The 65,076-nt window shown below is 33.0% G+C and overlaps 3 protein-coding genes and 2 pseudogenes across 5 annotated transcripts; 4 read left to right on the forward strand and 1 right to left on the reverse strand.

The window, feature by feature from the left end:
* Positions 1-9,167: 9,167 nt before the first annotated feature.
* Positions 9,168-9,794, forward strand: LOC146917374 (secreted RxLR effector protein 161 pseudogene; annotated as a pseudogene).
* A 6,198-nt stretch (positions 9,795-15,992) lies between these two features.
* LOC146917375 (protein BASIC PENTACYSTEINE1 pseudogene) lies at positions 15,993-17,799 on the forward strand (annotated as a pseudogene). The gene is made up of 3 exons (XR_015015591.1): positions 15,993-16,197; positions 16,412-16,512; positions 16,683-17,799. The product of XR_015015591.1 is annotated as a protein BASIC PENTACYSTEINE1 pseudogene (transcript).
* A 16,346-nt stretch (positions 17,800-34,145) lies between these two features.
* Positions 34,146-35,024, forward strand: LOC146917376 (zinc-finger homeodomain protein 11-like). The gene has a single exon (XM_085719195.1). The coding sequence runs from the start codon at positions 34,217-34,219 to the stop codon at positions 34,754-34,756; it is 540 nt and encodes a 179-aa protein (XP_085575321.1). The 5' UTR covers positions 34,146-34,216; the 3' UTR covers positions 34,757-35,024.
* A 6,622-nt stretch (positions 35,025-41,646) lies between these two features.
* LOC146917377 (putative 3,4-dihydroxy-2-butanone kinase) lies at positions 41,647-51,751 on the reverse strand. 2 transcript variants are annotated; one of them, XM_085719196.1, is made up of 20 exons: positions 51,559-51,751; positions 48,931-49,004; positions 48,773-48,839; positions 48,450-48,562; positions 48,288-48,335; positions 47,742-47,813; positions 47,571-47,660; positions 47,214-47,387; positions 46,319-46,402; positions 45,460-45,515; positions 44,976-45,106; positions 44,796-44,888; positions 44,531-44,595; positions 43,570-43,713; positions 43,428-43,468; positions 43,067-43,150; positions 42,909-42,982; positions 42,681-42,793; positions 42,511-42,606; positions 41,647-42,070 (listed from the first exon to the last, which is right to left on the reverse strand). In XM_085719196.1, the coding sequence occupies exons 1-20, from the start codon at positions 51,593-51,595 to the stop codon at positions 41,945-41,947; spliced, it is 1,782 nt and encodes a 593-aa protein (XP_085575322.1). In that variant the 5' UTR covers positions 51,596-51,751; the 3' UTR covers positions 41,647-41,944. The 2 variants fall into 2 exon arrangements, 1 of the variants encoding a protein (XP_085575322.1); XR_015015589.1 differs by lacking the exon at positions 42,681-42,793.
* A 1,534-nt stretch (positions 51,752-53,285) lies between these two features.
* On the forward strand, positions 53,286-53,912 carry LOC146917378 (uncharacterized). The gene has a single exon (XM_085721873.1). It carries the CDS (start codon positions 53,286-53,288, stop codon positions 53,910-53,912), a length of 627 nt encoding a protein of 208 aa, XP_085577999.1.
* Positions 53,913-65,076: the final 11,164 nt, after the last annotated feature.

The following is a 65,076-nucleotide window of genomic DNA, read 5'->3' on the forward strand; positions in this document are numbered from 1 at the left end:
CGAAGTTGAAGTTTTAAGTGGAAGTTTATGTTAAGTGCAAGGATAACAAGATATCAGTTTCTAATGTGCCGTGAATTGAATCGATTGATGTTAATGCTTGTCATGCAAAGGTTATAGAATTGTTTTTAAGACGATCGAAAGGAATTATATGCATTGGGATACTTGAGGAAATAAGATTTTATGAAAAATATGATTTTCTGGAAAACTAATTTCTAGAAAATACGCCAATTGCGAAAGTTGCGCTAATAGCGAAATTACTCCAGAGGATTTCGCTAATAGCAAACCTGGGGCAAAATTTTCAGTTTTTTTTTGAAACCTGTCATTTCGTCTCTAGAGTCAGTAGTAGCTATTGGGGGTTGTTTTCACAATCTTTTATGTAACAAACACTCGCTATAATATCAAGTATCGAATGCACATCACACCCTATGATTTCTAAGGAAGAATATGCATGGACAAGTATTAACGGAATTAATCCGGTTTAAGGCAACATTAGAAGTTAATGTAGCAGGAGCTGACGAAGAGCTTGGGTCAAAAGTTTTAAGGTTCCGGCATATGAATGGATAAAGCAGATGCGAAGGCATGAGATGAAAGGTAGTGGTAAAGAATTATGCAAAGTCACAAGATTTTCGGATTCATTAAAATTATGAGTACTCCCGGATCTAGGTTTTGCTTAATTGAATTGCTAAAGCCCGTTAAGATATCGAATTTAAAAGTTTACAAGATTTTAGAAAGGTAGACACATATGGGTGATTGGAGTTGATGTTTATAGATTTTAAAATGGAATTTTTGTAGGTACCGGTTGTTACGACTCACGTAGAGTGGGCTAAACTCACCGGAACTAAGGTTGGATGACACATTTGTGTTGTCAACTTATTCCGTGATTTTAGAGTAACGACTGGGGCCAAACTTATTACGTTTTTATATAAAGAGAAACCGTCAATGCCAATGACCCGTGTGTTAAATTATGATGTTTTTTTTAAGAAAGAAATTAACAGGCAAGCATTAGTTTGATTACGCAGACCATAGTACGCGAGAATACAATGAAGTATGATCAAGAAAAGTATGTATGAATTTTTTTTTTATGAATCTACTATGGGAATTTGAGATTGCTCGGAGACAAGTTTAAGTACGATAAGTATATGTCATAAGGTAAACTCAACCAGTGAGAATATAAGGTCTATTCCCAAGTAAGATAATATGGTAATGCGACAAGTCTACCGTGAGATTCAATCTTTCAACATATTATGAGGTGCAAGTTTATGGCATTGGTTGGCACACGAAAGGTTTAGGAGGAAGATGCTCATATGGGAAAAAGAATGTGAAGTTTCAGTCGTCTCAAGGGATTAGAATATTGGTTAAAGTCAACTGGTGGGAATCAGAGTGGCGCAACGAAAGTTAATAAATAAAGTTCAGACAGTAATCATGGAATATGGAATGTGATAGTAAGAGCCTTCGTTAGAAGCATTAAGGGACAAGCGAGAAGTTCTCAAAATATTAAGTAAGAAAGGAGACTTATGTAATCAGTCATGAAAAGAGATAAGGTATGTGGATGTGACTTTATCTAAGTATGATAAGGAAGGCTAGAGACACAACAAATGAAGAATATGTACTATGATAAGGAAGATGCATGTAAGAGTATGTGCTATGACAAGAGAAATACATGTAAGAGCGGAAGGATTCCTTTTTGTGACTCGAAGTAGAGATTGAATTATTAAAGTGTGGAACCGGTATTAAAGAAGAAATGTTATGCAGAATAAAGTAGTAATATGTGATCGTAACCGGATCTGATGTTTTGAAACTTCAAGTTTATTGTTCTTAGAATGAGATAATGATATGAGGATCAAGGATCCTATAAGATATATGTTATGCATTTATGTGAGTCTCCAAGATATGTATGTAAGACAAGAAAGAATAAGAAAGAAGTTACTTTTGAAGTTCAAGAATTTTATTATGGATGGAGATATAAACCATGAGTTATGCATGAGGAAGTGCATACTCTCCTATGTAAAACTTGTTAAATGATCACGATACTTACTAAGAAGATTTCAAACTATGATTTAAAAACTCCTAAATTTGAAATGGATATTGAGGGACTTGGAAACGAAAGTATTTTTAACATGATACTTTTCACAAAATTCTTTTAACAGATCATGTCTCCATTCGTTCCAAGGATCCAAATATTCATGTTTAGAAAACTTTTTAAAAAGCAATATGTTAGAATGAATATCGTCATTATTTAACAAGAAACGACGCTTGGAGGTATGTAAATGCTATGGAAAGTAAGATGTGTTGAAGTAAACAACAACAGTTTTTCGAAAAGTCTTATGAGACGCACAAGTTTATGTGTAGCAAGGTAAGTTTTGAGTCATGATATATTAAGATAACTCTATGTTTGAGCGATATTAAGATCAAGAAGGCTATGTTCAGTTACGTGTGGATGAAGAAACAAGACGAGGACATGATGCGATGAACCCTTTAAATATGTATGAATAGAAGAAGTATGACTCAGACCATAGATGGGAAGTTTTTTTTTTCATGATGATTGGTAGTTGGTTTCTAAATTTCGAGGACGAAATTTTTTAAGGGGGGTAGAATGTAATATCCCGCCTGACAGTATTGGTATATTACCCGTTGGCCGTGTCAGATGAATTTAATTCATCGAAAGTAAGTTAATGGAAATATATTTTATGACATGTCAGCTCTTTACGGGAAAAGTATCAGAGTCGTTTTTATCATGCTTGAGGCAAGAGTATTATGGTAATTTCACGTGGAAAGGATATTTAAATGATTTTGGACCAAAAATATCTCATAATTCACATTTCTTTCTCTCTCTAAGTTGGGGGAAAAACATTTCTCTCCCTTCTCTCTTTCCTTCTCCCACGCCCCTTTCTCTCTTTCTTTCTCTAATCTTCCTCAAGTTTCTTTCCACCAAATAATCGTGTTTTATGATGTTCTTCCAAGGCCTTTTGTCACTGGAAGCTTGGAATTTGTTTGTTGTCTCTACTCTCTCTCTCTCTCTAATGGATTTAATCTAAGGTTTGGTTTTGATCAAGAAGTTAGGGCTTTGGGTTTTGTTGGGAGCTCATGATGATTATGCTTTGTGGGATTGATGAAGCAAGCAAGAATCAACTAAGGGTTTGCTTTGAAAACAAGAATTAGGGTTTATTTGTTGTAAGTTCAAACATGGTTCAAGAGGTGAATTCTTCATGGATATGGAACAAGGTATCTTAGTTGCAAGAAAAGAAAACAAGATGATATATATTGATCAAAGGATTGCAAGTGGGACAAAAGCTAGGGTTTTTGCTTAGGAGCTTATTGATGCTTCAAGAACTTATGAGGTGAGTTCCATAGATAGTTTTCCTACCCTTTGGGATTATGTTTAGGCCATGCTAGAATGTTATGAAAACTATGAAATTCTAGGGTTTTTATCTAGTGTTATGTTGCCCTTTCTTTTGTTATGCTTGCTATGCTTGTGAATGCTTGCTTCCAGACTGTTTTTCAGGTTTCCTATGACCACTAGAGATGTCATATGCCTTGGGACACTTAGTGATGATGATTTTTGGCTTAAAACTACTTTTGTACAGGTTCTGAACTGCACTAACTCGCCACTGCGAGTGAAGAGCTCGCGAGGCGAGCAGAAAGAGCCGAATGGGGGTGGTTGCTCGCCACAAGCTCGCCACTACGAGTAGCTACTCGCCACCGCGAGTAAGCTTGCTCGCAAGGCGAATGAATGGTGGCTGCTGCCCTGTTCGCTCGTCTCGCCTGTTTGTCTTGCTCCGGTTCGGCTTTCTCTCACGTAAACTTTTATAAATGTAAAACCTTCATAACTAAACCCCAAGGCATAGGTTTTTCGAGTAAATCTCTTGTAAGGGCAAGTATTTAACAAGGTAGTAAAGCATAACATATGAGTGAATCATGTCAGGAATGGGGTAGCAAGTTATTCATTAAGCAAAGGGAAACTAGAGCCTCGACATAGTTGTCGAGAACTAGCTAGTTAGCATGAATTCTTAGAATGATAAGACACGAAGTATGTTATCTTCGCACATGATTAAGAATGAGATTTCAAGCATGTTAAGTTGTGGATAGGATAGTTAATCTCTCCATCGTGAATAAGTATGCACAAGCGTGAATAAGTATGTATTTACCGTTAATCGGATCGATCAAGGTTCCGAGGTAAACATGTATGCATGATTAGGTTTTACCTAAATTAACAACAAGTCCATGAACAAGTATAAGTAGGTGGCATGTCTCTTGTTATCCACATCAGGGGGATACAAGGGGTTCTCATTAGAGAACGATTCAAGCCGTAAGGGACCCGCATGTCACCGAAAACGCAAGACTAAGATTATAACCACATGGTGGTGCTCGTGTCTCTTGTTATCCAAGTCAGGGGGATACAGGAGGTTCTCGACCTAAGGGGAACGGTTCAAGCCGCAAGGGACCCGCACGACACCGAGGGAGTCCGATGTACGTACATCGGTCATGTATGGGATTGTTCTCGGGGTTACTCCACCCGGGGCTCTCCGTAAAATGAACCAAGATAATGATTGTTTGTTCAACGCTAACATAATTAATGAACTTATGTACGCCCATGCATGTTATGTTTATGATTAGGTTCATGATTATGCAAGAATGAGTCCATGCCCGTTTATGTTTAGAGAACAAGAGCACTAGATGCTATATGACAAGTACAAAGCATGGAATAGAGCAAGTAATGAGCATAATACCGATGACGATCTTAGGATTTTCCCCCTTATCGTCCGGTTTAGATTCGTGCCATGATTATGTTATGTTTAGGCCTTGATACGTAGAGCGTATTCTTGGCAAAGCGGTTCTAGGTTCCCCTCGACCGCCATGACACGTATAGGAAGATAAGCCTATAACAAGTGATATAAGCCTATGACGGGTCTAGCATGCACTACCGTCTAGAAATCATGACCACACACGTATAATCAACCGTCAGGTCGTAATGTAGACACGTGGTAACCGTAGGTTTCCCCTGAGGTTACCTATAGCCTAGGATTCAGGGGAACTCACTGAGACATTATGTCTCATCCCAATCCTTATTTGTTTCAGATAAGCACGATGTTTATGCATGTTCGGAGCCAGATGGATATTACTTCAAGGGTTCGTTCGTAAAGCTGCAGGACGATATAGACATTAAGGATGTATATTTATGTATGGATGATTGTATTGTATTATGATTTATACGAATGTGACTTGATGTAAATATTATTCATTCAGGAAACGTGGACTCTCCCTCGGCTGAGCTTTCTCATTCATGACACGGCTGATTCCATTGATGACAGCTTTCAAACGACTACTGTCAGCCACCAAAATCGCATGGTTCGTTGGAATAACGAAAATTTCAGTTGTCATGTGCTCAATGTGGATGGAAGCTGTTTAGGTGTGCCTATTAGAGCTGGATTTGGTGGGCTTGTTCGAAATTCTGCAGGTTTTTTTCTCTCGGGGTTCTCCGGATTTGTCCCAAATTCAACTGATATTTTGTTTGCCGAGCTCACCGCAATTCACCATGGTCTTGTTTTAGCTGTGGAAATGGGAATAGAAGAATTGGTGTGCTACTCCGACTCCCTGCTCTCTATAAGCCTAATTACTTGTCATGCCTCTAATCTTCATGTATATGCAGTTTTAATACAAGACATAAAAGACCTCTTGTGTTCAAGAAGCTACACCATTCATCATTGCCTCCGTGAAGGAAACCAATGTGCCGACTACATGGCAAAGCTTGGGGCCAATTCCAATGAAGAACTCACTTCTCATGCTACTCCTCCGATCGATCTCCTCCCGTTTATTAGAAGCGACGCTATGGGAACTTTCTTCCCTAGAGCTTAGGCTTTTCTTTTCCCTGTTTTGTTTCTGTCTCTGTTGTTTTCTTTCAGTTAGCTTTGTAAACAAAACAAAAAGATTAGTGGTAGATTAATGGACAATATTCAATATGTTATTTACCATGTTAAAACACAATATATAATGAAATCCTAAGGCTACAAATTCAGTTAAACTTACAAAGATAAGTAATTTGTACATCTCTTCAACTTTGGAACGCCTATATACATGGAATCGTTAGAACGGAGGCTTTAAATCAGCTCTATAGTAGCACTATAATAATGCAATTATTAAAAACAAAAGGAGGTACTATACTATAATACAATGAAATAAGAAGGGGTGGTAGATTTTTGTAACTTAAGTTTAACTACATCATTATCATCATCATTCTCTATTACTTTCTTTTTTGGAAGAAACAACATTCTCTATTATTAATTATTAGATTAGATAGAATTTGAGAGGGATGATTTTTTATGAAGAAGATAGAAAGATATAGATAGATAAATAGATAGAAGATAGATAGATAGAAAGCTATGGAAGATTTCAAAGCAATTCTTGTGAGGTAACAAATATTAGTAGACAAATAAAAACAATAAAACAAACATTTTAATAAGGTTATACATTAAAATGCATGTAAATTAAATAGCTGATAAAATGCAAACCTTGTTGGAAAGGAACCCTCTCATATCTAATTAAAAAAAAACATTCCCATTCTAGAATACACAATCCATAATTATAAAGCCACAAATCAAAGAAAGTGAGTGAAAAATTCAGAACCTAAGGACAATAGGAGTTTTACCATGCAATGTATAGAGTCAAATATACAGATATATCATAGACCGAGTGGAAAGAAATAAAAGGAATGAGAAAATGACTAAAAAATTAGATATAATTTCATTGGAGTAATTCCACATATATTACAAAATATTAGGTGATAAATATAACCATCCACCATATTACAAAATCAGCAAAAATAGTTGACGTAAAAGTCAGTAGATCACTGATACAACGTTAAACAAAAATAATAATGAAAAAACTTAAAATTTTAATATAATAATGATAGCCACCTTTTCACATAAGAAGTGCCATTTAAAAAAAACTCTCCTTTCTCCAAAACCCTAAAAAGAAAGGATATCCATTAGATAACAAAATATTAGAAGGAAATGAACATGAAGTTGGAAGAGAAAAATGAAAACTACCAAGAAATAAAATTGAAGGAATGGAAGAGACAAAATAAGTTACAAATATATACACAAAGGAGCTTCGTAGAAAATTTGTCTAACGAACTATGAATGCAATTTTTTTTATAAGCAAAAAGTGGATAGAGTAGGAATAATTTTGGAATGTAACCATAAGCATATATCTTGGCTGTATGATCTACCTTTCTATAAAATAAAAAGAAGAAATCCACTTTTTTTCATTGTTAACATGCATATTAATATATTGTCAATTACCAAACACCCTAAAAAAAATCTAGAACAAAGACCAAACATGTGATTTAACTTGTTCAAGGCATATATATAATGAAATCCAAACACAACAATATTATTTTGGTAATATAAAGGCTAAAATATACCTTATGCATATGTATTTGTGAATGAAATATGGTTATTTCATCGGATAGACAAAATCTACCTCGTTCAATCTCCTCCAAATATTCTTCACCCTTTGAAAAAAATGAGGAATCAAGTTTTTGCATGTTCTTGCAATGATTTTTATAGAAGATAAAAGCATGCACTAAATTTGTTTAATTTGTAGGTTATCAATATAAAACAATGAGTAGTGGAAAGAGCTACACAAATTAATTGGAAGTTGCATAATAATTTTTTTCAATTTGTAGGTTATAGATTAAAACTATGAGTAGTGGAAGGAGTCACATTTGTCTAAAAAAATGTACCATATGTATCATATAATCAAATAACCACACCTTTTCAACTATACTTTTAAATATTATTATTATTATTATTATTATTATTATTATTATTATTATCATCATCATCATCATCATCATCATCATCATCATCATCATCATCATCATCATATTCCCTTAATTAATGGATAGTGGAAGGAGTTACAAAGCTCACTCAATTATTAGTTACATGTTTAAGAATTATAAGAATGAACATATATATTTAGTAATAAATAGATATATGGAAAGTAGGGAAAAAGAAAAGAGAGAGCCACATGGTGAATGCTTATAGAAAATTAGTTAGAAAGGGGGAATTGGTGAGGTGACATGTAAGCAAAGTGTAGCTTAGAATACATGTATATAGAGATAGAGATAGAGCTTTGTAGGTTTACATCTAAGTCCAAGTTGTTTTGTTAGCCTATTTTCTCAAATATACCTCACCTTAACCTAAGTCGTGTTATAACCACAAAAGACCTCTAATGTTTGTAAATGGTATGCTCTTGAATGTCTGTTTTAGAACAATTGTCTGCGGTTTAAGGAACATTCTGTAATGTTTTCATGTTGAATCATGTAATTCTAGGCTACCATAAACTAAACAATTCTTATGTGTTTTTATTGTATTTCATTGCAAAATCATGTTATTCGGTTGAGCAAATCACCTCATGAAGTATTGGAAACTGAATAAAGATTCAAGAGACCATAAAACACATTATAATGAGAAAATTTTATCTCAAGTCTCAATACAAGTTTGGAGGAAGAAATCACTCATATATTTAACCTTATTTTATTTCATTTTAAATTTTTATTATATATTATCATATTGTTATTAATTTACCATTTGATTTTTATATAATAAATTATGAAACATATTGTTATTAATTTACCATTTGATTTTTATAAAATAAATTATGATGTCTGTTTTAGAATTAAGGAACAGGCATTCAGACAGGATGGTATATCATTTGATTTTTCTTAGATTATTGGTTAATTTACTCCTTTAGAGATAAATCTACTCGAATCACTCTCGGATAAAACCTCTTCCAACTAAGATTTAAACTTGTGATTCACGTTATTATTTAATATAAGTAGCTTCTACTGTTAGACACAACTCATTTAGTTTTATCATTCAAGTTGTACCTCGCGGGTTAAATATATCACTTGTATTTTATTCCCATACAAGAGTTGAGTACTATTTAATATTTATACTCTATTCCATTTTAGATATTAGTACTACATAAGAGTCTAGCTTACACAAGAAGACTTGAACTGAACTCATTGGTTAAAGAAAGAGTTCGAGATGAAAGACTTGGGAAAGATAAAATTTTGTTTTGGATTGCAAATCGAGCATTTTAATAATGGAATTTTTTTTTTATATCAAGAAGCTTATATAGAAAAAATATTAAAACGTTTCTATATGGACAAATCTCATCCGTCATCTGGTCCAATGGTTGTTAGATCATTGGATGTAAACGAAGATCCTTTCAGACCTCAAGAAGAAGGTGAAGAACTACTTGGTCCTGAAGTACCATACTTCAGTGCAATAGGAGCATTGATGTATCTTGCTAATTATACATGTCCAAATATATCATTTTCTGTCAATTTATTATCAAGATATAGTTCTTCACCTACACGAAGACATTGGAACGGAGTCAAACATGTACTTCGTTACCTTCGAGGTACAATGGATATGAGATTGTTTTGTCCCAAAGTACCCAAACAAGAATTAATTGGTTATGCAGATGCAGGTTATTTGTCAAATCCTCATCATGGTAGATCACAAACAAATTATTTGTTTACAAGTGGAGATACAACTATTTCTTGGAGATCTGTAAAGCAGACCATAACAACAACATCATCAAATCATGCAGAAATTTTAACACTACACGAGGCAAGCAGAGAATGTGTCTGGTTAAGGTCCTTGATTCAACATATACAAAATAATTGTGGTTTATCTTCCAGAAGAATGGAGACAACAATCATTTATGAAGATAATACAGTATGCATTGCTCAGTTGAAAGAGGGATACATTAAAACGGACTGAACAAAACATATTTCACCAAAATTCTTTTTCATTCATGATTTTCAGAAGAATGGTGATATTAAAATCCAACAAATTCGTTCATGTTATAATCTTGCAAATCTATTCACATAGTCACTTCCAAGTAAAACTTTTGAGAAACTAATACAAAAGATTGGCCTTCGCCGTATCAGAGATATTTGTCTTTATGAGGGGGAGAAATAAATGCTCTGCACTCTTTTTTTCTTTCACCATGGTTTTATCCCATTGGTTTTTTTTAGTAAGGTTTTTAACGAGGCAGATTATCACACAAAAGGATTGTTGTACTCTTTTTGCCTCGTTATAGTTGAATCATTTAACGACGCAAAACTATAAGTTACTCAAAGGTTTTTAGAATTTTTTTTCTCATCGGGTTTTTCTCTAGTAAGGTTTTAATGAGGCATATCCTCTATGTACATCCAAGGGAGAGTGTTATGAATATTATATGTGGATGTCCATATAACAATTGGGTTATTAGCTCATACTATTAGCTTATTGGGCCATATCGTGCTTGCTCCCCAAGTCATTTGTGCTTGTTCCCTAATTCATTGTATTTCTCTATAAATAAAACTCATATGTAACCTAATTGTACGCAACAAGAGAATAATATAATCCTCTTTCTTCTCTCTCTATTCTCTCCTCCTCTCTTTAATCTTGTTCGTCTTATTCTAATAATGTATCTTTTTTTTTCTTTTATTATTTCTAAGATATATGAAATACAGGTAGTGTGATCAATTTGGAGTACAATTTGCTATACATAACATTATTATTTTTTATTCAATAAAATAAATTTAAAATCAGAAATTATAAATTGAGTAACTTTTGATTTACTTCCATTTTAGTCTACAAGTATACCTCATAAAGTCTAATGACCTTTTCACTTGTCACATCAAGGAAAATTTAAATGATTAATGTCCAAATCTAATGCGAGAGACTAATTTGACTAACATAAGATTATTTTGTGTTTTTTAGTTGAGTCAAGAACTAAAATATGACTAGAACTGACAATTAATCAAACGAGCTTGTACATAGTTTGAAATTCAACTCGAAAAATAATTCATTGAACTTTTGCCAAAACTTAAGTTCTTTAAATGAGCTGATCATAATGAGCTAAACCAAATAATAATATTAGAGGAATGCTATGTGCAATTGCTCTATCAGTCGCTAATACACACACGCCCACTAATTGGGCCACGTTGTTGTTTGATTAAACTTAGTTACCGGTTGACTGGTTCACTAAGTTGTATTTTTTGCAATTTTTTTTTTTTTTTGCATTTATAAAAATTTTCAAGACGTCAAACTTTTCCTTCCGGTCTTTCTCATTTCTTAACCTTTCTCCTTTCTCAATACCCCATATGAATCTGGAAGCATTCTTCTAAAATAAGACCATCAGCCAACAACATCCTCTTCAATGGTGGTAAAATAATGACTAGACTAGCTGTGAACATCCTCTCCACCTTCGTGCCCATACTCTCTAATACCATCAGCCTTCACCATAACCATTGAAATCAACACCTCTTCCACATCCTTAGAACTGTCAACACCGTCTATGGTCACCCATGGAGATCCAGACATAGTGTCTCCTATTAAACCTTAAGGAATACAAATGGTCAAAATTGCTAACTTGAACAGAGTACAATAGTTGATATGAATGTGTACTTTTTATTAATTGAAATATGAATAAAATTTAAATCTAGCAAAATAGGTGGATCTTATGAAGTTTTATGGAGTTTTGATTGATTCACAGAAACACCACCATTCGGTTTGTCCAACATCCTTTTCCATATTTAACTCCAGTATGAAATAGATGTAAAGACATTTAGAAAATCATTATAAAACCCAGGCATGTGTATATTACTCTAACTTCACTTTGGGCCTTTAACTATTCGATTGTGTATTAGAAAATCATTATACCACCAACATCCTGATCTATCTTTCAAGAAGAATCTGGACACACTGTCCTTCAAACCATCAAAAATAAATTAAAAAATAGTGGTAAAAGAAACAACCGGTAACCAAGAATATAACAATGACGTGGCCCACTATTTGAGCAAGTGTTGGTGAGCGAGTGTTATAGCGTCTGTCGCTAGCACCGCTCATAATATTATACATGTAATTTGAGCAACATCGTGTTAATACGCTAGTAATAAATTATAGAAGAGATAATCTGAAAGGATGGATTAGCATTAATTTCCTCCTCTAATCTCGGATAAAACCTCTTCCAACTAAGATTCAAACTTGTGATTCACGTTATTGCAATATAAGTAGCTTCTACTGTTAGACCTAACTCCTTTAGTTTTATCATTCAAGTTGTACACAAGAGTCTATTCTACTCTTAGATATTAGTACTACACAAGAGTCTAGCTTACACAAGAACACTTGAACTGAACTCATTGTGGAATAAGCAAACGTGTTGTATGCTACGTAAAAAAAAAAAATTTAACAAGTTGTCCAAAGCATTAAGTAAGAACAACACAATTACACAAGTTGTCCAGTAAATTTCATCACAAAACATCACTGCTAATTAAAGAAAACAACAAAGAATTTGAATGTCAATGTCAATGTCTTCTCATTATAAATACCAAAAAAAAAAAAATCTTTGTGAAATGTATGTTACATTTCACCCCAAAAAAATTATGTATCATAGATTTTACTTTTAGAAAAAGCCAAAATCAATTTTAGAGATATAGAATTGAGTTTGAAATGTTTAGATATTCATGGCTTAAATTAAATCTATCTTTATGATTGATTACAACTTGAAATTGGAATTAAAAGTTTGAAAAATGTTAAAATCTGCTCTGATGACATTTGTTAGTGTATTAAAAATAGAAATTCTATATTGAAAATTGTGTATTTCATCTAAGTTTTTTTTTTGACAAATGTATTTCATCTAAGTTAAAAATTATTGTTTTTAAAATATAATTATTATTTGTAGATTATTTAACATTTGGATCCTCTTTAGGAGAGTTGAGATCCTCTCCATTTATAAAATTAAATGGAGATTGTCATTATGAAAGATATAGACACATCAAATAAGTTGGGGTAAAGATCCTCTTCATTTTTAAAAATAAATGGAAGATGCAATTTGGAGAGAGTTAGCGACATAAAATAGGTAGTGAGTCATACTATTAAGTGAGTCTCACTATCATTAATTACTATTTACCTTTTTGTGTGTCTTTATTGGATTTTAACTCAATAAGTTGTGGATCCTATCATTAAATGAGTCTCTTCATCATTAATTATTTTGAAGATTTTTTGTATCTTTATCTTGTAAATATAAGAAATGGAGAAGAGTTTAAATAAAGAGGATCTTAACTCCCTTTAGGACATACTATGCTAACATACTCCCTCCGGTCCTATATATAAGAAAAGATTTTTTTTCTAGGTACATTGAATAATTAATGTATCTCATTTACAAAGAAGACTAGATACATTAATTATTAAATGTATCTAAAAAAATAATCTTTTCTTATATATATGACCAGAGGGAGTAACCCTTAGGGGTGTATTGAATTAAGATTTTGAAGGATTTTAAAAGACTTTTTAGTTATAAGAAAATTCAGAGGTATTCAATCAAGATTTTAAAGGATTGGAAATAAATCCGGTGGTATGCAATTAGGATTTTCAAGATTTTTTAAAGAGTCCAACAAAATCCGGTGGTATTCAATCAAGATTTTTCTCAACTTAAAAATTGTCTCTTGGTATTCAAAAATGTATTGATTTCAATGAATTATTTGATATAATAGATTATGTGAGACTTTTTAGTTGAAAATTTTAAAACTAACAATCTCATGCAAAGACCTAAAATTTCTTGAGACTCTTTTTGCTCCAAGTATATATTCTTTCGTCTGTTCTCCCACTACACTCATCAACATTTGTCACTGTTGACTTCCTCTTTCATTTTTTTTTCTACGAAGTGTCATTATGTCCTTTTTTTTCTTCTTTTTTCCAGATTTCTTTTGTGGTTCATTCCATTTTTATCTCTAGTAGTTGTTGTCGTTGAACACATTATTTTATTTTTTTTAACTAAAGATCACGTTACTGCATGTTTGTTCTTTTTTTTTTTTTTTTTTCTGTTTTTACATGTTTCTATTAGTATCAATACGTTTTTTTTAAGCAATAAGTTTTGATTTTATTATTATATTAGTAGTCAATCTCATGAAAATTGTAATTGTAAATTTAAAAATTGTATCGATTTAATTTTTTTTTATCATGCAAACCTTTGATTTTTTAATATCTTAATTCATCCACTCTTGTAATTTTGAATTTTTGCTAAAATTTAATAGAATCATTTCAAATCTTACGAATTCTCACAAAATACTTTCAAATCTTAAAAGTCTATGAGTTAAAATCCGTCCAAATCTTGAAAGTTAATAAATTCCTACACAATCTTTTAAAATCTTCAAGAATTTTTTTTTGTAAAAATAGTCTTTTAAAATCTCAATCCAATACATCTCCCTTAAAGATTTTGCGGAACGGACTTTGTCTCTACAATCTATTTTCCAACTCATTGATTACATTTAAATATAATTCAATATATATTTAACTCATTTTCAAACAAAATCAATCTACTCAAAATTAGGGATGACAATTGGACTCATGCCCTATGGGTACCCGCAAAAAATACTCACAATGGGTAGGGTAAAACCCCGCATTTATGGGTTTGGGCACGGGTCCGGGTAATACCCACAAATTTAAATGGGTATGGACAAGGGTAAGGGTACTATACTGCCCAGACCGCAACCCCGCATATACATATCTATATAATATCATAAATAATTTATTTATTTTTGGTGCATAATTAATTAATTAATTTAGCTCTTTAAGCCTAAACCTAAACTTAAACCAAAAAACTTCTTAATACAATAACAACTCCATCATGCCGGTGTACAATTTTTTAGGGATATTTTGGATGTTTTTTATTTGACTAAATACTAAGATTCGTACTATTTTATGAGTTAATTTTAAAAAATTTGAAATGTAGTTTTATTTCAATTGTGATGTTTTTATTGTCTTTTCATAGTTAAAGTGCGGGTAATAGGTGCGGGTATGGGCACTTAGGTACCCATAGGGTATGGGGAAGGGGACTAAAGTTGTTGCCCACGAGGGTACGGGCACGGGTATGTGTATTTTTTACAAATGCGGGTATGGGGAAGAGCACTGTAGTACCCTACCCATAGGGTACCCATTTGCCATCCCTACTCAAAATTAATGTTGCCATCAAAAGAAAAAAAACATACTTAAAGGCCCGTTTGATGGTCAGGATAGAATAGAGGCAGAATATGATATAAAGCTGGATAGAGATAGGATATGATAAGGACATGATAAACATTAATCCTATCATGTGTTTGATGTGCACATGATAACAAACAGGATATCACTATAATTAAATGAAAAAATTGCTCTCATCATTAATTAAATATTGTAAAAATATATCATGTTATTAATTATAATAGAAAATACATGCTATCTTTATTTTAAAAATGACAATATTTTAAAAATGGCAGAATATCAAGATAATAAATAATGAATGATCTTCTAATCCCATCAGGATAATTTTTAACTCAGCCTATACTCAGGATAGAAATTACAAAGGAAAGTCAGGATATTATAGGAAAATGGTTTATTTTATCATATCCCTTTGGTGCATCAAACATGATATTTAATCAAGATATAATTAATGTATCATATCTTGTCTCCCTATCCTGACCATTAAACGGACCCTAAGTATCAATCCTAGTTTCTTTGTCCATAGACTCATCGAATCAATAACGAGTCAATAGATTATAACTTTTGGTTAGAGAGGAACAAATACATGTCAATTCTCGATTAAAAGTATGTATAATGTACAATACCGGAAAATGAACCATGATTTGTTATAGTTGTCAAAATCACACAACCACACTCCAATGATCGTTCAATCAAGATCAGATGATCTTAAATTGAACCGTCTGATCTTGACTACGCGAATGCAGGGAAAAGCAACAATAGAGAATCCGATTTCCGAAAAAATATCTTCAATTTTTATGTTCATTTTTAGTAAGAAAAATGTCAATATAAGCCCAATCAAATACAACCCGGCCCAAACCTAAAGGCCAATAAAATACAACCCGGTCCAAACAAAAAAAACCAACCCAAACCCAAAAAAAACCCTAAAACATGTCTAATGTCAAAGTTGCAGCCACAACACAAACTTTCTCTTTCCTCCATTTTTGTTTTCTTCTCTTCTTCGTTGCTCCAAAAATGGCGATTCTTCCCTGATCTATGCATGCATACAACCCTTCTTTCAACCATTACCGGTTCACCAATTTTTCAAACAAACCGGTTGAATCAAACTTGTTTCACCGGTTTATGAAACAATTTTTCGATCTCATAACACTTGTACCAGGTACTGTCCTTTTTTTTTCCTTCTCTTTTTTTTTTTCTCAAAAACTCAATGACCCTTTTTTTGTTTCTGAAAATCTCAAAATGGGTTTTTATCAAAATCATTTTTTTTGTTTCTAAATTTTGTTCTTAGATCTTGAATTCTGTTAAAATAATCTATTTTTAGCTCAAAGATCTGATTTTTATTTTTATTTTTTGTTTGGTCAAATGGATCTTAGGTTAAAACCCAGAAGCAGAAACATTTGTTGTACGAGGATTCTGTAATTTATCTTGTTGAACCATTTTTGTCTGGTTTGACTCTGTTTGAACTCAAACAAAGGTAGGTTTTTTTTTTCTTTCTTAATGTCACACATTTGCATTCTTTGTTTTTTTTATTATAATTATTACAATGTTAAATTATTGTGTCCGTTTCTTAGAAATAATGCAAAAATTGGTGGATAATTTGTGAGGATATATATTTAACATAGTGTTGTACATTGTTTTTTGCAGTTTTTATTCATAATTTAGTGTTGTAATGGATGGAGATAATGGACTTAACATAAGCAATTGGGGATACTATGAACCTGTTTCATCATTTAAGAATCATCTTGGTTTACAACTGATGCCATCGATGCCGGAAAAGCCGCCTCTGATTGGAAGTCGAAATGCCGCGGTTATGTCAGGAACTAACGGTGCATATCACCATCGGGAAATTGGGATGCCTCAAACTACTTACCCTATGGATTATATGAGGGATGCATGGATTAGTAGTCAGAGGGATAATAAATATATGAATATGAATATGATACCTACTAACCCTCCCGGTTATAGTACTAGTATTCCCGAGACATCTTCGGCTCATCATATTCAAATGATTCGACCATGTGAATTGGTTAAGGAAGAAATTCCAATTGAGGAAGCACCTGTGGTCGAGAAGGTGAATGGAACTGGTAAGAAGAGGCAAGGACCGAAGGTGCCGAAGTCTCCTAAGGCAAAGAAGCCGAAGAGAGGACCTCGTGTGCCGAAGGACGAGAATTCTCCTTCGGTTCAACGAACACCAAGGGCACAAAAGAAAACTACGGAAATTGCAATTAACGGGATTGATTTGGATATTTCAAGTATTCCGATTCCTGTTTGTTCTTGCACTGGGACACCTCAACAATGTTATAGATGGGGCTCGGGTGGATGGCAGTCTGCATGCTGCACAACGGCTATATCGATATATCCTTTGCCTATGAGTACTAAACGACGCGGTGCTAGAATAGCCGGAAGGAAAATGAGTATAGGAGCTTTTAAGAAAGTATTAGAGAAACTTGCAGCCGAGGGTTATAACTTTTCTAATCCGATAGATTTGAGGACTTATTGGGCAAAACATGGCACCAACAAGTTTGTTACTATCAGGTAGGTCTACTTCAATTGTCAACTGGCCTCTGATTCCGTTCAACCTGTTTGTCATGTAAATATAATGTGTATTTGGCCAGAAACTGAGTCCTCTTAGCTGGTTTGTAGTAGGAGAATTTTCAAAGTCATGAGACTTTTCCTTTTTCTCGTCTAACTCTTTGCAATGTTGTTTCGCTTCTTTGGATTTAGTAAATGGGAATTCAATCTTTCGGTTGGTTCGTCTTGATAGGTAAGTAACAAACTTCTTGTTTTATCAATGGTCTGCTGGAAATTTTTTATCTGTTCATAATCCTATTGGTGAATGAATGTTGCTTCCAATCCATTTTTGCTTCCAACTAAATATGTGAGTATAGTTGTTGAGCATAACAGTCTCTTCTTTGTTGTGTAAATCCATGCTTAGTTAGATTATGACTACTGTCTATGACCTCTGTAAGATGGATTGAAAAACTCTATACAATGTATTAAATTGAAATGTGCTTCTAGAAGATTTGTTATTAAAAACAGTTTAAGATAGCCGATAGAAATAGGCTCTAAGGACTAAGCAGCCACCCCAGTCACTGTTTTAGGTAAATAGGTTGTAAGCTTTAAGTCAGCCTCAAAACTTCTCAGGCTAAAGAAATCAATTTATATAGGTACATATAAATTACATAATATTATTATTACTACTTTTGTTATTGATGTACTTGATTTTTATTGTAACTCTCAAGTGTCCAACATTGGATTAGTGGTGGGATCACCTTATAAGCTGGTTTTAACATGTTGAGTTGGGCCTAATCTAAATTTTAAGATGACATTAGAGCCTATCTAAGATCTACTGGACCACCCACTATCTAACCACTCGGGTCAAGTTTTAGATGCCGTCTTGGGTGTGATAGGCGTGTGTTGAGTGTCCTACATTACATTAGATAAGAGTTGAAAATGTGTTTATATGCATGTTCATTTATAGACAAATCACGATTTTTGTAAGTCGTTGGAATTTTTACCAAGTACATGCTTTGTGCTCTTTGCATAGTTTGTTTGACCATGTAGAATAGTTTAGACAGTTCCAACTTCCAACTAAAAACTAGTTTCATTTACTTGAACTAGTGCTGATATGTAAATGTAAAAGTCAATTGGAGAGGTACATATTCTTAGTTTTGGTTAGTACTAATAGTACAAGTGAGAAAGAAAATATGGCAATAAAAAAGTTTGGTTGCATGGGAATGAAAAAGATGCAGTACATTGTACTTGTAGAGTGATGAGGAATGAGACTTTCTCTTTGTAGGCTGATATAGAGGATATATTTTCTATGCATGCTAACAAACATTATCAATGTTTTCATATTCCACATTTCTTGTTGAAGATTCATATGTATGTTGATGTCACATGTTTCCTTTTGTAATTTATTGGTATGCTAGTTGAGACTTGAGATGATGTGCAATTCTGGCAAACAACCTGAACATCTTGCTTGTAGTCTAACACTCTTTTATTCAACATAACCTCACCTATTAGATGGGATTTAAATGGTTCTTGCTATTTTAGGAAGCAATCACTTTTACTATTTGCACCTCTTTTATTTCATGTAAGGTATTTGCACCCCCTTTTGTGAATATTTTTGTACATACTTATCTTGTGAACTTTTTAACTTACTTTTGTAAATGAAAATGAGAAGTAATATCAAAATGTTCTAAATGAACATTTGCACCTCCTTTTGTGAATGTTTTTGTGCATACTTATCTTTTGAATTTTTTAGTTTACTTTTGTAAATGAAAATGAAAAGTAGTATCAGAATGTTCTAAATGAACTTAAGATTGAAGCTTGGACTTGGATTTTAATTTTACTCAGGACTTGAAGCTGAACTTGATATAAGCAAATTATGAGTGAATTCCTTCCTAATGAGTGATCTAAGTTTCAAAATCAAGAGATAAACAATAAATTTTAAAGAAATTCATGGTCAAGGAATTGAAGTTTGAAAATAATGAAGAACATCTAGAACAATGATGAACTTAAATGACGGCAAAGTGTTGACTACGGTTCTTTTCTTCTTCTATAAAACATAATTATGAAAATGGCTCCAAAAGCAAAGATGAGGGAAATTTGAAATCTATGATCATAGTTGTTCATCAAATTACCATAGAATAATGCTTAGACTTCAAATGCCTAAATCCACCTAGTACTCACATTGCAACACTCTATCTGCTCCAAAATAAAAATTGACAAGATGAAAAAGATGGACAAACTTCCGACGACAACAATACTATTATGTATTTGATCCATGTTATAGAGATTTGATAATTTTTTATGTTGATCGTCGACTGCCTAACACAACTCTCCTTTCATTTAAGTTTGGGGCTGACTATGCATGGCAAGGCTAACATTGGCAGAATTGTGGCCAAAATTTAGAAAATTCCAAAAATTCAAATTCACAAAGCTGAGCAGAATCTAGACACTACTTGATAAGAGTTGTGATTCAAATTAATTCCTACATCCATTTACAAATCACAACTCTTATATTCAGACACTAAATTTCATATACCCTTTCGACACCTTAGTCTCTCTCTCTCTCTCTCTCTCTCTCTCTCTCTCTCTCTCTCTCTCTCTCTCTCTCTCTCTCTCTCTCTCTCTCCCTCTCTCTCTCCCTCCCTCCCTCCCTCTCTCTCTCTCTCTCTCTCTCTCTCTCTCTCTCTCTCTCTCTCTCTATTTTTAATAGATTGTCAATATATAACATCTATTATATAACTCTATTTATTTCTCTCGTGGTGTTATTGGAGTGTTTGAATGTCCACCAAACATTTTCCTATAGTTTAGGATGTCGAATAGTTGAGCAAGAACATATGATCGACAACAAATCTCGAGTTTCTTATTAGAGATTTTCTCCTCCCACGCCTCTATCACGCCTCTTAATTTTTTTAAAAATGCCCCTCTATCTTTGGATTTCTGGCATAGTTTTATATTGTCTACTCTTCTCTCAGTTGGTTGAGGTTAATGTCTAATGGAATGTAGGTGTTGGGTGCTCACAACCTTCAATTTTTTTCTCTATTTCATTCATTTTATTGTTTATTTGTTCATTTGGACTTGAGTACTCCTTGTAAAATAAAAATAAAAATAAAAATTCCCATGGCCCAACTTTTTTTTTCCTTAACAAAAATTTGCCCCAAATAAAGTCAAGATATTTTTTCTTCAAAAATAAATATTTTTCTCCAAAAATCATAATTTTTCAGGGAATTTTTTTTTTTTATGAAATTTTGGAAATTGGATTTGAGCCTCAGTAGAATCCAACAACAAAACAACATAAAATGGGGGTTGAGTTAAATACGAATTCGACGGTTGCTCAACATGTCCCTTGGAATTGCTCATCTCATCATATCGTGACTCGCGATTGAAATTTTAGCTTAAAAAGTGAATCGGATCGTAACTCCCGATGCTTGTTTTCATGAATTTTTAGCAATTCAAGGGACATATTGAAAAATCTTCTACAAATTAAAAGAAGATCCAATAAAAGAGATTTTTCAATTTGTGACTTTTTGGACAGCTCTAATAACATGTCTTTCTTCTCTCTAAATACAAACCACCTCCAAGATATACATCTTTAATCTCATCAACTAAAAAATTACTATCAACAAATGCCCATTGAAATATAATGTGATTCCTCAACAAGAGCAAGTGATGGCAAGCCAAATAATATATCAAATCCTTCTGAAATAACTTCCTCCTACTAGCTAGCAATAGACCCCGAGGTATAAGAAATGTACATGTTACTTCAAAACGGTTTGTTTTGATAGTTAATTACTCTCTCTTCAAAATTATAAGTCGTTTTGAAAAAAGAATTTGTATTAAATTATAAGTCGATTTATAATAACAATAAAAAAATTAATATTATTTTTCTTATAATACTCTTAAATATTTATCTTTCTCATGTCATTAATGAAAGATAATTTTGAAAAATAACTCACTGACACACATGTATATTGAATGGTAAATATTTTGTTGAATAAAGATAATGGAACATAATATAAGTAGTACTATACACACAACTTGGGAATGGAAATTAGTACAAGTGGTACTACACATACAACAAGAAAAATAGACAACTATAACAAGAAGTCTATATAATCATACAATCCACCGAGTTGACAACCCACTCATGTAAAAGAGACGGAGCGCCTGGGTGTTTACCTAAATGTCAATGCCAAGAAATAATTTTAATTGAGTTAATAACATCCGACATTGACGAAAGTGTCTTTGTTTGCTTGGAGGTTTATTAGGAATAAATTGTCTATGAAGAATAATTTACATCGGTGCGGTATTATTACTAATCATTATCAATTTTGTGTGGCCGGATGTGGTTCGTTGGAATCAGCGGAACAATTGTTTTTGGATTGTCAGTTTTTTTGGCTCTCTTTGGCAGCTTATCCACGGGTGGCTTGGTTTAGCTTCGATTGCTCAAGAGGGTCTTATGGGGCATTTTGTTCAGTTTGATAATTTGGCAGGATCATCTAAACAACGACTCTATTATGCATCTCATTTGGTTTTCTTGAGCTTGAATTATCCGGAAAGAATGAAATAATTGGATTTATAAGAGCGTAGAATGCAATGCTCTTCAGCTGATAGACAAAATTAAGCTCTTTTTTTTTGTGGCTTAAGGTAAAAAATGTTTATTTTGTCTATGGCTATCATAACTGATGGGTTAGTCCTCTTGTTTATTTGGGCATTTGTTAATTTTATGTACTCTTATTATTTCGTTGTTTGGACTACAACTTTGTAACTTTGTGTTATGTTCTTGCACATCTTATACTAGACGGGATACTTTTTGGTGGTAATATATTTCATTTTGGTTTGTTAAAAAAAAAAAAAAATCACCCGACATGGACAATGTTTTACATGTATTTTGTTTAACTTAAACATGATATGGGTACCCAGTTATTTAAGTTGACATTTGGGGAATTGAATCAAATGCCTTAAAAGTGATTAGGGAAATTCAAACTAAATAAAGCTTGAATAGTTTGCTAATGGTACATATATCTATTTTACACTTGTTTAGCCTGTGCAAAATGACATGGTAGAGATTCTTGTAGGTGTATCTTAACACATTCTCAACATTAAAACAATATATGGGAGTGGTATTGTTTGATTCTGTAGCCAGATGCAGATACTTTCCAACCAATATGTGTCGATGTCCCTCAAGAACATGGACAGTTTGATTCTCCTTAATTTTTTGACAATAGTATATATAAGAGCGGTCCTCATCGTTCTTACGATCGAGACATTGATCTAATCGATATTGATTCAACAAAAACAAATATTGGCAAGTTTTAAAATACATCAAGTGTTTTCTTTTATTTTTGCCAAACCAACATCAATCATTTGACATCTAGTATTCAAACATATTCATACATTCAACCCGAAAACCTGAGCAATGTGGGACAAACAACAAACTACAAACAACTTGAAAACCAACTTCAACACGTAGAAGTTTCAAATGATTTTCAATTATTGGTTTACAGTTACTTTTTTTTCTCGAAATATTATATAATTTCAAGACCTTGATGTTGTTCAAAGTTTCCCAAGAGTATTAAACATCTTGATATTCTTAACTAAAACAAGTAGTATTTTAGTTCCACACTAGACATCTACTTAATTATGTAGCACTTCACTCATGTTTAAGTTGTAATAGCACGAAGGTTTTAATAATTTGTTTTAACTCTTCGTGTGTGTGGTTGTTCTTGAAGTTGTGTCCACTTAAAATATACTTCAATAAAGTCAAATTTAGGGTTAGATGCATGAAAGGAATCCATGAAGTTCTTTTTAAGCACATGCACACATGCATAAACCTTGATACTGTATGGTTTAATTTGTTTAATGCAAATTAGTAAACGAGAAACAAATTAAAATTAAAAATGATTAAATTATTTTAATTGTTTTAATTGAAAGACAGTATATATGTCCAAGTGAAAGGATTCTAGGTTATCTATAATTTTTATTGTACCTTATAAGTTAGAAAGCTTTGAGTCTTTGACTACATTTGGCTTACTTGGTATATCTGGGGAGACACACTCTTATTTTTTTTTTTTATCAAGTAGCTTAGTGGCTAGAGCTCACACAATTTAATTGTGGAGAAGTGGAGTGTCTGGGGTTCGAACCCCGGCCCCTGCATATAAAATGCAACATCCCTACCAACTGAGTTAAGCTCACGGGGATGGGAGAGACACTCTTATACAAGCTCATAGAAAATCATTTACATCATTGAAGATTTATAATAGAATTTATGTATAACATACGTTCTCTGTTTGTAAATACATATCAATGTCAACCTCTGTATACATGTTAATATATAATTTTGACTATTAATATATTTAATTATTTAAAATAAAAATTTGATATTTTAAAATATTTATTAAGACAAATCGAACAACATCTTACATGCTAAAATTTGTATTTATATATTAGTTATAAAACATGGTCAAAATAAATTATATAAATAATGCACATTGTAATATTGCAATATGTATTTAAGAACAAAGGAGGTATCAACTACAAATCACAACTACTGCGAGTGGAAGATCCAACTCTATGTAGCAACCATAAACATGCAATTGGTTATAATAATGCTCTTTGAATAATAACGTGAGAGATATATCAAAGAAAGCCTATACTAACTACAAGCATTTGTAGCATTTAATTTAATTGAACTTAGGGTATCTGAAGAAAATAGTCTTATGTACGAGTAGGTAGGAGAAAAACATGCATGCGTTGACTTGACTCGGATCATTCTGATGTATTCAAATTTTAATATTAAAATATTACCAGTATGTTTATATCTTAAAAATTACACATTCGATTTGTGATTGATTACTGCCTCAAAAGTTGTACACCAATTGTTCATCATTGTAAGGGAGCTAAGCAATTAAACTTATGTGGTAAATGAGCTTCACCGATGACGAATCGTTCGAGAGAACTCGAGTTTGATTCTTGAGTGAAATAAATCTTCGCCAAACTATCCTTACCTCATGGTCGAACTTCAGATTAATTACTAAAGTTCCTTTCTTCTGGGAACCAAAGGGTTAACACAAAAAAAAAAATAGTAAGGGAGCTGCTACAGTTCGGTTGTTTAGGGTTCATTTTTTTAAACAACACTTAAAGCATCATTTTTTAATATATTTTTATAAGAAACGCTAGTTTAAATATTAAAATATATATAGCATAGCGGCATTTGAATGTTCTATAAAAATAACTAAAAAGTGTCATTGTGAAATAACTCAGTTGGTAGGGACAATACATAATATATGTAAGTTCTGGGGTTCAAACCTCGGCCACCAAAAAAAATAACTAAAAAGTAAACCTCGATGATGAACGAAATATGAAAACAAGATTTCAAGAGACACAAAAAGACAGTTAGATAGAGGGGCCTTTTCTCTTAATTTTCACTAATTAAAAAAAACGATTTTTTAAGTGTGTTTTTAAAGAAAAGTGGAAGCTTAAGCGGACCGATCCATAGACTTTCTCCTATTTTAATAAGGAATGTTATTTGAACAACCATTTTTTTAAGATAATTTATTGAACAACCAACATATACAAAAAATTTAAGGATTGACACTAAAAAAACCAAAGCAATTGAGAGAAAAAAGTAAGAATATAATGCGAGTATGAGAAAGAAAGTTGTCACAAAATGATCGTTCAAATATCATTTCTCTATTTTAATACATAAAGAATATTTTTAAGTTTAAGTGACACTTAGATGATATTCTAATTCACTTAATCAGATTGCAAAACAAAAACCTTGGCTGGTTCATGAACTTGGATTTAGAGCTGTCCACTTTGTTTGACCACATTATATTTGAAACATGGATGGAGTTAATGGTGGACAAGGAAATATTCGTATCTAACAAATATAAGTTGCCACCATGATTGTAAAAATAAAGCTTCTCTCTCTCAATGGATATCTTAATTTTCTCACTGGCTCCCTTTGATAAAAAAACATATTAATATGTTAGGAGATATATATAGCCAGTTCATAAGAAAAAATTATCTAAATTAAAGATGCATCCTTCAAAAAAACAATTTGTCCCATCTTGTATGTGCTTCTCAATTATGCAATATTTTTCAACTAAAAAATAAGAGCGTAGGGTTTCATAGATAATGAAATTGTTTCTTATTTTTTTCTACTCATAGGAAGATCTTGATGTGGTAAAATGAGTTCCATAAATTTTATTGGAGTAGCTTCACTAAGATACAGTGGCATTGAAATAAAAAATTGAAAATTGTTTCATGCATGCAATTATGCAAATAAAAATAAAAATAGATGTTTATTATTATTATTATTATTATTATTATTATTATTATTATTATTATTATTATTATTATTATTATTATTATTATTATTATTATTATTATTATTAGAAATAATGTGGATTGTTTAGAATTACATATTTTCATCATTTAAAACGAAATGGTGTATGAGTTGCATAAACATAATGCGGCGTTGTTTTTAGACAATGTTTTAAGATTTTATATGAAGATATGTGGTGTTCAAATCATTTATATATGCCCGTGCTTTTACCTCAATGTGTTGTTCAAATCATTTATATATGCCCGTGCTTTTACCTCAATGTGTTGATAATCTACGACCGAACATGTATTATTGTATAATTTTTTATAATATTATTCAAATAGTTGTTGATTATATTAGCATGTGAAGTCTTGGTGCATGGATTGGACTTGTTACTATGTACTATGGAATAAATTTTGAATTAAACCTATTATGCGTAGAAGGATGCTTATAATGTGAGTGAATTATTGGTTCTTTTGAATACTCCATGATAAAACATTGCCCGTACCCAGGGCCGTCTCAACAAATTCATAGGTCCGGTTTTAATTTTATAAGGGATGCAAAAAAAATTAAATTCTGGGCCCCAAAAAAAATAAATAAGTCATTTTTTACAAAAAAAAATATATTAGAAAACACACTTTGGTTATTTTACAAAAAAAAATATATTAGAAAACACACTTTGGGCTTTGGTGGGTCTTGAACACATGACCTCACAATCAACAAAAAGTTGCGACGCCACTAAAGCAAGCTGTACAAATTAAAATAGTTTTCTTTTAACGAATATATAACCATTATTTTCGTGCCTTACATAAAAAAAAAAAATTTATTTTGGGCCCCAAAAAATTGGAGGCCCGGTGTCGTCGCCCAGCCTCGACGGGCTATGGGCCGGCCCTGCCCGTACCGTAAAAAAAGTGCTGCCATGACAAAAGGAGGAAAGTTCTTGAACTTTAGAAAGAATAACATGTATTTTTCGACTTACTCCGACAAATGAGATTGATCGGATACCAAATTATCAGAAATAATTTTTTAAAAGGAAATTATCAAAAAGTTAACCCTCGTTTTATTCTCAAGCGTGTGCTGGTCTAGCTTACCAAATGGCCACTAACAAAAATAATATTATTGAGCCTTCTTTAAAAAAACATAATATATTATTGAGCCAATTGTGATCAATTGAGAGATTATATATACCAAAACAGCGGTTTTTAGATTGAATATCGAGTTTTTTTAAATAAAAAAATATTAAAACGGTTTATTGAATTTTTACAATTCAGTATTTAAATGGGTCATGGACTCATTTAGCGACCGATTTACAAACTGGTTTGGTGATTGATATGGAAAATCAGTTGCTATACAGACTTAGATTTTTTTGTCTCTAAATTAGTCAGTGAATAGGATTGTAGATAGAGAGAGAGCATGACTTATATGAGGCATTACCGTGGTGGATTGAGAACCAAAGGGTTAAAGGACCTACTACAAATAAAAAGTTTGACAAATATGCAAAATGTAACTGTTCCTAACTAGGAACTTTTGTGTCGTGAAAGATTTGGAGACATATTCCATGCATATTTTGTATCGATTATTATAATGAGGATTTTGAATATGAACTTATTTTTGTTATAACCAAATATATTGTTGGTAGACTAAGCTTTATTTTGTTAATATACATGTCAGTGTTGGATAAAATTATGGAGATTAAAACCTAAGAAATGCTCCTGTGAGTTTAAATTTAATAAAAAAAATTGTTGAAAGAAATCAATTTTTTAAAATGAACTAATGTGTTATTTAAAATAAAATTTTAAACCTTGTATATGATATCCTATATTTTTATCTTTATCTCTCGCACTTTTTTATCTTAAGATATTTACTCATATTGCAAAAATACATGCAAACACATAGATACACCTTATTTTTGTCTTTTTTTTTTTTTACCAGTAAAATCAATTTTTTTATACAAATATTTTTATTTTGACAAGAAAAACATATTAATTAAAGCATAAAGTAATAGTAATAATTAGGAATCGAGCACCCACATTCCGTTTGCAGCCTTAACCAGAAAGTGCCAAACAGAAGAAGCCGTTTTTGCACCTAAAATGTTATCTAGCTTTGCTGTTCATATGGCACTATAGGAAAGGTCACTTACTATAGTGACAGGACACTGAGTGGAGGAAAGGAAACAAAGCCAATTGTTGCCTAAAAGACACTAAAACATTATTATTTTCCGACATGCCAAATGAATCGTCTTTTGCTTTTTTTCAATAGATAAAAGTATTTTTAAGTAACAGATAAAAAACTAGGTTAGAAAAAAAGAAAGATAAAAACTAGGGTAAACAATTTTATGATATCCGTATATTACATGCTAGTCTCAGTATTACTTTCATCATTCCGATTGTATTCACTCTAATATTTTGGATGAAATGAAATGAGTTACTTTCAATTTTTTTATGGTATCCGATTGTGTCAACCGTTGTTATAATTAGTCTCAAGATCTATCGAGAATACAAACAAATATTTAAATAGGTTTCTTGTTTGTAAATTTGATCATCAAATATGTATTTAATCAGTGAATTTATTCTTGAAATAAACTTTTCTTTATCAAGTTTATTCACATGATTACTAACAAATAACATATTTGAAAACATATTTACAATTTTGATATATTTTAAGAGATTATGATGACAATACCTCTCACAACAAGGATGAAAATTATCGTGAAATATGAATGTTCTAATTTAAGAGAAAGTAAAAGAAAAAAAATTAAATCTCTAAATTTAAAGAGATTTTTTCGGTTCTCATATTCTCATCTCATCTCATATAATTAATTATGTAGTCTCTTCACATAGACCAAACCCTAAAATTATATTTATTTTACCTCGTAGAAACTAGTAGCGATTCAAAAATCAAGCTCATCTTTCAGAAAGAAAAAAAAAAGTGCTATCATGCTCAATTAGAACAACTCCTAGATTCATCTTTATTTTTTTGGATTAAATAAGTTTTTAGTCTTGGTAAGTTTTGGTTCCGCAAATATTTTACATCAAGACTTTTGATCCTTATTTTGTAAGTAAACTTATATGTTTTCTTTAGATTTTTCAATGAATTTTTACAAAGATGTTTAAAATATAATAACAAAATATAATTTAAACTTTCGCTAGATAATTTCTATAATATACTAAACATGATTGAAAAATAATTCAAAATTTAGAAAGAAATATACGATTTTACTCAAAATTAGGGACAATAAATGGTAACGGAAAATATTTAGGAACTAAAAGTTGAAGAAAAATTTTAGAGACTAAAAAACAAATTTTAATTTTTTTTTATAGAAACCAAAAAATCATTTAACCCTTTTTTTTAGAAGCACTCCTAGCTTCAATTTTTGTTGTCTCATGATCAATTCTATCCCACTTATTGTTCACTCGACAATTCACATATTGTTCATGTTCACACCATTCTTATACAGCTCATTTTCTCTATCGTCACAATCAAGCCCATCAAACTATTTATAAGTCAACACATGTATGTGTGATTGATGTGCATCGTCTTTCTTTTAATTTCAAGTTCCCTAAATTGTACACAAGAATATGTATACAGTTTTTTTTAGTTTATTTAATGGATCTATTATTTTAGATTTTGAAACTTATCCATAGATTAACAACCAATTAAAATTCTAATGATCATTGGTAGTAAGTCTGTTGTGTGGTTTAGAGATAGTGCAAGTGTACACTAGCTAGCAAAACAAGTAGTAAAGTGAGAAATCAATATCATTTCCACGGGGATTGATTATGTTCTTAATCGCAAACACTTTCTAAAATAAATAGGTTGTTTATAAGACCACTCTCCATACCAAATCAGACATTTTACATAAAAGACTAGCACTAAAACCTAAATGATCGAGTTAAATTTCACAGATTAGAGTCAAAACAACTTGTTTAAGAAGAACAAAACATGCAATGCAATAACATGCAAAGATATTGTTGTCCAACTATAGATTTAGTTGAGGTGTTGGCTGATAGTCCTCAATTGTGATTCCTTTTTTTGAAGTGACTACATAGAGGAAGCAGCTTTATCCCTCCGTTGTGGGTTCAAACTATGGATAAATTTCTTTTATTACAATGTTCAATATGGTGTTTTAGGGTTTTTAACTATTCAACTAAGAAATGCATGTAAATAAACATAAAGTAAGAAAGGTAAGGGATAAAAATGTCTAATTAGTTTGTGTTTGATTGATTGTACAAGATTAGTATTTACAAGACAAAATTATTTTTGTTGTCCAAACAACATGGCCTAATGTTAAGCCATGCTCGATTATTTATGTCGGTAGTGCGTTAGTTTACCCTTGTCGAGGGGGTACGTGGTGCCCCACGTTTGGTTGACAACTTTACTTTTCTGAACATAATCCGTTGACAAAGTCCAATGTGTGCAACCTCCCTTAAAATGTGCTTTCTTACTCATCACTTCTTGCGATTAGTGACGTTGTAAATAGGGGTGGGAATAAGCCGGTTCGAGTTAGGATTAGTTTAAAAAGTCTAAACCTAGTTGAAATAACTAACGCCTAAGTCTGGCATATTAGTCTCTCAAAGACTTTATTTTAAGTATGGTCTGGTCTTTTTAAAAGTCCTACCTGACCTATGTGCCTATCTGAAAACCTAATTTATACTAAAATTTGAAACAGAACATTGAACCTATTTATAAAATGGCTAATAAGAATATATTTCTTAAAAAGTTAAATAGGTCAATAAAATTTGTAAAGCATGTACATTCATTTTTTCCCCACTTTATAAGCATATATTGCATGTATATCCAATAAAATTCGGTAGAGCTTGTACATCTATTTTGTAGAGGCTAACAAGCGTGTATTTCATAGATTTAAACTATTGCCTTTTATTTTTGTTGCTAATAGGATTCCTTACTTTGTAATTTGGAATAATATGAGAATGACAATAGTAAGAGATTAAGAAGGTAATACCCCAAAAGGATGTGTGCTCGTTGAAATTGAAATAATAGACTAATACCAACGGTTTTATAACTCATTGGAAATCTCAAATTAAAAAAATGCAAAAAAATAAATCTGTGACTCAACCTAATTTCGATGGGTTGATATTCTTTTTCAAACAATTTATCGATGTTTCATGTTAATACATAGTAAGTTTGAGGGGAGACGTTGGATAATATGTTAGAGGATTTTTTTACAAGTAGGCTAAAGGTAGTTATCTTTTTATGTTTTACTACATATTTACTATATATTCACAACCTTTTGTTATTCACATTATTAAAACTCTGATCTATTTCTGTTCCTCTCTATTATCTTTCTATATGAATCTTCATTTGCTAACGGATATTTCACTTAGTTCAATTATTAATTTTATCAAACACAATAAATACAATCATCTAATATATATGTTATCCGTTATAAACTCATCCGATATTAGTTAATAGCTTATCAGACTTCCATTATTTCTACCAAAGATAACCTTAATCGGACACATATGCCTGTGTGTTGAGAGGCAACCACACTCGATGTTATTGTAAACCAATGACAGATTGTTGTATGGGCAGTTCTTGACACTTTAGAACCCTTAACATAGGGCATATTTTTATTTATATATCATTACAATTGTAATCTGACAGCCAATATTTCTATATTATTTTATAGATAAATACATATCTGCATCATAAGATTTATAATAACTCTTGTAAAAAGAAATTCAAAACTCATTACGCTATATGTGTTTTACTACGTGGCTTTGGACTTCTCTGTGTAATATTAATTTTTTTCCTTAACAAATGCCTCAAAAAATAACAATTTACCGATGCTCATTTGGTAGCCTCAAAAAGTACCAACAATGGATAGGTAAATGAACGGATGGATATAGATGTGAGGACCTGTACCTTTTGTATATCCTCCTTGTCTCGTATCTGCCTCGTAGTTTTGTATATAATTTTTTGGCTTAACAGCAGTTTTAACCCCCTAACTTTTCCAAAGTTGCGACTTTGGCCCCTAAGAAAAAAAAACTACAAAACTGCCCCCTAAGTTTTGCATCTGTGGCAGTTTTGGCCTCCCAAGACCAAAAAAAATAAAAAAAATTACACGTGACACCTCACTTAGGGTGTCAAGTCAGCGTAGACCAAGTCAAAATTGGCCTTGGGGGCCAAAGCTGCCACAGGTGTAAAACTTAGGGGACGGTTTTGTAGTCTTTTTTTTTAGGGGACCAAAATCGCAACTTTGAAAAAGTTAGGGGGCTAAAATTGCTATTAAGCCTATTTTTTTTAGGGGAGTTTTGAATGTTTTATCATTGTAAAAAATATATGTATAAAAATCATAATACAAATTAAAGTCAAGGACACATAATAATCTGATCAAACTACTCTTACATTTTTAGGAGTTTGATAAAAATATTACATAACTAAGATACATCTAAGTTTACAATTAATTTTATAAAAAAATCTTAATTGGTTTCTAAATTTTATTTTGTTGTTTTTTAAAACAAAATTGTGTTTTGTACGTCTAGCAACTACTTTTTTTAAGTTTCTATAATTATCACTGGATTAGAAACAATTTTTACACTTGCAATATAAACATTTGCAATCTTTTTAAGTCTTTGCTAAAGATGGTGAGATATGAAGGTGAAGAAAAAAACATATGAAAGAAATATTTTTGAACTGTGTGTTGTAAAACTAACTTTTGAAGGCTTTTAAAAACATTCTTTCTAAATATTTTTGTGTAATAGTCATTTTGGTATCTGAATATGTAATTAGTAGTCATAGTAGTCCATCAGTGTATCAAAATTCTAAAATATTCCTTTATTATGCACTTTGTTAATCAAAATAATTTTTTACTTTAAAATTCTTCGTTAATATTGTTATATTAGTCCATCAATATACTTAGTCCATCAATATACTTACTTGTTGTCATATGAGCTTCTATAAATACTTATTTACTGTCATATCAATCGTCATGCGAAGAAAAGAGTTAATGTAAGCATTGAATAACTATTTTAATGTCATGGACTATTTTGACTAACGAAGAGCACAATCAAGAACTATTTTAGAAATTTGATACAATGAAGGACTACTGTGTGGCTACTGCTTACACATTTAGGGACCAAAATGATTATTACCCCAAATATCTTTATATAAGAGAAAACATTTAAAAGAAAGAGATTCAAGGTGTGTGAGACATTAACTAACACTTGACAAATCACAATTTTTTTCATAGTGTGAGACTTAGTCCTTAACACAAAGTCAAATCAAGCTCTAGTACCACTATTAGGTCATGTGGGATGAGATAGCTTCATTGGGTTGGATAATCATAGTGGCCTAAGAGAAACTACAAAAGTGAACTAGACACCACATCTTCACAAAAACTTTAAGATATTTAGTTTTTGGGTCCTTTCACTTATCTGTTGTTCAAACCTCATCTCTTTCATTCAATTAATGTGAAATTTTTAACTCAAACTTAATATATCGCGATATTTATCCCTCAAATATGAGACTCTATTCATTCATGATCCAACACCTATAATCTCTCATGTACCCGAGTGTGTGAAAGAGTCCTACATTAGATTTTTAAAAAAAAATTGAATAGTGAAAACTAATTATAGCAGAATTTTATACCTAGCCAATAAAATTGTAACTTATAAAAAAGGACGGCTCCATAAAATTTTAATGGTCAAGCACTATATTTTTTTGGTCAAGCACTATATATAGCATTAAATATTCATGTGTAACATTTCACTACTGGCCAAAACATTCACTAATCACTAACCTACATCAATCTATAATCAATAACTGATTCAAGTATTATAAAATTGATTCTAACCATACATCATAATTGGTAAGCAATAAAAAAAAGGGTTTGAAAACAAAAATTCATGATATTTTTTTAACCTTATGTATATGCTATGAAGATATTGCCTAGTTGTCTACAATGCTAGCATGTCCACAAAATGGGGAACACTGTAAATATCCTATCCAACCACACCCTTTCATGTCATTTCCAAATTAATACGACCTCCTTCAAGAAATAGTATTTCCTTATGTCAAAATTTTGAAGCATTCACGTAGACAATACATTTATGATCGTTGGATCAAGATAAGACGATTTAGATTTCAACGCTACTTTTAATTCTTTTTAAATAAAAAATACGAAGCTTAAAATTTAGACCGTTCAATCTCAATTCAACGATATATATGTGTTGACTGTGTAAACACGTCAAAATTTGAGTGCAAGCACTCATGGTCCCTCATTCATTCATTATATAGTTCCCATAAACACTAAATACACACAATAACTTAACAGAGAGAAAGAAACTAGAGAGAGAGAAAATAATAAACAAAAACAATGGAAGGAGGAGCAATGTTATCATCTTCATCATCACATTCACAAAACTATATCTACAGAGAGTGTTTAAGAAACCATGCAGCAAGCCTTGGAAGCTACGCCACCGACGGCTGCGGTGAATTCACCATCGATGACTCATCGCCATCCGCGGTAAACAGCCTCCAATGTGCAGCCTGCGGCTGTCACCGGAACTTCCACCGCAAAATAACCGCGATCACAAGGGAGAGTGCCGCGGCCGCTGCAATGTCGGATCAGGTGATGGAATATTCCGGTGGAGGAGGTAGTGGAGGAGATGGGAGGAGGAAGAGGTACCGGACGAAATTTACGCCGGATCAGAAGGAGAAGATGATGGGATTTGCTGAGAAGTTAGGGTGGAAATTGCAGAGAAAAGAATTTGATGAAGAGATTGAAAGGTTTTGTGAAAGTGTTGGTGTGAGTAGACAAGTTTTTAAGGTTTGGATGCATAATCATAAGAATTCTTGTTTCTCAAATTCTTCTGATCCTTCTACTGGTAATGCTAATTCCTCTCTTACTCAGTAGTGTGTGTGAAGAATTTCAATTACTTCATTTCACTAATCAAATCTTAAATAGAGAGTGGATTCAGAAAATTAATGTAATGTCTTAATTATTATTGTTTTTTTTTTAATTTAATGTGTCATTTTCTTTGTTTTTTCTTGTTCTTTTATCATTAAGGCTTGAGTGTAATAATTTTTATGACTTATCCTCATTTGCTTAGGGCTGATTTTGTTTTTTTCTTCCTTTCTAGATGTATGTTTGATCTTTTACATAAAAATTATTATATTATTTATATGGTATGGCTAGTCTAAGATCAAACTATCTATAAGAAAATGCTTGGTCATTGACAAATTGTGCACTACCACAATGATTGCTCTTTGGTTAAAAGCTTTAGGGAACCCTGAATTTTGGATTAAAAATAAATAAATTAGACAATTGAAAAGATGAACAACTATTGAGAGATAACTGAAATCTAACCTCATTTATGTCAAAGAGATCTTAGTTTAGTGGTAAAAGACCGATTTGTTACTTTAATAGATAGAGTTCAAATTTCCATCAGATAATTATAATATGATTATTAGTATCATTTTAATTAATGATAATGTTCTCATTTTCTAATTTCTTATTTTGGAAATTCGGATATTTTGATTTTTTTTTCACAAAAAATATTTTGTAGTTTTTTAATCCGGCAATCAATCAATTGATATGTCGGGTTTGATGGATCAAGATTAAACAGTTTAATAAATATACATATTAACTCATACGAATAAGATCAATGAATTGAACACTACCAAAAAAAATTTGTCTGAATTGTCACTTGTTGCTTGACAAAATCAGTTTCATTTACATAACTTTAGTCGGTCCTAGTTTTTTAGTGAAGGAAATTTCACATTCTCTCTAAATTTTCTTTCTCTTTCACTCATGGAGGATGAGTGGATTTAGGTCTTTTTTGACCCATAGCCACCCCTCTGAATCTTTTTCCACATTTCTTTCAATATAAATAAGTGATTTCCATATATATCAATTTTTTCTTTTGTGTTTTTGCGTGATTTCTTCGTCCGAGTGCGATGTTGTGTTGTCCATCGTCTTGTGCGGCGTTGTTTGATTTCGCGTCTTATTGCGGTGTTCTTTTGGTTCCTATTGAAAAATAAGCTTTAGTCAATCACATATTCAATCAATGATTTATGCGTCAACGTTGCAGATCCGAAAGCATGAGTATTCTGGTGATTTAGATTTTATCATATTATTTGTAGGTATTTTGCCGGTGTATGTTATTAATTTAGGTATTGTGACTTTGTTCGCAGATTCATCCTTTATATTTTTAACGATGTTAATCGTGTTATTATATCTGAGTTATTCTATCAATTTAAATGAATGAATATCATTTTATTTTTGTAAAAAAAGAATAAAAAAATTATAAGTTTCATTTTCAATTGATCTAAGTGAAATTAATTACACCGTGTAAGGGAGATGGGAAGGGAATAGAAAAATGTTTCACAAAGGAAATAAAACACGTGTGTTTTGAACAAGCTTAAGTCCTACAAAATAGTATCATTTTCTTGATTTTGGTTTCTCTAATTTTTTTTTTTGTTTGATCTTGGTTTTTCATTATTTTAAAGTGGACACTTTTACTCATTAGAAACTCTTGTATGGTCGCAAAAATTTGTCTACAAGATTTAGACACACTCATAAATTTAAAAAATAAAAAGATAAAAATATAGAGGTTGCTAATTTACATCCACTTAAAAACACTAAGGTGTAAATTGACAAGCTACACCCACCTAAAAACATTAAGGTGTAAGTTAGCAACCTACACCCACTTGATTATATACACTCATTTTTATAAATTTTATCAAATTGTTTACACTCACCTCACTAATTTACACCCACTTTCATCATTCTAAATATTGTTTTCTTAAAAGTTTGTCTCTATTACATGTTTTGTACCTTAAACATGTCATTGTTTTTTTTGTTTCTTTTTTTAAGGATCTTCTTTAAGATAGTTACAAAATTGTACTTCTATTTAAATTTAATTAGAATAGAAACAAAATGGTGTTTCAGTAAAATATAAGTGAGTGTCGCTTGCCAATTTACACCTTAGTATTTTTAGATGGGTGTAAATTAACAGCTCTATATATATACATGTGTCCAATTCTTATGCCCAAAATTCTATGATCACTCAAGTATTTTCCTTTAGTCATTGTCATCATGATGTTTATGTTAAGGGACGATATGGCAAGCAAAGTGTCAATATATCATCAAAACATAAAATTAATGTAAAACATGTTATTTTTGTCTATATATCATTTGAAAAAAATTGTAATGTTAATCATATTTTGTCAATCTCAAGCCTTTCTTCATATTTTTTTTTAATGGATAGCGATGAGTGGATGTAATTTTTTCATAATATAAAATCGCTTTTCAAATCTTCAATAAGAGAGATGTACGCATTTAGTTTTGAAGGTGATTGATTTTATATGCAAAAGCGGGATTCGAATCTTAAACTTTTCACTTATTCGTTTTAAAAGGTGAATTTCTAGATATTAAACTACTTAACAAAAAAAAGTATTCACAAAGAAAAAAATGGAACAATATTACAAATAGGATCACATGATTACCTTTCAAGAAAAAAAAAAAAAACTATGCAACTAACTACACCACACACCCAAGACCATAACAAATTACTAAAAAATAACACATGACTAAGATGCATTTTAAGAAGACATTGTTGTGGGTTTGTCCACCAATGATTAAAGTTATATCAAAATGACATGAAAATATTCTTTTGGCTTTACATAAGGTACATGTAAACCACAAAATTGGTGGAAATGAACAACTGTGATGTTGAAAGAGCACAAGAGACCCCAAGCCATTTCAGAATCGCTCATCAAACTTTTTAAGACATTACACAATCAAAGAAAAAGTGATTTAAATTTTCTTCAACACTGAATCCACCAATGTACAATCGAAAATCTGAATTTACATCGCACGTTTAAACCAATTATCCTTGATCAGAATCCTATTGTTAATTAAGAAAATAAAGCAAGTTGGAGTATATTTTACACTTGCCTTAAAATGTTTTTACTCACTCTGAAGTGTGATTAATGTCGCTGGTATTTTATCATTGCATGACTTTAGTAAGCTTTTAGCATTTATTGATTGTAGATAGATAGATAGATAGCATGTAAGGGTTTCCTCTTCATTTTAAAAAGCAGATCATTCATTAACTAGTTGAAAGTTAAGAGGAAAAAGTTAGAGAGAAAAAAACTTAAGTAATAAAAATGGTTGTAATAAAAAGAAAAAAAATGATTATATTTTTTTTGGTACATATGCTTAAAAAAGAAAAAGAAAGGAAAAAGAAGCTTAGCCCCGAGGATAAAGAACCCTCAAGGAGTCACTTAAAAGAAAAGAATTCAAGTCTTCTGGAGGAGAGTCCCAAATCTTGAACTTGTCATCGTTGGCAGCACCCAATTTAGCCAAAAAATCTGCACAAGCATTCCCTTCTCTGAGAGAGTGGCTTAACTGCACCTCCCAATCCATTCTCAATAAATCCTGAACACAAGCAATGACAGAAGCATAGTAATGGTACTTGTTAACCGGCTTAGAAACAATATCAATAATAGTTTTCGAGTCTGAATAGCAACAAACTTGATTGCAACCCATATTATCAGCAAGCTTCAGACCAAAAAACAATGCCATAAGTTCTGCATAAGTATTATTGGCAATACCCAGAAAACCGCTGAACCCAGTTACCCAACTGCCATCCCCTTTTCTAATTAAACCACCAGCTCCAGCTTTACCGTCACCAAGGCAGCTACCATCCACGTTTAGAACAAAACAATCCTCTCTTGTTGGATGCCAAGACACCCATCTAATGTCTATTGGCGAAATATTACTATTTCGAAAACAAACTTTCATAATAGAGGCAAGTTTTCTTGTTTCTGCAAGGACTTGAAACAAAGAGATTGTTTCCTTTCCCACACAAACAATATTACGAGCCCTCCAATTCCACCAAAGCCCTGCTAAGTACAGACACATAGACGGGCCAGTGGAGTTAGTTCGAATCCGATCCTGCAGATTCAAATTTGAGAAGAAGTTGATGTCCATAAATCCAAGACCATGCCACACTAATGATTATATGAGGCAGGTCGATTAGTGACATTATTCTCTTTTTACCCTCAACTATTCTTTGAATAACTCTTAGTAAAATAAATTAATTATTATTCTTCCCACATAGTATGTTGCACCGTTTTCTAAGGTATTGTCGGTTTTGACTCTTATGTACGCTCTTACAATTTTGTACACCCTCTGGTCACTAATATAAGCAAAAGTTTGATTTTTAGATTCATTCATTAAATGACGTATGTAACCTATAATAAGGACTACATACGTCATTTAATGAATGAATCTAAAAATCAAACTTTTGTTTATATTAGTGACCGGAGGGTGTATTTAATTACTTAAACGGGAAATACTAACTTGAGCTCTTAACACACAAGTTAATTAGTTAAATATAGAAAAAAATTGTTGGAATTTGTGCATTAAATTTATTTTTTTAATTCTTAATTAATTAAATGCATAAGTATTAAAGGAAATATATCTATTTTTGAGTTGTTTAATATGTGCCTTTAGGACACAAGTTAGTATGACTCTTAATTAAAAGATACCTTGACAAGCTAAGATGTTTATAAACTATCTTTAATATTTCCATCTCAAGTTCGTAGCACAACATTTTTTAGGCATTGTTAGAGTCTTCACAGTTTTATCTTTTATAAAATGCAACCAAAGTTTGTGTTTATAAACCATCTTTAACTTTAATTCCCAAGTAATGTTAGAATTTTTCGCGTACCACAAAATGATAAAATCTATGTACAACTAATGTAATGCACCCTTAATTTTTACACGATATTCACTCTTTTTTGACTCTTATGTATACTCTTACAATTTTATCCTTAATTAAAAGGTGTCTCGATGAGCTGAGATGTTTATAAACTATCTTTAATATTTCCATCTCTATTTCGGGGCACGATATTTTTTGGGTATTGTTAGTCATGTTTAAATCTTCACAATTTTGTCTTTTATAAAATGCACGTCAATGGATGTCAATGGATTAACGAAAGTTGGTGTTTATAAAGCATCTTTAACTTTAATTACCAAGCAATGTGAGAATTTTTTGTGTACCACAAAATGATTAAAATTTATGCACCACTAATGTAATGTCGCCCTTAATTTTTACACGATATTCACTCTTTTTTGCTTTGGAGCAACAAACAAGGGACTCAATTTGAAGGTCCATTGGAACCAATCATTTGATCTCTCATTCTTACTACCGCACATTAATTGAGGTATCCCGTAGGAATTAAATGTGTCGACTGGACCACTTATCCAATGTACTACGGATTCAATTTTTGCCTTCCACTATACGCAAATCCAAAAATAATTCAAAGGGATATTATTCATGTCCCTTCCTCCACAAAGAAAGAAAATTACATTCTATAAAACGAAAATAGAAAAAGAAAAATACAATAAAACACACTTTCATAAATCATACCATGAGGACATTCACATTATCTTGCTCTAGCTCAAGTGTCTGTAAAAGGAAATCAAGCAAAATATCAATGAATTTGTGATGGTTATTATTTTTGGAATTTATATTTATAAAATATAATTTTAGTTCCTTGAATTTTTTTACTTATTCTCGGTATCTAAAAAAATTACTATAAGTGTGATTTTAATTTATGATTTTTGTTAAATCTAGAGACTAAAAATGTATTGTTTTTTTGAAGAAACTAAAATCAAATTAAAAAAATGAGTGATTGGACTCAAGTGATTAATGATTTTTTTTTTTTTTGCGACAAATCGTTTGGAAGAACCCGGGTTCGATTTATGGGAGAATCAATCATTAATTAGACTTTACTTATCTTCAATCGAACTCAGATTATCATTTCCCCTTCTCACATTAACGTTAGAGTTAACACAACAAAATCAAATATAAAATACTTTAAACTCAATTATGAGATTGAGAAAAATTCTTATAATAGAACGCAAAGGTGCTCATGAAATTGAAACATTGATGGAACCTCATAGACAAGACCACAGTTTTGGTAAAACTACCTGGCATGTTGCTTATAGTGAGGTGTTGCTCTTGTTATTGAGGACAGAGGAAAAGACAGCACATGCACTCGCAAAGTGTAACCCAACCACAAGATGTTGAGAAGGTATAGACCACTTTTTATGTGTAAGCAAGTTGTGGTACTGCTCCACGTTGATCTCTTTCGAATGGATTTTTCTAAAAAGAGGGTATCTTTTTGTTAGATTCTCAGTAATGTCACTAGAAGCTTTACGTTACCTTATGCACTTTCTTACCCAAGTTTTTTTATTATTTGGTCAAACTTCTGATTCTCCAACTATAAAATACTCAACAGTTTTACCCTTTACTAATGTAAGAAACGAAGTCCTAATTATGTGAGTTTTTCATTTAAGATCCAAATGTTGAATAATGGTTATTTTGATCACCTCTACTAATTCATATAAGCTCATTCGTAAATTACTTGAGCATATTTTTGGTGGGAAATTTTCTCCTAGTAGTGAAGTACCTGCAACTGAAACTACTTAGTTCAATTTTGGATGGTGATCGTCTTGGACCTTTTTTGACAATTCTAATAACATACATACAAGCCAATCACAACCATATTCTCATTCTGAAACTTTATATCACTTCGTGGGTGTTTGATATTATGTTAGCTTGTAAAAATTATGGTGGATCCACCGTAATTTTGCACTGTAAAATCACAGTGCCAAACCATTGTGATGCCTAACATTCACTTCATCATTTCATTCTACAACATTGTAACTGTTCCATCAATCTATACATACAATGCAGAAAGAAATTCCTCATAGAATTGAAAGCAAAATTGAAAAGGGCAAATGCATGATTAGAAATGTAGTAATTGTAATCCTCATGAGAATTACAATCATAAGCTCAAATTGAGAAGAGTATTAATTGAGTCATCAAATTTACATCCAATCAGCTTTAAAATTGGGTGCATACAAAAATGATTAGCAATCGCTCTCTCAGCGTTATGCAAAAAAGACACAAGCGGAGAGCCCAATGATACAAAATTGAGAGCAAAATTTGGCTAAATCCGCACAAACAAGAGTTTGGATTAACAGCTATGTATGTTTATTTACTCTTGTAATTGTCCTTGAAGACTATTTATTCTTGTATTTGTTATTGATGGCTAGGGCTGCAGCTCTGTACCATGAAGCTGTGGCATAAGCACCCGGATCAGGAATTGATAACTGAGTATCTTGAGACACGTAAAGGGTACGCCCAGCCTGCATAAGCTTCCTTTATCAGATCCAATAATAATTTCTAATGGTATAACTGTTACATTTTCATATAAATATCGATGAATTGTTAGTTAGCATTGTTTTAAAACTGATTTCATTAATGGTTATTAATCAAAATGAACTTCTGATAGGATCCAGAAGCTATCAAACACATACATGACAAAGACATTAAAAGGAACACATATCATAATTAATCACTAAATTAGACTCACTTAATCATGTCATCAAACAAAAATAACTAATCATAGGATTTGAATATAGTCCCTACCTACTTTATAGGATTATTTTTTGTTCACTATACAAGCAGTAATAATTACAACTCTATTCAGTGATAGTGTGAAGAATTAAATTCAAACTCGTTTATAAGGGAGAATCTGCACATAAAAAGTTTCACTTCTTAAAAAAGAAACAATAATAAATGTTACCTTAGCTCGCATTTTCTTGGTTGACTCAGCTCCATCTAATGCAGCTCCAGATGAGGTAAGAAAAGCAGTGGCAGGATCATCACCAAGTTTTAGTCTCTGTAAAACCAAAGGAGTAGTAAGTAACAGTAAATTTGGGACTAACAAAGCAAATGAACAGCTATTGTCAGCACCTCTTCAAGTGATGACAATGCTGGGATGAGGGCATCTAGCAATGTTCTGTAACCAGCCCTGGCTCCCCCATATTTACTAACAGCAGCAATGCCCGCCGCAAGTGCTTCAGCCCCTGAATCAAAAGACTCATAAGGGATGTACAGTCCAACCAAAATGAGGTAAAACAAAGGAGAAATAAATGTAATAAAATTCCAATTGGATGCTTCCGGATTTGGAGAATATTTTACATTGTTTTGATGTGATAGCAGAATGGGAGCTTGTTTTCAGCTGTGTACATGCTGCCTTGCATAAAATTGAATATCTGAAAGAAGAAGAAAAAACATGTGAGAAATAGACAATAATCAGACAGCATAAATAATTTAACTTTAAGGTAAAGGAATAATACATGATCCCACTTGTTCCTCCCATTGATTTTCCAATTGTTGATCCAATTTCACCGACAGTTTCTGCAGCATCATTCAGAGGGTAACTGTAAAAATAACAGTACTTCAGGTCAGACAGCATAACAAATTCAAATTAACAATGCTGTTGCAGCAACCACCTTCACATTTTCTCAAGGGCATAAAGAGTTATTTATAAAAGCCTTAATAGAAAAACTTATACTAATATATCCCGTAATCCAGTACATGAGCTATTAACTGGCCATGTGTCAACTTGACATATTAGCACCAATCATTCATGATTATATCAAAACAAGTAACCCATGAATATATCTTAAGGCAAAGCAGCATGTAGAACAAACTTACTTTTTCATGTCTTCAAGAACTGCCATTGCACCTTTATGCATCTATAGAAGATTTATCAAAAAAAGTAACGTGAATGATACATCTACAAGTACATATCAAATCATATAGTAAATAAGCAGACAATTTTGAGGATAGGACTCACAGTTGAACCACAGTCACCATCACCAACTTCACTGTCCCATTCATTTAGTGTGTCCTTGAGATTTATAAGTGCATTAGCAGCAGCTACAATGGCTAGCTCAAGAAGTTGTCCTTGCTCAGTTAATTCTAGAGGTTGACTCTGTGCCTTACATGAAGCAAATATGGAACCAGATTTCACAAATTACATTAGTAAATAAGAGGGAGGGGTAGGGAAGCTTCTGACAAAAAAAAAAAAGATTTATTTCCCTCTAGATCTGACCATCACGCAAGGTACATAAATTGGTGGTAGGAGGGAAAGGACTTTAAATTGTTGAAGTTGAACTGTTGCATCAAATATCAATAAAAGTTGAACATGAAATTTGTTGCAAATACTATTTTCTGTTAACCGATTGAGGCTTCAAGGTAACTGGAAATAAGATTTGTTGGGCATAATAACGATATTACATACAGATAAAATATGATTATCATCTTAATTATTCACATGTTTGAGCTAGAGATGTCCTAGCTAGTGAAATAAATTATTAAACCAATGAAGATCTCAAAATTACAGCTTTCCTCAACAACAAAAAAATATGTCAAAATTACAGCTAACCACAGAGATAACAAAGCTTAGTAAAATAAATCAAATGCTAGCCAGCAGACATGAACTAAAACAGAAAAACCGCTGGATAACCCAGTCAGAGACTCAGATAATGCCCTAATTTGATTAAGGATCCGCATGAACATCTTCACAGGGTTATTAAGTAAACATGATTTGTCCTTGACTAAATTCTTACTCCCTTCAGTAACTATTGTAAGCAAGAAAACACCTTTTAGATTCATTGTATAGCTGATGTATCTGGTCACCAGATACATATTCAATGAATCTAAAAAGTGGTTTTTTGGATATAATAGTGACCGGAGGGTATATTACAATTGGTTCGTGTCATAGAAGAGAAATGACACAATTTTAATGAAAATACCTCAACAATCTTTGCAGATGGAGATGGTGGAATTGGAGCAGGAATCTTTGCAGCCAGACGATTACCTTGAAAGAAAAAACAACTTTAAAAGCTCAATGAATAAGTAATTAATTGTTTAGCTACTGTTAACATCACAGTTGAATGTATATTTTAAAGAGCCATGTTGTTAAGAACAATACAGATTAATAAAACACGATAACACGATATAGTAAAATCTCAATGTGATAAAACTGATTGACGACAACAATCACAATAAATTACTGACCACTAACTCCAACAGGCCAATAAGGAGCTTTAGTTTCAGCATCCAATCGTTGAAGAATAGACGGATCAGCCTTCATGATAGAAATTGATAAACCTGAGGAAAAATGACATGATAATCAGAACAGCTAAATGAAACACACACTAAAAAGTTGATTGCCTTGCATTATCTATAGCAACAAACCTTCCATATCAAGAGAAGTCATAAATGACCCTGTGTATACTCTATCAACAGCCAGACCATAATCCACCATCAATTGAGGAACTGCTTTTCCTGCTGCAATCATTAGTTCCATCAAGGGAGTACCACCTAACCTGCATTTGAAGAATGTCATAGATAAATAAACCATCTCCTTAAAGGAAACTTTGAGTTTAGAAATCTCTTCTTTATAATTAACATGTGTTCTAAAAGATACAATTTTTAAAATTTTTAAACAATACATCCTTTTTAAATTTAAAAATGAATTTTCAGCAAATTAAAGAAATTTAAAGAAGGGTGATTAGAAAACCTTACAGAACCCAACTGCTATCTAAAAAGAGGGGATAAATGTTCAATAATATATGAAATAATTTGTACTCATGTCCCGTCAATATTACACATCTTTTACATGCATAAAGCTTTAAAAATAACTTCAGTTCTCAAGCAAAGATTATATTTGGGAACCTACCCATTGACCATGAGGACCACTCTTTCACCCCGAGATATTGGAAGATAGTTTGTTTCCTGCAAATATTTGCAAAAGAAAAATATTGCAACTCACAAGAATGATAATTGCACTGCATTTGGGAATACAGACTCGGTCAAAGAGCTGCAGTTAAAGTGAGATAATTTTGACAAAAAAATGCAATTTTTGGGCCGAACTATGCACATACACACCCTCCTTTTTAAGAAAATAATTGCAATTTTTAATTGGTCGTATTTCATGTAAATTGAGCACATACTATAAGTTAGCATTTGTGTGCTATCCTGTCCCACACTTATTTTTATTAATCATGTACTGAAATGATCTAGCAAAAATTAAAACTATTTACTTAGTGTTTAACCTTATTCTAAACATAGATATGACAATAAACTAAAGTCTAAAAACCAAAGTTAAAAGTTTCCATGCCAAATAATTAAAAAAATAAAATTGATAAAAGAGGAAAAGAGACCAGCCTTTTCCAAGATGCATGTGTATGAAAATAGACAATAAGAATATAATTTGTCAAAAAAAAAAAGACAATAAGAATATAAATATAGACACGTAGGGACAAGTTCTTATCAGGAAACATTTTCTATGTCAAATAGTGAGAGGAAGAAAAAAGAGTGAAAGAGAACTTAACAGTACACCAAAACTCCAATCTCTATGAATATTTAAAAATAAAAATAAAAAATCCTAATACAGTCAACAAAGTCCATTCATCGCTAAACATCAGTAATTATTTTCATTATTTGATGAGGTTGCAGTTGCACCATGTTTCCAGAACACCAATAATTAGTGTGCTCCTACCAAGAGCTTTCCATACAACATTCATATTGTGCCATACCTTGGACAGTATTTGATTCAGAAGATGAGAAACCACCGTCTCTAAAGGCTGTATATCAGTCACAAGTCCACCAGGTTCCCCATGCTGTAAAAATGCAACATTTGTTGTTATCACCATAAATTGAAATTTGGATGAGAAATCAAAGCAATGAAGACAAACCTCAAACAATTAGAAAATAAACAAGGCCGTTAAATTACTCTATAGGTCCTTGGTAGTATATTAAAATTTTAAATCAAGTCCCTAAAACTTAAATGCTTTTAACGGAATCCTTATAGTTATAAAAAAAAATTAAAAACGTCATCATTAACAAATCATTACTTTTTGCTAAATTATATGGACCAATTCAGAGTTTTATAATAAAATATAAGAATCAACGGAAAAATAACATTTCTGGATTTGTGTATGACTACCAAATAAATTTATATAATAATTTCATAAAAACAAACAAGAGTTGGTGGTGAGGGGTCTATTTAAAAATTTAGAAGTCTAAGGACTCCATTAAAAACTTTTAAATCTTAAAGGATTTAATTGAAAATCCAATGAAACTACAAGTACTTATAGTATAATTCAATAATTAATCCTATAAATATCAAATAACTCCAGCAAAATTTATTTAAAGAATAATGTATTAAGAAAGAGAAGTACTAAGGGAGATGAATAGAATGGACAGCCATGGCTTGTGAACTGAAAACCACAAGAAAAATAATAGAAAGAACTTATTTCAGATTGCAAAACTTGTTGCATATTTGAATTTGCTTATTTAGGAGTCAAAATAACAATTTGAACTTTTACGAAAGGAAGTCGTCAGGCTGTAAATTTTGCATTATCGGAAAAACTTTGGAGTTTTATGTTATGGTTCATACTTTTAATGCTGAGGTGTCTAAAGGAAACTTACAATTCCAAGACCAAGTTCCATTTTTGATGCCCCCAAACGATCTGTTAAAACCCTACCAGGGAGTGTGCAAGCTTTTAAAGCAACGCCCATAGTTCCTACATTTTCAGATGCATATCTTGCTTCCGCAGCAACATCAGCAAGAGAAAGACCAGCAGCTGCAGCAGCTCCTGCAACCTGCCTCGCCCAAAACAAAAGTATATCAAACATGTATAACAACTTGGCACTATATTAAAATTTATTGACATAGAGATATTTAAAATGCTGATTTTCAAGGAAGTCTCTTGATATTATGAAGTGCATTATACGCAGAAGGGCCAAACAAGGTGTGAAAGAACAGAAGTGGCTTTGTGGATGAACCTTATGAACCAGAATAGTCCCTGCCAATCCTCTTCTTCCAACCATCTCTAGAGGTGGAGGTATAGCACAATCATCCGCAACAATCACACTCTGCACAGTGAAAAATTCTGATCACACGTACAAACTAAATCATTTAATTAGAAAGACAAAACATTTTCCAACTAAGCATACCTCTACTTTATAACCTTCAGATTTTGCTTGCTCAGCAGCCCATCCAAAGTTCAAACGATCACCAGTATAGTTCTAACAACAAACAAATTCAAGCATATGAAACCAGAAACAAAGGCAAAATCTTAATAGCTCTTCATAAAAAGGCTTAACTTGTGCAAAAACCACACTCAAAAATGGTGATAGGAATTAGAAGTTTCTTCATACACCCTCTCAATTACTGTTTTAATAACAAAAATAAAAATAAAAAATAAAAACATTTAATTCATTAGGGAAGACAACAATTTCAAGTGATAGGACATCTAACATGTGTGCTAACAAAAATTCTAGCAACACATTTTCAGGTCATACCGAAATTATTTGGTATCCACATAATTTTGAAGGACACGTTTGAATTTCAACCAATAGGATGGAGCGTGATGAGAAATGTATATTAGAGAGTGTGTTGCTAGCACTCCTTGCTAACAAAAATTCTAGCAAAGTGCTAATGTGAATTGTACTTAGGATGGCAAAGTGCTAATGTATTAGACAAGTTAAAACAAATAATACCTTTACAATAAGAAGACATCCCATTGGACCAGTTACCGCTCGTATCCCCTAAATTTGAATATAATAATAATAATAGGTGCATCAGAATCGTGAAAGAGATTGGTTTGTCTGCAATAACTAGAAGTATGATATACATAATTCTTCCAATAGTAAGAAGCATACAGCAAGAATAGCCTCAACAGTTGGACTAGCAAAGACATCGCCGCATATGGCTGCCGTCAGCATTCCTTCTCCCACAAATCCAGCATGAGCAGGCTCATGGCCACTTCCACCCCCTAGCATGAAATGAAAAATTACCACTCTTTCATTGAAACACAAGTGATTATAAAGATGTGAAAACACTAAAATATGTTTAACATGGATGTGTTTTACATGGTTAACTATCATATATTCTACTCCCTTGCTATTAGCTGGGGAACCTGACAATACAACTCCTAATAAAGAACAGAAAAGCAATATGACCATATCAATTGATGATCGCTCACCTGATATGATTGCAACTTTATCATATGGTGGACCAGGATAAACATCTTTACGAAACACAACCTTCACCTACATTCAAGCAGAATAAAAATTTAAAATTAAAGTCTTCAGGAACTCTCATACATTTGTAATCACATTCAACATATATATGTAATCATACATTAGGATAGCCATCTAAATACTGCAGTGAAGGATATGTCTCCATAAGACCGTCAATGAATTCAGTCTCGACATCTGCAATCATATTAAAGAAAAGAATAAATTATTCAACTTCCAATAAGATAACCTTTCCTTCATTTTTATCATTTTTTCCATTTGATCTAATTAGTATTACATTACAAAAGCAGTTAATAAAAAAATAACAGAATCTTTACTCCTGTGCTAGCAAGGAAATGCAGAAACAATCCTCAATACAAAACTATCTAACACAGTCGTCATCATCGTCTCAATTGAAGAGTCATTTTCAAATTAAAAGTGCAAGCAGTGAACCAAAGCATCAGGATGGTTTAGTCAAAGAGGACAGTCAGAGAATCAGAGCTTTTCAGTTTCAAATAAATAGCAAAATTAAAAAGAGGTCAATAAAATAAACTGAACCAAAGCAACTACAAAACACGAACTGAACAACCATGATCCAAAATATTCAGAGCACACCACATTTTGATGGTAACAGTTAAACAGACCGAGATTACATGAAATTGCATCAAATAATATGAATACAAAATGCTTTCAGTGCGATTTAACTAAAGACAAATGCTAAAACAATTCAGGTTCAAAAAAATTAAAATAACCCAAAAAATTAAAGTTAACAAAATGAAGAGAACCAAAACAGTTACAAGACATGCTTTCAGAGTAATTCAGCTAGAGACTAATGCTAAAACAATCCAGGTTCAAAAAATTAAAATTAACCAGAAAATGTTCTGAGCAATCAGATTTTCAACTGTAACAGTCAAAGAAGACCAGATTACAGATTAATTGCATTGAATAATGCAAATGCACGTGCAAAAAATCAGCACGATTAAACAAAATATGAAGGCTAAAACAATTCAAGTTCGAAGATATTGAAATAAATCAAAAAATAATGTCAACAAAATTCAAAGCATGATTCTGAACCAAACAACCAAAAAACTGTTCAGAGTACATCAATTTTCAACTGTAACCGTCAAAGAAGTTTCAAGTTGAGTAATATAAATACAAGCATCGATTTAAAGTTCAAAACAATTAATATGCTAAATCAATTAGAGTTAGAAAATAAATATCCAAATCAATTACAAAACTAGAACACGATTTTGAATCGAACAACTGCAGAAATATTTTGAGCACAACAATTTTCAACTGTAACCGTCAAAGATCAGATTAAAGGTAAACTGCATTGTTTGTATAACACAACTACAAGCAACGATTTCCATCAATTGAAGCTCCACACGATTCAATTAAATTCAAATGCTAAAACAATTCAAATTCAAACATATTAGAACAAATCAAAGTCAACAAAACGTTATTAGCATGATTATGAACCTAACGATGGCAAAAATGTTCAGAGCATATAAATTCTCAACTATAACCGTTGAAGAAGTTCAGAATCCTCAAACTGCATGTGAATCACATCTAATAGTAATTACACAAGTACAAGCAATGATTTCCACCGTTTCAAACTCAATGCAATGCAAATGCAAACAATTCAAATCCAAAAATATATAAAAGCAAATAAAAAATCGAAGTCAACAAAACATGCATATCAAATTAATCTCCAACAATAACCGTCAAATAACTATCAATTTAGCTATAAACTTCATCAAAACTATGAAACCAATCACAGAAAAGAGATTAACGAATTTCAGTTGAAGCTCATATGATTCATGCAATGCAATCTAAATGCAATAACGATTCAACACAATCGAAATGCTAAAATAGTTCAAATTCATAAATATAAACATAAATCGAAAATCAAAGTCAACAAAATGTTCATATCACTTCAATTTTCAACTGTAACCACAACAGAAGTATCAATTCAGAGACGAATTTCATCAACTATTATCGTCATTTCAACTTCAACACGATTCAACGCAATCGAAATGCTAAAACAGTTCAAATTCATAAATATCAACGTAAATAAAAAATCTAAGTCAACAAAACGTTCATATCACTTCACTTCAATTTTCAACCGTAACCGTAACAGAAGTTTCAATTGAGAGACTAATTTCATCAACACTGAGAATTTCATCAACTGTTACCGTCATTTCAACACGATTCAACACAATCGCAATGCTAAAACAATTGAACTCAAACATATCAAAACAAATCAAAAATCAAAGTCAACAAAACATGCATATCAAATCAATCTTCAACAATAACATTCAACTAACAATCAGTTCAGCTATAAACTTCATCAACACTAAGAAATTGAACACAGAAAAGAGATTAACGAATTTCATTTGAAGCTCATACAATTCATGCAATCTAAAACAAATAAAAAATCAAAGTCAACAAAACGTTCATATCACTTCAATTTTCAACCGTAACAGTAACAGAAGCATCAATTCAGAAACGAATTTCATCAACTATTACCGTCATTTCAACTTCAACACAATTCAACACAATCGAAATGCAAAAACAGTTCAAATTCATAAATATCAACATAAATCAAAAATCAAAAATCAAAGTCAACAAAATGTTCATGTAAAATCAATCTTCAACAATAACCTTCAAATAACTATCAAATTACCGAAAATTTTCATCAAAAATCAAAAAACGAAAATCAATTAACGAGAGAAGAAGAACGAAACCGAACCGTTAGGATCGTTGATGAGTTTCTTCGCCAATGCCATCGAAACGCGTTATCGGAAAATGAGATTGAAAACGAAAACCCTAGAAACGGTTTTGCATGAAACAGTTGAGAGAGAGAGAGAGAGAGAGAGAGACAGAGAGAGAGAGAGAGAGAGAGAGAGAAGGAGAAGAGAGAGTTTGGTGTTGTATCGTTGTTTGGTGAAAGTGTGAGAGAATGTGTATTTATAGAGAGGAGAAAAGAGAAGAGAAGAAGGAAAGCGAGGGAGTTGAGAGTTTTTGCTTGTTCCAGCAAGGAAAATATAAAATTAAATGGAAATGAATTAAAAAATGGTTTTGGTTTATCCAAACTTCAATCTTTCTTTCTCCCGGTACTCACGGTTGTTGAATAGAAACGTTCTCTTCTTGTCTTTAGTGATGAGTAATTAAAGTATTGGAATTTAATGATTGTAATTTGTAAGAATATTTTGGAAAGTTTATTAATTAGTACTCCCTCCGTCCCTTAATATAACCACCCATTTGATTTTATTTTTTCCTTAAATGTAACCCCTTTTTAAATTATTAGATGCATTTATTATTTTTTTCCTAAACGTACCATTAATTAATACTACTAACTTGTCTTGAAATATGAATAATCAAATTTAATACACATACAAACAAATGACAATTTAGTAATATTAATACACAAAACAGACACATTAATTACACTGACAACTTTTCTTAAGAAATGCGAAAAATGCAAAGGAGGGTTACATTAAGGGACGGAGGGAGTATTTATTTATTAAATAAAAGTTATGTGTCCCCTGTGTATAGCTCAGTTGGTAGGAATCAGAATAGGTCAGGCCGGCCTACAAAGACCTACGGCCTAGCCTACGACAGGTCATGCCAAGCTTTTTTCTTAAATAGAGAAGGCCTACACTTTTTTAAAAAACTATTTAGTTTAATAGGTCAGACCACATGTCATTCAAAAAACCTTTTAAGCCTATTAGGCTGGCCTATTTAAGTAAATGTAAATAATATCATTTATTATTATATTATATTTTGTACTTTGAATTAAAATAAAAATGTGTTAACTTTTTCAGTAATTTAAGCTTATTAGTATAAATTAATTTTTTGCATATTTAAATGTATTATTATAAACTATAATTGAAATATGATACAATATATAGTTCAATTTCCTAAAAACGCGTGTTGATTATCAAAAGAGAGTTTAATCTAATTGATATATTAGTTCGCTGGTCTATTTACACTTAGATCACATTGCTGATTTAAAGATGTCCATATGAAATAGGCTTTTAAAAGAGTTAGCAGGGCGCAAGGCAGACTTAGGCCTAAAAAGTAAGCCTATGACAGTGCGCAAGCCAGGCTTAGGCCTTAAAACAAATTGGCAGACCAGACTCAAGCCTTACAAAGCCTAGCTCGGCCTAGCCTATTCTCATCCCTATCAGTTGGTAGGTCCATGCATCGTTATATGCAGGGGCCGGAGTTCGAACCCTGGACAACCCACTTATTCATCTTGGAAAAAGTGAATTTTAGTCACTAAGCTACTTGACCAAAACATATTTAATAATTGTCAAAAATACTTGTATCGTATATATTGTTTTTTTATAGATCAAAGAAATGATATGTTGAAACAAATTATAAAAACATAATTGGCTCAAAGGAGGGTCCACGGGTCCTAAATCCCTCATTTTCTCAGCTGGAGTTTGGTGGTTTTGGTGCCATAGAAATTCTATGTGTTTCAGCAACGACACTTGCCCTTTACGACAACTTGCTGCCAACATATTTAATTCGGTTGAGGTAATTAAATCTAGCTTTTCAACCACTGTCTCTGCTGCACCAGCTGGTCGTTTGGTTAAATGGAACAACAATAATGACACATGTGTTATTCTTAACATGGATGGTAGTTGTCACGGCTCTCCCATCAGATCCGGGTTTGGAGGAATTTTGAGAAACAATGCTGGTTTCTTCTTATCTGCCTTTTCAGGTTTCATTCCAGGTTCAGCTGATATTATTCTTGCTGAACTTTCTGATATTTACCATGGGTTGATTATAGCTACAAATTTGGGTTTTGTTGAGTTAGTTTGCTACTCGGATTCTCTTGTTTGTATCAATCTCATCAACGGCTGCCAAGAGAAATATCATGTCTATGTTGTTCTTATACAAGACATAAAAGAGCTACTTCATCAAAGTAATGTCACTATTTGTCACACTCTCAAGGAAGGAAACCAGTGCGCCGATTTTTTCACTAAACTAGGAGCATCTTCGGATGTTGATCTCCTCATTCACGCTTATCCCCCAACAAAGATGCTCAGCCTTCTTGGAAGTGATGCTAATGGAACTTTCTTCCTTAGGGATTAGCTAGCTTCTTCCGCCGTGGGAATCGAAGGAGGAATAAGCGCTTGATAGTTTTATGCTATCAGGTTGCTAACCCACCAAAAACTAAGATAAAAATAACAAAGGGTGAGTAGGATAGAATTAGAATTAGGTTTAAGTTATCATTTCCTATCGACTATCGACGCTCCAAACAATGGATTGAAACAAGATATGATAGTTATATCATATCCTGTCTTGTTATCTTGTGCATCAAACGACCCCTAAAAGTTACAAAGTAAACAAGAACATCGTTTAAAAAAAAAAACGAAAACATAAAATGGCAAACACATCGGCACCACCAAACCAGAAAGTGAAAAACAAGTAGAGCTACCCTTAAACATCGACTATGTTGAATGCTCTATTGATAAATCATATGAGAATTTTTTAGATTTGAACTTGATCCACAATCATACCAACATTTTAACAATGTCCAACGGTTTACTCCTTTCGGTCTCATTTATAAGCAAAATTTGTTTATAAATAGACTAGAGGGAGTACATATTAAACATCATGTTGACGACGCCAAAAAAGCCCGCTTCTTTCTAAATAAACAAATGCATACTACTTTGATCTCTAATGTAAGAGAAAGTTCATTTTATAGATTAATTCAATAAATGATGTATTTAATACTTAAGAACTAGATACATTATTTATTGAATAAATCTCAAAATTAACCTTTTTTTTTTATAACGGAGATCGGAGGAGTACTATTATGCAAATTGATTGATCCTTCCAAGTTTTTATCGTATATTAGAGAAGTTGCTACAGTAAAAAAGAGGGAAAATTACTGATTTTTTAACGAGTAGAAAAAATCATTGGTTGTTAACCAAACTTGTAGTCCAAACTTGTAGTATTAACCAAACAAACAAAAGAAAACTTGTAGTACTATGGAGACGTACATGAAACTAACTTTAGAAAGTCAACCCACAATAAATTACTATATACAATATTTCTGTATATATAAAAAAGTGTTTATTTTAGTGAAATTAATATGTTTATCAAAACCGATCCATTTCTAATTGAGGTGCATCATGCATGGAAAATGTTTATGTTCATACCGCCATCTTGCATCTAGAAAATATTTGCTCTATTGCCAGAGAATTTCTCTTGTTGTGAAAGAATAGAAAGTTGTCTCTATTAATCTACAATTCTATATCACTATCCTCAGTACTCATTTGCTCTATCACCAAATTAGATGACTAGTGACACAACACAATCAGAGCAATTACCAAAAGTGGACGAGAGCCTTATTAAATCCAAGAGCATAAACGAATTCTTAAAATGTGATCGTTTCAAAAGGGCATTAAACATGGAGAAAAACAACCGATCAGATTAGGAGTTAGATCGTAATCGATGAAGATTTCCTAAACGGTCTGAAGAACGAAACACTCACAAGGAGTGCTAATCGAGCAATCCACGACCAAACAAACAAGACACGACACTGTTGGAACAAAATGTGTTTAACAATAAACCTTAAAGAGTTTTGATGATAACAAGGTATTAAAAATTGTAAATTGGATTAGCTAATATTTGTTCAAGTGTACAGGACCATAATTATAAAGTTACATCATCATTGGTTCTGAATGAGCAAATAAAGAGCTATGGAAACAACAAAAATTTGAAGCTTGGACGCTCCTGAAGGCAACTTGCTTCTGAAGAAAAAGCGCTCCTGAAGTCAAGCTGCTCCTGAAGAAATAGCGCTCCTGAAGTAAGCTGCTCCTGAAGAATAGTGCTCCTAAAGACAAGAGGTCCAGAAGTCACATCATCAGAAGCTGCATCATCGGAAGCTGCAGAAGTCATCTCATCAGAAGCTGCATCATCAGAAGCTGCCTCATCAGAAGCCATTTCACCAGAAGCTGAATATCAACTGGATTTGCAAAGAATCAAGAATTGAAGAATCATCAATGCAAAAGCTGTCTATTGGATTCGAAAACACAAACAAAGGATTAGTGGAGCTTGCAACGGTCATTTCAAAGGTGTTTGAAGGTGTGTGTTTGCAATTTGGACGAAAGCGTTGACATTGTACTTTGTACGAATTGTACAACCACGTTCTCCACTACTCTGTTTTGTGTCTGCACTTCAAGACAAGAAAACAGCTCCAGAATACGGTCTCGCCTGCATAGATGTTCCTTTGGATAAGGAATGGATTTCAAATTTGTTCTTCATAGGACAACAACCAAATCAGGCAAAAGATCATTGGTAAAAGATCAAGCTTCAACAACGACTCTTTGGTGTGCTGGCAATTTCACAACGTCTCTTTCACACCTCTATATAAAGGAGTGAAGACCTAGATAATTGGTAATGCAAGAACGCTGAACGAAAGACTCACAAGATTTTCACAAGTACCAAACCTCTGCTGAAATTGTTCTGCATTCACTTAGAATTTCTGTGTCTCAAAGTCATATCTTAGAAATTCTTAAGTCCATTGAGTCTGTATCTGATTTGTATTGTAAGCACCTCTGATTGTATATCAAGTGTTCAACCTTAAACAATTTTCTGTGTAATTTTGTTTAGTTAGGAAGTCTCTTGCAGTTGTGCTTGAGCAGGAAGTCTCTTGATTGTGTTCTTGAGCAAAGGAAGTCTCTTGCTTGTGTGCTTGAGCATTGGAAGTCTCTTGCTTGTGTGCTTGAGCATTTGTAATCAGATATTACTCATAGTGAAATCTCCTTGGAAGTGCAAGGGGGACTGGACTACTTCCGGATTGTGGAAGGAACCAGTATAATTGCTTTGTGTCGTTCTTCTTCTCTCTCTCTGTTTTATTCCGCTGCATTTAGATTCTGATCATCACTTCAGAAGCTGTCTCACTTAGCTTCTGATCAGTGTATTCAGTTGTTTAGAGAAACGAAGAATTTTTCAAAACACAATTCAACCCCCCTTCTTGTGTTTTTCTCACCTTCAATTGGTATCTAGAGCCTTGGTCTGTTGTGTATCACTTAACCGTGCAACAGTCAAAGATCTGAGAAAAACATGACTACTCCTCCTCCTGATGGTGATACTAGCTATAAAAATGTCTCACATGATTATAGTGATAGTAAGAAAACCAGTGTTGGAAAAGTTCCAAAGTTCAATGGAGATGCTGAAGAGTTCTCTTGGTGGAAGACCAATTTTTACAGTTACATCATGAGCCTAGATGAAGAATTGTGGGATATTCTGGAAGACGGCGTTGGTGGTTTAGTCCTTGATGAAGAAGGAGCTGCTGTGGATAGAAAGAAACATACTCCAGAACTGAGGAAACTTTACAAGAAGCATCATATTATCAGAGGAGCTCTTGTCACTGCCATACCCAAAGCAGAATACATGAAGATGAGTGACAAATCCACTGCTAAAGCTATGTTTGCTTCTCTCTGTTCAAATTATGAAGGGAGCAAGAAGGTCAAAGAAGCAAAGGCTCTCCTGCTTGTACATCAGTATGAGTTATTCAAAATGAAGGATGATGAAACTATTGAGGAGATGTACTCAAGGTTTCAAACCTTAGTTTCTGGTCTACAGATTCTAAAGAAGAGCTATGTTGCTTCTGATCATGTAAGCAAGATTCTCAGAAGCTTACCTGCCAGATGGAGACCGAAGGTGACTGCCATTGAGGAAGCTAAAGATTTAAACACTTTAAGTGTCGAAGATCTTGTTAGTTCTCTCAAAGTTCATGAGTTAAGTCTTAATGAACATGAGTCTACTAAGAAGAGTAAATCAATAGCTCTTCCATCCAAAGGCAAGTCATCAAAAGCTCTCAAAGTGGTTGAATCTGAAGAGGAAGAACAGTCAAGTTCAGATTCTGAACCAGATGCTGCAGAAATGGCCATGCTCTCAAACAGACTTCAATATCTGGCCAAGAAGAACAGAAAGTTTCTCTCCAGAAGGGGTAACTCCAGAAGCTCAAGGAAAGAAGATCAGAAGGGATGCTTCAACTGTAAGAAGCCAGGTCACTTCATTGCTGAATGCCCTGATCTTCAAAGAGAAAAGTCAAAGGACAAGTCAAAGAGGTCTACATTCAAACCAAGCAAATTCAAGAAGCAGATTAAGCAGAGTTTAATGGCAACCTGGGATGATTTGGGTAGTGAATCTGGATCTGATAAAGAGGAAGCTGATGAAGATGCAAAGGTAGCTGTTGGGTTGGTAGCAACAGCAACTTCAGAAGCTGGGTCAGATTCAGACTCAGAAGATGAAAATGAGGTATATTCCAAAATTCCCAGAGATGAACTTGTTGAGTCACTTAAAGAACTTCTTACACATTTTGAAGTAAGAACCAATGAGTTGAAGGATTTAAAAGAAAAATATGCTGATTTGGTACAACAGCAAAAATCAACTTTATTGGATCTGAAAGCTTCTGAACAAGGACTTAGGGGCTTTGACTTCATGTGTAAAACATATGAAGATCAGCTCAGGTTCTTATGTCAGAAGCTACAAGAAAAGTGTAATGAAAAACCTTTAAGTAACCATGAAATTGCTCTTGAAGATTTTATTATATCTGGCATTGACAGAAGCAGAGTGGCTTCTATGATTTATAGCATTTACAAGAACAATGGCAGAGGAATTGGCTTTCCAGAAGTGAAACTGGAGAAAACCAATCTAAAGTCTTGTTGTGAATGCATCAAGGAAGGTCTGAAAACATTCTTTGTACCAGAAGGGGCTGAGTTGGAAACTGTTGTTCAATCAGAACCTGAAGCTTCTAGTTCTAAGGCTAAGATTACTTCAAAGCCAAAGAACTCTAAGTCAAAGGCTATGATCAAATCTGATTCCAAAACTTCAAAGGTTAGGATCCTGAAAAGATCAGAACCTATTCCTCAGAGTCTGGTGAAACCAAAATCTGGGGTTCTGAAGTCTAAGTTTCAGAAGAAGACAGTTACTGCTTCTGAAGTACCAAAACCTAAGGTGATGGTTAATCAGAAGCAACCCAACTCACAGCACAAGGTACAAGAAGTGAAGAGTAAAGCCTTAAGTACTAACCTTCCAGGACCCATAGAACAATGGGTACCTAAATCTAAAAATGTCAATGATGCAGGTATGTCTAAGAGCAGTGCCAAAGCAAAGATCATGGTACCTAGACAGCGGTTGCTCAAGACACATGACAGGAGACAAGTCCATGTTCCTCAGCCTAACAATGAAAGAGGGAGGAAATGTGAAATTTGGAGGCAACCAGTCAGGCAGGATCATAGGTACAGGAACTATTGGTAATTCCTCTACCTCAATTAATAATGTATGGTTGGTAGATGGTCTTGAACATAACCTTTTGAGCATTAGTCAATTTTGTGATAATGGTTATGATGTGCTTTTTGAAAAACCCAACTGTACAGTAATCAACAAGGAAGACAAATCCATTGTGTTCAAGGGAAAGAGAGTTGACAATGTCTATAAAATCAATTTTTCTGAACTGGCTGATCAGAAGGTGATTTGCCTACTATCAGTGAATGATAAGAAATGGATGTGGCACAGAAGGTTGGGACATGCTAACTGGAGGTTAATCTCTAAGCTTAGTAAGTTACAACTTGTGAAAGGGCTACCAGACATTGACTATCATTCAGATGCACTTTGTGGTGCATGTCAGAGAGGGAAAATTGTGAAATCATCTTTTAAAACCAAAGACATTGTCTCAACCTCAAGACCTTTAGAATTACTCCATATTGATTTATTTGGACCAGTGAGTACTGCATCCTTATATGGAAGTAGATATGGATTAGTCATTGTTGATGATTACAGCAGATGGACTTGGGTGAAATTCATAAAGAGTAAAGATGTTGCGTGTGATGTATTCAGTAGCTTCTGCACTCAAATTCAATCTGAAAAAGAATCAAAAATTTTGAAAGTCAGAAGTGATCATGGTGGAGAATTTGAAAATGAGCCATTTGAAGCTTTTTGTGAAAAACATGGAATTTTCCATGAATTCTCTTCTCCTAGAACACCACAACAAAATGGAGTTGTAGAGAGAAAGAATAGAACTTTACAAGAAATGGCCAGAACCATGATTCATGAAAACAATTTACCAAAACATTTTTGGGCAGAAGCAGTGAATACAGCATGCTATGTTCAAAACAGGATCTATATTAGACCTATTTTGGAGAAAACAGCATATGAACTCTTTAAAGGAAGAAAACCCAATATCTCTTACTTTCATCAATTTGGATGTACTTGTTACATTCTGAACAACAAGCTCTACCTAAAGAAATTTGATGCCAAGGCCCAAAGAGGAATCTTTTTAGGTTACTCTGAAAGGTCAAAGGCATACAGAGTGTATAATTCAGAAACACTCTGTGTTGAAGAATCTATGCACGTTAAATTTGATGACAAGGAGCTTGAAGATAAAACTTCAAAGCAGGGTGAAAGTTTTGCAGAGATACAGGTTCCTGAAGCTACTCCAGAACCTGATCAGATAGCTGAGTCTGAAGATAGTCCAGAAGCTGAACCCACATCAGAAGCGCAAGATGAAACTGCTTCTGATGAAGCACAAGATGGCTCACATCAAGAAGATCCTCCCAGAAACACATTCAAACACAAGTCTTCACATCCTGAGGAGCTAATCATTGGAAACAAAGATAGTCCAAGAAGAACAAGATCACATTTCAGACAAGAAGAGTCAATGATTGGACTAATCTCAATGATTGAACCTACAACAGTTGATGAAGCACTTTCAGATGATGGATGGATCCTAGCTATGCAAGAAGAGTTGAATCAATTTCAAAGAAATGATGTGTGGGATCTGGTACCCAAACCTCAGCACAAGAACATTATTGGAACAAAATGGGTATTTAGAAACAAGCTGAATGAGCAAGGTGAAGTAACAAGAAACAAAGCCAGACTTGTTGCACAAGGGTATAGTCAACAAGAAGGCATTGATTACACTGAAACGTTTGCTCCAGTTGCAAGATTGGAAGCAATCAGGTTACTTCTTTCCTATGCAGTTAATCATGGCATAATATTATATCAGATGGATGTCAAGAGTGCATTTCTCAATGGTGTCATAGAAGAAGAAGTGTATGTTAAGCAACCTCCTGGATTTGAGGATATTAAATATCCTGACCATGTTTTTAAATTGAAGAAATCACTATATGGCTTGAAACAAGCTCCCAGAGCTTGGTATGATAGACTAAGTAATTTCTTAATCAAAAATGATTTTAAGAGAGGACAGGTTGACACTACACTCTTCAGAAGGACCCTTGGGAAAGATATTCTTGTTGTGCAAATATATGTTGATGATATAATATTTGGTTCTACTAATGCATCTCTTTGCAAGGAATTTTCTGAGTTAATGCAGGATGAATTTGAAATGAGCATGATGGGAGAGCTGAAGTTCTTCCTTGGCATTCAAATCAATCAATGCAAAGATGGAGTCTATGTTCATCAATCAAAGTACACAAAGGAGCTTCTGAAGAAGTTCAAACTTGAAGATTGTAAAGTGATGAACACTCCAATGCATCCTACGTGCAACCTGAGCAAAGAAGATGAAGGAGCTAAAGTAGATCAGAAGCTGTATAGAGGTATGATTGGTTCTTTGTTATACCTCACTGCATCTAGGCCAGATATTTTATTCAGTGTATGCTTGTGTGCAAGATTCCAATCAGAGCCTAGAGAATCTCATATGACTGCTGTCAAGAGAATCTTCAGGTATTTGAAGGGAACAACTAATCTTGGACTCCTTTATAGGAAATCCTTAGATTATAAGCTAATTGGATTCTGTGATGCTGATTATGCTGGTGATAGGATTGAAAGAAAATCAACCAGTGGCAATTGTCAATTTCTGGGTGATAATCTTATATCCTGGGCTAGCAAAAGACAAACAACTATTGCTATGTCTACAGCAGAAGCAGAATACATTTCAGCTGCAAGTTGTTGTACACAACTACTTTGGATGAAACATCAGTTGGAAGATTATCAGATAACTGCTAACAGTATTCCCATTTATTGTGATAATACTGCTGCTATTTGTTTGTCTAAAAATCCAATTTTGCATTCAAGAGCTAAGCACATTGAAATCAAACACCACTTTATCAGAGATTATGTTCAAAAAGGAATTTTAGATATACAATTCATTGATACTGAAAATCAATGGGCTGATATATTTACTAAGCCTTTAACTGTTGAAAGATTTGATTTTATAAAGAAAAATTTGAACATGCACTTCGTGTCTGATTAAATGTTTGCTTGCTCCTGAATAGGATTTTAGGTTCTGAAGTTAGTTCAGAAGCGGTAGTCCATCAGAAGCTCTTTATTGAGGTTCTGAGGAAAACTCGCTTCTGATGATGACATCAGCATCTGAAGTCCAGAAGCTGGATTTGTTGCTTCTGAATAGTTGAATTAGTGGAAACGTTGGGAGTTACTTGTTAAAGTAACTTCTGGCCCACTAACTTGGTAGTTACTCTGTGAACTTCTTACGTGGCCTGTATGTGTTGGTGTATAACTAAAAAGGGCAATGATGATTTAAAAGCTTTGAAAGTACTTTTCACGCGCCCCCAATTTTGTCATTAATGTTATGTTTGTTTGTCTCTTTTGAATTGCAATCGTTTTACTTTTAACACTTTGTCAATTCACACACTACTCACTCAAAACAAACACATTTGCTCTCAAACCGTTTGCGAAGTAAGCGCATTCTCTCAACCTTAGAACCCTAAAAATCTTCATCTTCTTCAAATCTTCGTCAATCATCAAATGGCATCATCAAGCTCGCAACGAAAAGATTCAGTATCTACTTCAAGAATGGTCCCTGAATATGACTACAGAGGAAGAAGCATGAAATTGGAAGAATGGGATTTGCAAGTTCAGATAGAGAATCCAGTGGACTTTGATTCTCTGAATTTTCATAGGTGTTCTATCAGAAGCTACTATGAAGAGCAAGGACTCATGGATTATTTCAGAATGTTGAATGGACCAACATATGAAGCTCTGGTTAGACACTTCTGGGTAAGAGCAAAATTTTACAACAAAGCGGCATCCTTATCTGAGGAAAGTCAAATGGTGCTAATGTATCCTGAATTAGAAGGGAAAACAAGAGAAGAAATGGGTCTTGCGCCATTTGTTGAAGATGAAATCAGATCCAGCATCTGTGGTATTCCAATAAGAATTGCACAATGGCACATAGAGTATGTTCTCAAGGCTGCAGCCTCTGGATACTACTCTGGAATTGATCTTTCAGATGCTGCTGAAAAACGCATTTGGAAAAAGCAAGCCAACTTGGTGATTTACAATTCTGAGAAGGAGAAGAAATATGCTGAATTGAGCATGGAAACCAAGATGCTTCTGAAGATTCAGAATGAGACCCTGTTTCCAAGTGGTGACTGTGTGAAGCCAAATCTAGCTCAGAAGGTCCTTCTCCAGCACTTCATCAAGAAGGAAAAGGTGAATGTGCCCAAATACGTGTTCAAGTACTTGGTAGAGTGTTTGAAGCAGAGTCAGCTACTGGATAAACCCTGGGTTCCTTATGGAAGACTCCTCTCAGAGATATTCTATCAAGGAGGTATCTTGAACAGTCTCAGTCAATCTCAAGGCTTCACAGATCAGCTACTTGACACAAAAACTGGAAAATTCATTAATGCTCATACTCTATTGAATATGAAGCTAATCAGTGAAGTCACCAAACTTCAAACTGATTTAAGTGAATCACTTGTTATGTCTGATCTTATGAAGGACTTTCCACCCATCTGCAAGAAGGATCCCATTGAAGTGCAATTGTACTATATCAAGGAACATTTTGAGGCAACCAATGAGAGAATCAGATTGGAAGATATTCCAGAGGAAATGTATGGTGGTGCTCTGCCACGAGCCAGAGGCAGAAAGTCAAAAAGGAAGATGACTGCAGAGCAATATCTAGAGGTTGAACATACTACTAAAAAGGCAAAAGTTGCTGCTGACAAGCTCAAAATTGGTAGTTCATCAGTACCTTCTATTGAAGAAGCCATTGAAGACATGGACTCCAGGATGATCATGGGTGTTGACATTTCTCTTGATCAACCTGCTATACCAAAGAGGAAGAGAAAGCCAGCCTTGAGGAGAACCAAGGATTTTCCTCATATCACCTTAAGAGCTCAAGCTGCTTCTGATTTGAAGTTAAAAGAGTTACAAGAGAAGAAAGCAGCCGCTGAAAAAGTTCTGGAAATTGCTGCTGAGCTACGAGAGTCTGTAGTTTCAGAAGCCAAGCAACTGTTGCAGGTGTCCAGTGAATCTGCTAAAGAGGATTCTGATCCTGAACCAGAAAAGGTAATTAATATATCTTCAGATTCCGCATCCACATCATTATCAGATTCTGATGATGATGTACCCTTAGCTCAACTTTTTCAAAAACCAGTAAAAAGCCAATCAACATCAACCAAAACCAACGATAAGCCCTCTTCGTCAACTTCTTATGAACCAGTTGGCCACATAGTTAATGAGAAGTTAGCTGAACTGGCTGAGCAGAGAGAAAGAGTCATTGATTCTATCTTTCGCCTTAACCCTCAACCCCTTTGCATTCAACCTCTCAACATGATTCCTCCTGAAAATGTTGAGTCCACCTCAGAAAAAGCCTCTGAAACAACTCCAGAAGCAGCTGCTTCTGAAAATGTTGTTTCAGAAAACCCTCATCAACAAACACCTGAACCACAAAAACCCACAACACCCCCACAATCACCAATAGCCATCACTGACCCCCAACTCAACACTCAAACAACAACTTCACCACAACAACCACCATCTGAAACTGAATTTCAACCTTTACCTGAACACTCTCCTGAACCAACTCCCATGGATGTTGACATCTCTCTAGTCAATGTTCAAGCCTCAACCTCCACCACACACATTGATTCTGACCAGCCCTCATCTTCTAACACACAAACACACCTTACCATTCCAGTTCCTAACCCTATTCAAGACTTAGAAATCAGTGATTCTGATCTTGAAATCCTTGAACATCCACCCACAAACATCCTGGAATCTGGATATATCAATTCTGAGCTTCTGACAATCTTGAGTCAGATGCACAATTTGGTGGATCAAAGAAGGACGATTGATCTCACAGGTGCATATGAAGACTCCTGGGTATCTCTTCAGAACCGGGCAGCTGGGGTTATTGAAGAAATCAAGGCTAAATGCATCAGAGTCAAGCAAGCTTCAGTCAGAAGGCTAATGGAAAATCTGAATCAGAGTCTTAGAGTAAGAAGTTCTACACTGCTCTTGGCAAACCAGCCTTTCT

Source organism: Medicago sativa, chromosome 6 (assembly GCF_051527215.1).
Source record: "Medicago sativa cultivar Bolivia chromosome 6, Bolivia_mono, whole genome shotgun sequence".
Lineage (NCBI taxonomy): Eukaryota > Viridiplantae > Streptophyta > Magnoliopsida > Fabales > Fabaceae > Medicago > Medicago sativa.

What these genes read in the sequence shown, in the direction of transcription:
- LOC146917377 (XM_085719196.1), bottom strand. Translation starts at nt 51,595, where the DNA reads ATGGCATTGGCGAAGAAACTCATCAACGATCCTAACG. An exon ending in ATTTAGATGGCTATCCTAAT is followed by an intron (nt 48,840 to 48,930) that starts GTATGATTACAT and finishes GCTTGAATGTAG; the next exon opens with GTGAAGGTTGTGTTTCGTAA. An exon ending in GATGTCTTCTTATTGTAAAG is followed by an intron (nt 47,814 to 48,287) that starts GTATTATTTGTT and finishes GTTTGTTGTTAG; the next exon opens with AACTATACTGGTGATCGTTT.
- LOC146917378 (XM_085721873.1), top strand. Translation starts at nt 53,286, where the DNA reads ATGTGTTTCAGCAACGACACTTGCCCTTTACGACAACTTGCTGCCAAC.
- LOC146917376 (XM_085719195.1), top strand. Translation starts at nt 34,217, where the DNA reads ATGGAAGGAGGAGCAATGTTATCATCTTCATCATCACATTCACAAAAC.